Here is a 60,948-nt window from a genome sequence, read left to right as displayed (position 1 = left end):
CGGCGGGCGGGGCGCGTTTCGCACGCAGCGCGCCGGGCGGAGCGCTCGCCGCATTGTTTGCTTCGCTGGGGAGCAAGCGAGCCGGCCCGGGCGTCCGAGCAGCCCCGCGCCAGCGCCCCGTCGCCGTCGCCGTCGCCGCCGCCGCCGCCGCCGCCCGCCGGCCGGGCCCCCGCGCCGGGCCTCCGTCCGGCCCCACCGCCCGCGCGAGCCGCCGCCCGAGAGCCTGCGGCCGCCGAGCCGAGCCGGGCCGGGCCGCCGCCGCCAGGAGCCCGCGCCCAGAGCGGCGGCGGGCCGGGCCTGCGCGGCCGTTGGCGGAGGAGCCGCGGGCGCCATTAGCGCCGCCTCGGCCGCGCCGGCCCCCGCGCCCGCCGCCCGGCTCCCGCGGCCGCGGCCCCGAAGGTGAGTGCGCCGGACGGGCCGGGGCCGGGGCCGCCGCCTTGCCCGGCTCTTCCGCGGGCCGCCGCCGCCGGCCTCTCGGTGCTGGTGCCGCCGCCATGTTTGGCGGCCGCCGTGGCGGCGCATTGTCCGCGGGCGGCGGGCGGCGGGGCCGAGGGAGGCCGCGGTGTCAGGGCGGCGGCGGGGAGGCCGGGGAACCGGAAAGGAGAGAGGCCGGCCGAAGGGGAGGCCGGGCTGTCGAGGCGGGGAGGCCGGACCGTGAGGCTGGAAGGCCGGGCCTGGCGGCCGGGTCGGGTTGGGAGGCTGGGCGGCCGGGAAGGAGGGAGGCCGGCCGGTGGGGAGCCTGGAGGCCGGGCAGGGAGGCTGGAAGGCCGGGGAGGGAGGCCGGACCGGGAGGCTGGGCGGCCGGGGAGGCCGACGGGGAGGGAGGCTAGGCTGGCAGGCGGGAAGCCGGACGGGGAGGGAGTGCGGGCTGTCTGGGCGCTGGGGCCCGTCCCGCCCGCCGCGCCTTCCGCCCGGCCGCCCGGCGAGAAGGGAGCGGGCCTGGGTCTCGAGTCCGCCGGCCGAGCGTTTGCCCGAGGGTCGCGTTATGTAACGGACGCTCTGGGCACGTTGAGCCCGGACGGGAAACTCCCCGTTCCAGGGCCGCGTTTGAAAGACTCGAGGGGCGCGCGGACCCGGGCCGCCGCCCCCTCCTCCCCCCATCCCGCGCTGAGAGCCGGTGGTGGACTCAGCGGCCTCCGGGGCCCTTTGGAAGAAGTAACTTGATTGAGGTGTAATTTACGGAGGACGCGCGCGCTGCGGGTGCGCAGTGGAGTTTTGACGAAAGGCCGCGCCCCCGTGGAGAAGGCGCCCCCGTGGAGAAGGCGCCCACCGCCCGGGAAGGGTCGTGGGTGGAGGGCGCTGCGTGCACTCACCTGCCTGCAGTCCCGTCCCTGCACGAGGGTGTAAGTGGCTTGTCCGAAGCCAGGCGGGAAAGGCACTGATTGAGAAGGTGAGCCGGCCCTGGGTGCCGACTGCCTCTCTTACGGCCACATGGTTTTTCAAGGTGCATCTATCAGTAGGGTCTGGAGAGGCTGCTGATCGCCTTCTCGTGGGTACGCTTGTCCCCGCGCGGAAGGGTCAAGTGTGGGTGGAGCCCGAGGGCCAGAGATCGGGAAGTGATGGCCGGGTGAGGTGGTCTGCAGAGTGACCCGCGCCTCCTTTCCCTGTCACCATCTAGCTTTCAAGTTGCGGAGCTGCACGACCGTTAAGTGCTGTTCTCCGGGTACTAAGTGTCCAGAGCTTCAGTGCCCTCTGGGAGAGCGTGGGTTTTGAAGGGCCGATTTTGCTTAGTACTGTTGGTTCTCTGCTTCCGAGGAGAAAATTACACGTTCGCTTTGCATCTGCTGAGTAACCGACTGTCGCTTCTGCCCCACCCCAGTAAGGACCCCTGAAGCTGTGCGCTGTGCCCTGGCGCACCGGCGTCCCCTCTGTGCAGGCTGCGGTGCTGACAGTGGGGGGGCCGTGCCCCTCTCCCCCAGAAGGGATGGCGGGGCCAGGGCTAGCTGGGCAGCGGCTTGGCTGACCGCACAACAGGAGTCCAGGGCTGCGTGGGCCCCTGGAGACCCCCGAGATGCAGGTGAGCGGCGGGTCGGCTGCTCGTGCTGTTTTCCGTGCCTGTCAAATTGCACGTAAAACGTGGATTTCTGTTTGACAGAAGAGAAAACCACAATCGGAAAGGTCTCTCTTAAAAAGTGCATTTTTAGGGTCCGCTGGGGTTTCCGCTCGGGTTTGAGACAGCGAAGCTGGCCCTGGGAGGGCTTTTCCTGGAGGCCAGGTGGGTCGCTGTGCGGAGGCGCCCCGTGCCGGCTCCTCGGGGCTCCATCCCGTGGTGGGCCTTGGGCTCCACCTTGGAATGTTGTCAGCCAGTCTCTTAAATGTTACTCTGCTTCCTGTTAGTAAAATGTGGTCGTTTGGAGGGAGGAGGGGTCCTTGTCATCAGTTCCTGAGGTGCCACCCTGCTTGGCGGGCAGTGGTCCAGAGTCAGGAGTCATCACACGAGTGAGTCCTGCAGTAGATGCGGTTGGTGGCAGACGGCGGACGTCTGAAAAGAGCAAATGCTCATAAGTCTCTGTGGCCCAGATTTCGGGCACCTGAGCCTGTGCTGGCACCTGAGAATGGGGGGGCTGGGGGCGCCTCTGCGGGCGGCGCAGGGGGTCTTGGGGTGGCCCTTGCTGTGGCAGGAGGTGGGCCCGGCACTGTGGTCAAGCCAGCAGCTGAGAAGTGCTCTGAGGGGCAGGGCAGGTGGCTGGCCCGTGGGGGCTTTTCGTGGTTGCCACTCCCGAGCCCTGTAGAGGCTGGGTGGAGGCCTTCCAGGGGTGAAGCCTGCCCCCAGGCCAGTACGGGGCTTCCCTCTTGAGCCCCGGAGTGGCTGGTGGCCCTGTGCCCTAACACGGTTGTGGAGGACGCGTTCCTCGAGAGGATGGACGGGGCTGTGGTCAGGCTGCTGAGGCTTCCAGGCTCCCTAGGGGTGCTGACGGGACCTCCACTTCGGGGCTCAGGGCTCTCTCCTGGGCAGCAGTAGTAGGGGAGCCAGGGGCCAGAGCCTGCCAGGGTCCAGCCCTGTGTGTGTGCTGTCCTGAGCTCAGGGCTGCGACCCCTGCTTGTGAGGGATGTGGCCGTCGGCTCGGTGACCTGTGGATCCAAGAAGGTGACTGGTGAGCAGTGGGCGTCAGCATCCTGGAAGGACTTGTCATCGCGTGTGCCTCTGGGAGCCCCTCTTCACTGCCTGCCCTCTCCTCTGGTCCCGGGAGTCCCTGGGGAGGGGCAGCCTCGGGGCAACGGGCTGTTGAAGGTTGTTGAGATACCATTGTGAGTCCTGGGATGAGTCATTTTGGAAACCTCAGAGATAGGTTTGCCGGGAGTTTTGTTTCGATTTAGCACGAGTTGCTTAGGTCTGCCCAAGCATACCTGGTGGCTTTCGCCTCTCGTGTCCTCTGTGTGGAGTTAACGTGTCCTCTGCGTCCGTTTCAGGGAGTCAGTACCAAATGAGGAGGAAAGGCCGAGGTCATCGCGCTGCAGCGAGGCACCCTTCCTCCCCCGGCAGCACTAAGCACTCCCCCACGCGAGAGACGCTGACCTACGCGCAAGCGCAGAGGATGGTGGAGATCGAGATCGAGGGCCGCCTGCACAGGATCAGTATTTTCGACCCTCTGGAGATCATATTAGAAGATGACCTCACTGCTCAGGAGATGAGCGAGTGCAACAGCAACAAAGAAAACAGCGAGAGGCCGCCCGTGTGCCTGAGAACTAAGCGGCACAAGAACAACAGGGTCAAGAAGAAAAGCGAAGCCCCGCCCAGCGCGCACGGCGCCCCCACCCCGGCCAGCGCGCTCCCCGAGCCCAAGGTGCGCGTGGTGGAGTACAGCCCCCCGGCGGCGCCCCGGCGGCCCCCCGTGTACTACAAGTTCGTGGAGAAGTCAGCCGAGGAGCTGGACGACGAGGTGGAGTACGACATGGACGAGGAGGACTACGCCTGGCTGGAGATCGTCAACGAGAAGCGCAGGGGCGACTGCGTGGCGGCTGTGTCGCAGGGCGCGTTCGAGTTCCTGATGGACCGCTTCGAGAAGGCGTCGCACTGCGAGAAGCAGAAGCAAGGGGAGCAGCAGTGCCTGATTGATGAGGACGCCGTGTGCTGCGTGTGCATGGACGGCGAGTGCCAGAACAGCAACGCCATCCTCTTCTGCGACATGTGCAACCTGGCGGTGCACCAGGAGTGCTACGGCGTGCCGTACATCCCCGAGGGCCAGTGGCTCTGCCGCCACTGCCTGCAGTCCCGGGCCCGGCCGGCTGACTGCGTGCTGTGCCCCAACAAGGGCGGCGCCTTCAAGAAGACGGACGACGACCGCTGGGGCCACGTGGTGTGTGCCCTGTGGATCCCCGAGGTCGGCTTCGCCAACACGGTGTTCATCGAGCCCATCGACGGCGTGCGGAACATTCCCCCCGCCCGCTGGAAGCTGACGTGCTACCTCTGCAAGCAGAAGGGCGTGGGCGCCTGCATCCAGTGCCACAAGGCCAACTGCTACACTGCCTTCCACGTGACGTGCGCCCAGCGGGCCGGCCTCTACATGAAGATGGAGCCCGTGAAGGAGCTGGCCGGCGGCGCGGCCACCTTCTCCGTCAGGAAGACCGCGTACTGTGACGTCCACACGCCCCCGGGCTGCACCCGGCGGCCCCTGAACATTTATGGGGACGTCGAGGTGAAAAACGGCATCTGCCGGAAGGAGAGCTCAGCCAAAACGGTCAGGTCCACGTCCAAGGTCAGGAAGAAAGCGAAGAAGGCCAAGAAGACGCTCCGCGAGCCCTGTGCGGCCCTGCCGCCTGTGTGCGCGCCCTACATTCCCCCTCAGAGGTAAGCGTGGCGGGCCCGGGCCTGCTGGGAGGGCGCGCAGGGTCTGACCGCGTGCTGTCTGTGCGGCCCTGACGGTCCTCTCCAAGGTGGCCTCCTTCAGTCTCCGCTTCACGGGAGCATGGATGTCGCAAAAGACTTGAGTCTGTGAGACGGGGAAGTCTGTCTGGTTTCCTCGATGCCTGCGCGCGCCCGCGGCCACACCGACTGCAGCCACCCCGGCCTGGGGCCCCGCGGCGCCCCAGGAGTTGTTGTCATTGACGCGACAGAACACCGTTCCTCACCCTGCTCCCTCCCCAAAATTTGGGAATCTTGTGGGATTTTTAAATTTGCTGGAAACTTAAGCAGCGTGGCTGGGTAAGGCTGACCCTGGGGCAAAGATCAGAGTGGGGCGACAGGAGCCGCGAGGCGGGAGGTGCTGGCCTCCTTCCTGTCGTGGGACAGGCTTTCTGGTTTTCCTGGTTGTTCTCTCGTGGTATCGGCATTGCCTGGGCAGTGTTGAGTTCTTTGCCTAGAGCTGTGCGCGGTGGTGGGGTCAGGACCCCGCTGGCCACCCCCATCCCTGGACTTGTTTCCTCCTCTGCTGGTTCTCCTTGGTACTGACTTGTGCTTTTTATCTTGTTGTGCCTGAGAACGCTCTTGTTTGGAGTACGAGGTAAGTGGCTCGATGAACTTCTCTCCGCGTGTGGTTTGGGAGAGACGCAGACACTTGCTTGAGCTTTGAGGAAGTGAAGCCCTGTATGGGAGGGCATGGGTCTCTAGAACAGTCTGGTTAAGAAAACAAAGCATCAGCATGATGAAGGGAAGACGTAAGTGGGTGTCTGCTCGCGAGAGCGGTTCTGGGTTGTTGTCAGGTCGTGAGATGTGGTGGGAACTGCTACTGAAGAAGTGTGACCTTTTTCCCAGAATGACATTTTTTTGTCTTTACGGAACAGTACCTCTGTTACAGAATCAGTAAATTCGAAGCGAATACAAAGTGCTTATAATCCCTTTTATCCAGAGAAGCCTTCTGTTCAAATCAAGGTGTCCCTTTGCAAACAAGCCAGTCTCACTTTTAGAAGACAGTTCCACTTGGATTTCTACCTGTAGGTCAAAAAGTATAGGATTTGTATCAAGAGCTTCCATCTAAGAGCCCGAAATGTTCAGCTTTACTGAAATTGAAGTAATGAAACAAAAAATGTGATCTAGTAAATTGAAAACCCAGAAGTCTGAGGTGCTGCCTTGTCTGTCCAGCCCTGCCTGGTTCCCGGCCCCAGGGTCTGCCAGCCCGTCCGCAGGAGAAAGCATCTGCGGTTGGGAAACATGGGTACCTGGAGTCTGAGATGACCCGGTCTGGTGGAGAGGACGACTTGCTTTGGAGTAAACACTTAAGCTCAGGTGACGGAGCTGATCCACGTGCTGGAGGAGTAGCTGGGCCATGCTCCGTCTTGTCCTTTCCTAATTTAGGAACAAACTGTGACTTCGGTTTGGAGCAGACGTAAACGGCACACCTGGATGAGTGCTCGCGGCCACAGGCTTTGCTGTCAGTGTTGCCCAGAGTTTCCGGGAGACCCTGACATCAGACCACCCTGTGGCGTGTCGGGGCAGGTGCTGGGAGGCCCAGGCTTACAGCCACTGCTCTCGTCCCGAAGCTGTGGCCTGAGCTGCGGCTGGGCTGCTGGTCCCGTTCTTAGGACCCAGGCACAGTGGCGTGTAGATGGGAGTAAAGCTCCATGCTCTCCACGGCCTCTGGCTCAGGACCCGTCTAGAGCTGCCACCAGGGTGGTGGGCGTTCTGAGCGAGCTTGGGAGCTGGCCCGGGGCAGGGGGGCTGGAAGAGGGGCTCTGGAGATCTAAGAAGAGGAGGATCCCCCTTATTCCCTGCAGAGAGGAAGGAGGGTTGGCTGTGAGAAGGCTGGGGGTGTGGCAGGAACTGTAAGTGATTTTGTGACTTGAGGGGTTTAAAAGCTTTCAAGTAAGAAAGATAACTCAGACCAACTAATTTTGAGATCATAGTCTGTTCTCAACAAGAGGGAGATGGTCGGTTTAATTTGTTTTATTGTTTAGTGTTTCTGAGCTACAAAGATTACTTTTCTTGTCTCTCAATAATAGACTCCGGAACAAAGATGCGGGTGTTCTGAGGCTTCGCCCACCTGTTCGAGGACTCCGAGCCTGTGGTCAGGCCGGCTGGCTGGGGCGGTCGAGGCCTTGCAGGCTGCTGCATGGCCAGGAGTGGCGCGGGCGCGTTGATGGGATGCTGTGCTCTGCCCTGGGCGGGTGGGTTGGGTCCGGCGGGGTCCTCATGGCCGCTCGGTCCCTTTGCCTGTGAGGGTCCAGCCTTCAGCGAGGATGAGCTGCTCCTGAGCAGTTGTCCCAGTGGCGTGGAGCTGTGCCCGCCTGTCTGTGTCTCTTCTCCTGCACCTGTTCTCAAACCAGAGTAATGCTTTTCCCAGCCCAGAAGCAGCATATTTAAAGTTGGGGGAGATACGAAAAGCCAGGGCTGAAGAAGGGAGAACAGGCGTGTGTTCTCCGTTTTCTGGCCTGCGCTGGTGCTGTGCTCTTTCTTTGTTAAGTGTTGCCTTTTCCTCGAGTAGCCGCTCTTCTGATTGGATCCTCTCTGCTTCTTCGTCCATTTCGTCTGCTTCGTGAGGGGAAGGGCGGGGCCAGTGGAGGTGGGCACCGGGGAGGGGCCAGGCCAGGTGAAGGGACTCATGGAGTTGGAGCCACCTGGGTCCCTTGGGGTAATTAACCTGGTCACTGTGCTCTCTCTGGTTGCGCTATGGGTGTCCCAGTGTATCTGGGGAGGAGGGGCCTCGAGGGAGGAGCATCCGGCCTGACCTCGTTGATACGCGTGTTCCTACGTAATGAGCTGTAACCGGAAGTGCGTGATGAGCATGGAGGATCCGGGTCACGGCTCTGTCCCCTTGAGGGCGCCGCTGGGACACCAGGTGAGGACGGCTGGAGAGCGGGTGCTTGGGAGCCGTTGGGCAGACAAATTTAATGCCTGTTGAACTTAACAGCAAGAAGTTTGCACTTGAGTTTTGTATGTCTTTTTTCATGTTTCTGGCAGTTAAGTTTATTACGTGTTATGGAAGTTCTCATGGGTTGTGGCCTGGGGAAATGGGAGAAGCCTGTCAGCCCCTGCAGGTGGGAGCTTGGCTCTGGGCGCCCCGTGCATGTGGGTGCCACCTCTGCTCTGTGGGCGCCGCCGGGCAGCCCTCCCGGGCAGCCCTCCCGCCCGCCTGCCCGGGTCCTCGGGGAAGGGCTGTTTAAGGAGCGACTCCTGGAGAGAAGCCCTACAAACCCAGCCAGAAGTCAGAAGTGCGGGTCGTGAAACGCACGCGGTGTGGAGAAGCCGGGCCGCGTGTCCCGCTCCTGCAGGTGTCCCTCCTGGTCACGTCGGGCGAGCCCAGCGGAGGCGGCCTTGGTGGCTCGTGCCGCCTGATGTGGGGCCGAGCAGTGTGTCTCCCCAGAGCTGCTCTGAGTGTTCTAGTTCCGACCCTCCTGTGGCTTCGTTGCTTTCCTTGGTTTTGAACTGGGGGCTGGGGGACTGGCGTCTCCCCGGGCAGGTCCCCCGTCCCGGCTGCCAGCTCCGGCCTCTGCACCTGCGAGGGCCCTCCTGGGGCGGGGCGGGGAGCGTGGGAGCGCAGGGGAGGACTCTGGATGCTTCGCCACGTGTCTCCGCTGCGTCGCGGGCTCTCCTGACGCGTGTCAGCCTCGGGGATTCCTGTGTGTGTAGGACTGAAGCGAGTGCTGAGCGTGGTGCTGTGGGCCGCGCCCCGTGTCCCTCGGGCGTGCGGCCCCCTGGCTGGTGCCCTGCTCGCTTTACCCCCGCCCCCCTCCTCCTGGTGGTCTCTGCTGGGCCCGGCCCTGGCGTCACCCCCGCTCAGCAGGCCTGCTGTGCTCACACGTCCCGCAGCCGCGCATCCGGGCGCACAGAGCAGGCCCGGCCCACGGGGAGGGTCTGCCGAGGTCATGGGATCCGGCAGTTTCTGGTCGCGTTCGCCGTATCTGCTTCCGCAGAGATGGGGCGGACGTGCATTGAAGTTCTCTTTCATCCTAGCATTTGGAGTCGCTGCCTGGAGTGGATGGCGGGATGGACCTTGGTGCTTTGGGCACCCTCCCCCTCCAAGGCACAGAGACCGGCATTGCATCTCATCTTGTCTTCATTTCAGTTTCAGTTTTTTGTTCAGAAATAACTTCAAATTTATAAAATGTTGCAAAAGTCGAAAAAAAACCCCACCCAAACGCTCTTTACCCAGAGTCCCCTCTTGCCAATAACCCGTTTACCCTCTTGGGGGTGGTTTCCACGCGCCCCTGCGTGTCTCCCAGGGTGGGGCCAGCCTCCCCTGGAGGCTTCCTGCCTCCAGTCGGGACCAGTCCCACTCAGCCTCCTTTGATTTGGGCATCCCCAGACCTCTGTGTCCCCTGCGACAGGCCTTCGCGGCTCACAGAGGTGTGCCTGGGACTGCGGGGCCCTGCGTCCCCACCCGAAGGGAGTGGCGTCCCCTGCCCCTTGGTGACCGAGGTGTCACCAGTGCCTCTACCGGATGATTTCTGCTCTTGATTTTTCTGGCGTCGGATCCGGGGTCCGGGGGCCCCTGGAGGCGACGGCTCCTCTCCACGTGGCCTGTTGCTGTTTTCTTCCTGGCCTTCCTCCCCGCGAGGGCTGGAAGGGAGCATCCCGTCAGCAGGGTCCTTCTCTCCCCGCCGGCGTGGACCGGGAGGTGTGGGTGTCAGAGGGGTCTGCCCTGTGGGCCCGGGCACTGAGGTGGGCAGCTCGAGAGGGGTTTCTCAGGAAAGGAGGCTCTGCCCAGCTGACTGTCACTGTCAACCTGCTTAGTGGTCGAGGGGAGGCCCCCGGGGCGGTCGGCCACCTGGCCTTGGCTGTGTGGCTGTGGCCGTGGCCATGGGTGCTGGTGAGGTCTGGCTGGGAGGTGTGGATGCGGTCCTGGGGCTCCTGCCTATGGTCCATGCGGTCGGGCGGGGGGCACCCCGGAGCCAGTGTGGCCCAGAACCGCTTCCCTCCAGAGGCCGACTCCAGGCTCCTCGGGTCTGGCGGGTGGACTTCACTCATGTGCCCCGACCTCCCAGCTGGCTGAGCAGGTGTTGAGAAGGGAGGGTGGACCCCGCTCCCTGCAGACGCCGGCGGGGTGGCCCAGGTGCTCCTCCAGTGTCTGTGTGTGTCAGGTGGGGATGGCTTTTAATGCCATTTGTGCCTGTTTGTCGTGACTTTTATGTAAAGATTTTAAAAACTAGATGGTCACGTTGTTTATCAAATGTAGCCAAAAAAAAGAAACAAACGTTAAATGACCACTCGCTTTTGGGACCCCTCCTGTCGCATCAGCCCACCACTCGTCGGTCACAGCAACCACTCGTTGTAAATGGGGGTGGGTTCCTCTGGTTTTCCTGCCCTGGGGGGCTTGCAGTCTGGGGTGGGCTTGGGCGATGCCCTTGGATGCAGTGCCAGCACACCAGAGTCAGTCCCAGCTCTCCCGGTGGTGGGTCTCTCTCTTCCCGGGCTCAGCTTGTGGGTGGCAGGTTGTTTGGCTGTGCTCATCACGTGTTTTTCCTCAGCTTATCTTCTCATTCTTTGTTTTTGGCTGCATTGGGTCTTCGCTGCTGCGCAGGCTCTCTCTAGTTGCGACAAGCGGGGGCTACTCTTCGTTGCAGTGCGCAGGCTTCTCACTGTGGTGGCTTCACTTGTTGTAGAGCACAGGCCCTAGGTGTGTGGGCTTCAGTAGTTGTGGCACGTGGGCTCAGTAGTTGTGGCTCACGGGCTCTAGAGCGTAGGCTCAGTAGTTGTGGCACACGGGCCTAGTTGCTCCGCGGCATGTGGGATCTTCCCGGACCAGGGCTGGAACCCGTGTCCCCTGCACTGGCAGGCGGATTCCTAGCCACTGCGCCACCGGGGAAGCCCCCACTTGTTTCTTCGCTAGTCTTTTTAGAGAGCACGGCTCCGGCCTTGCTGAGGCTTTCTCGTGTGTTGTTTCCCGTTTCATGATTTTTTGCTCTTTGTCTTTCTTCCCTTCGCTTTACTGAGATTTAATTGACACGTAACATCGTAAGTGCGATGATTCGAATCACTTATATGTTGTGAGTGTTTGCAGGATGAGGTCGGTTCGCTCATCCTTCACCTGCCGTACTGTTGCTGTGGTGGGGAGAAAATGGAAGCTCCCCTCAGCAGCCTTCCAGGGCGCTGCGCGGCCTTGGGGCAGTTGCCGCCACCTGTGTGCGGTCCTGGGACCTTCCTGTCTTGTCTTTTCCTGACTTCTTCAGTGGGGTGCTCAGCACATGACGAGTCAGCCTTGTATCTGTGCTGCCCCATTTGACTGTTGCAATAACTGAGTGCGTGTTAGAACACGCGTCTGCGTGTGTAGAGACCCCCGAGCTCTGTGCGTTAAGATGCATGCACTTTGCTGCCCCTCCGTCACGCCGCTGTCAAAAAGGTGAAAACAGCCCCCAACGGAAGGGCAACTCCGGGGTGCCCAAGGTGAACACAGCCCCGTCCGCAGACGAGGAGCCCTGGGGTCCCCGGTGCCCTCTGCTAGAGCCATCATGGGACAGCGGAGATGCTCTGGCCGCTGCTGGCAGGCATTCCAGCCTTGCCTCTGGTAGCAACGCGTGACCAGGTGTCCCGAGCGGGTGGGCCTGTGGGCACGCTGGGGCTTGGGCTCTGCGTCTGCCTGGCTGCTCTCGCTGACCCCTGGCCTGTGCTTGGTGTGGAGCTGCCCCTTTGGTGGATCTCCCCCGGGCACCCTGGGCAGGGCTGCCCTGTGTGGCGCGTGGCCTTCGGCACCGAGGCTCGAGCCGCATCCACTGCTTGAAGGAGGAGGACCGTCGTGGGTCTGGACGCGGCAGAGCCGAGGGTGTCGGCACAGTTCTGTGCAGCTCAGGATCGTGCTTTTCAAAAAATGTGCTCTTGAAATTCCTTAATTTCTGACCTGAAATGTTGACGTTTGGTGCACAGTGGGGAAGCCTCCTTGTCCTGTCGAGGTTCAGTTCTCGGCTGCCCCGCTCGTCTTCCTGAGGATGTTTCAGCAGCAGGGTGACGGCAGGGACCAGGAAGCTGTCCTGCTGGCTTCCAAGGGTTTTACGCCGTTTTCGCGTCCCCTCGTGCAAGTGTTGTTACAAATCTTTCACGCTTTGCAGTCCTTGAAAGGGTGGAGTGTCGCAGGCGGCTTGGGGACGCTCACGGTCGTTTTGGGGAAGGGTAGCTGCCCCCCTCCGCTGCTTCTGCCTCCATTTATGCCATTGCTTTCCCTCTTGAGGGGACCAGGGCGCCACGGCCCCGAGCCCCGTGAGAGTGGGTGACTCTGCAGGGTCGGCCACAACCTGGTGGAGGTCGGTGCGTGTGGATGTGCGACTCAGAGGAAGCGGAAACACCCAGGGCTCCACCCGTTTTTCTTCTTAGACGTGTGCTCCAAGGGCCGCTGGAGTGACCACGGGTGGACGCAGCCTGCGGGTAGGCGGAGAACCAGGGAGGCGGTGGTGGCCGTGAGGGCACCGCCGCTGAGAGGTGCGGTGGGATGCACGCGGTGTGTTAACAGTAACGCTGTGGTTTCTCGTTTCCATGATGAGAGCGCACCATTGTCTTGCTTTACAGCTAAACTCTGAGTTTTTCCGTGTTCTAGATTAAATAGGATTGCGAATCAGGTGGCCATTCAGCGGAAGAAGCAGTTTGTTGAGCGCGCCCACAGCTACTGGCTCCTCAAAAGGCTGTCGAGGAACGGAGCCCCCCTGCTGCGCAGACTCCAGTCCAGCCTGCAGTCCCACAGAAACACGCAGCAGGTACGTGCCCGCGCCCCCGGTGTCCCTCAGCCTCCAGTGCCTCCGAGGAGCTCGGAGGAGGCAGGCTCAGGTGCGTGGCCGGCCTCTCGGGCCAGGGGACCGCGTGCCGGCGTTAGCCCGGGGGGTGCAGGCAGTGCCTCCGTCTGCCTCTTTCCCGACTCTGCACGCTGGGATGCCTGCCGGGGGTGGAGCAGCAGGGGACAGGGGGCGCCGTGCGGGAGCGATGTAACTTGGGGGCCATGCCGAGGGCGACGAGGGCCAAGACAAGTGAGGGGGGGAGCAAAGAACAAAACCAGACTAGCGCTTACGTCTTAGCGGTTGATCTGCGTTCATAGACCCATCTGGTGTTGTAGAGCGTTTCTCTGAAAGGATGGATTTAGAAAGGAAGGCGTCGACTCTGTGCGATGCCCCAAAACAAGCAAGAGTCGTCTGCCCGTGTGTGCTGAGGGCGCAGCCTTCTAGACTCGGGCGCACAGCGGGGGCCCCCCCAACCGGTTCCCGTTGGATCGCTTTGGCTCCCGCCGCGCCCTGAAGGCTCTGCCGTCTGTCCCTGTGCATCATCAGTCAGAGGGGCCCGGGCGCTGCGTCCGGCATCTGGGTTCCTGGCGTGAAGGGAGCTCCCTCCGCTGAGTTCTGGTCGGGGCAGAACTGCCTGGCAGATGTGAGGGTCCCCATCCCTGGGGTCCCCACGTTGAGGGAATCAGCCGCTGTTTTCATCCCGGTGTTTCGGGAGTTGCTGCTTCCCGACTGCTGTCGCTTCTCCTTGGTCCCGGCGTGAGGCCCGGGCTGAGCGCTGCCCTCTCCACCTCGCCAGCGGCGACGTCCTTGCTAGGGAGCCCCTTCTCTCGATCTTCCCAGTCCTGTCGTGCTCACAGCGTAGGTCATTGAACGTTACTAACACACTTGGACGCTCAGTTTGACGTCTTAAGGCTTTCTGGAATCCAGAGGAACCGTTAAGATCCTGGGCCTCTGTGGGGTGGGCCGTGTCCCCGACCCTCCTCCATCCCTAGGAAAGGAGACACCGCAAGGCTACAGGGTGTGCTTCTCAGACCCGCTGCCCCCGAGGGTGTGCTGTTGGGGCCGTCTCTCCCCTGGGGGTCCTGGTGCCCGCAGTGCCATCTGAGTCCCCTCCCCCGAGACGTGGCACAGGCCTCTGTGCAGACGCAGTGCTGCCGCCCTTGTTTGCTCAGGTGGACCTTGCACACCAAGCGGCTCCCTGAGCCCTGGGCTGTGGCTACGGTGGACGTGCGCACAGAGGGGCCGGGAGGTGCCGCGTCCTGAGCCCTGCTGGCCTGCCGGGTGCTCAGCTGTCCCGCGCCCGCCTGCCCCCTCCATCCAGCGTCAGGACCGCTGACTGCTTGTGTTGGTCGTGCTGCCGACCCTGCGGGCCGGGGGCGCCCGTGCTCACCGGTGGGGGCCTGGCCCCTGGGGCTCACCCTCAGCCTTCCGTCAGACCCGGGCCTTAGTTAGTGGCGCCTTGCGCGCTCCTCCCTCCTCTGCATCGGGCCTGGAGTTCGGGTCTCGGTCAGGGCTGTGTCGGAACACGTGCCCGTGGGCCGGGAGGGCCAGCTGTGGGCTGGGGGCCGTTCAGGAGGCTGCAGGGCTGGAACCATGGGGACTGAGGTCAGCTGGCTTGCTTGGGTGCTGTCTCGGGAGCTCCAGGAAAGGGGGGCGGGGGCGGGGGCGGGGGCCCAGAGTCTGCAGGCCTCTGGGGTGGCGGGTAAGCAGGTGTCGCAAGATCGGGGCAGCGAGGCAGGACGGAGGGCTTCGTCCTCGCCTGGGTGACGGCAGAGAAATGGGAGACGTGGAGAATGCAGCCCCAGGAGTCTCGTCTCGGGGCCCTGGGGGGGCGCAGGGTGAACCGCGCTGGGAGTGGCGGCCCGGGGCCTATGTGGTTGCCGGTGGGACCTGGGCTGGGTTTGGGGGCAGGAAGCTGGGGGGTTGGAGGCGTGTGCACGCGAGGGGCCTGCCTGCACCTCAGGGGAGCGGGGTGGGGGGTCACTCCTGGTGGAGCATGTGCTCTCAGGAGGCCAGCACGAGGGTTCGAGACCAGTCGTGTTGTATTCCCATCCTGCCCCACACGAGGTAGATTTGTAACGATGGGAGGATTCACCCACAGGAAACGGGAAAGGGAAGCGTCAGCTCTCTTGGCAGAAGGAATTGGGAGGAACCACAGAGATCTGGGTCCTTATGACTTACACTGAGCCCTGAGGTGTACCTTGGCTTGGCCAGGAGAGGGCTCTGACTGGGTCTTACAGAGCCCAGCTGTGTGGCCTGTGTGGGCAGGGACACGGACGCGGGGCGGCCTGCCACCTGCCACGCTGGGGGCGTGAGCTCCCGCTTCGTGGGAAGGACAGGAGGCGGACGGGTGGAAGGGCGGCACCCAGCTCCTTCTTCCATCGCGTTCTAGCAAAGGTTGACTTGTGCGGACGTCCGAAACATTAATGTTCCACACGGGACGTTCAGGGCTTGGTGTGATTTTTGATGTTCTTTGAAACCTTAAAATTACTTGGTATTAGAGGTTAAGCTGACTCATTTAGCCCTGAGCCGGGCTCTGGAAGAGGGCACGTGCAGCCCTTCCCTCCCGTGGCCGCCTTCTGGTTGGGGACAGACAGACAGATGGAATGAGCTGGCCTGGGGCAGACGAGGCGCCTAGGGTTGTTGGGTGCTGCCTCCTCGGTGGTCTGTTGAGAGCGGGTCCCCTTGGCGGTGACCCTCCCTGGAGCCTGTCCTCCGCCATCCTGCAGAGCCTGCTGGGGGTGAGGGCCTGCAGCGAGTGCTGGGGTGGGGTGTGGCTCCTGTCCCTCCTGTCCTGCCTTTGAGCGAGCATGCCCGCCCACTCACCCCGATGCGCCCCCTGGCGGGAGAGCGTCCTCTGTCCGCTCTCTGGTGGCTTTGGGACAACACGGTTGTCCTGCTCTGCTGGGGCAGGGCCACTCGCTGTCTGCCTTGCTGCCGCTGGCGTCAGCTTCAGGGGCCGGGGTGGCTGTCCCTCAGGGTCTTTAGGCCCTTGGTGATGTCTGGGGAGTCGGGTGCGTGTGCCAGGGCCTCACCCCGCAGAGCTGGCCTGCCCTGTGCCTCCAGCACAGGGTTTTGATCCGACCTAGGTGGTCCTGACCCTGGGGGGGGTCTTGGCGTCTCCCTTCCAGGCGGTGGGTGTCCTCCCCTCCTGTGTTGGGTGGACCTCGGCTCGACTGCAAGCCGTCCTCTAAGATCCTCTTTCCTGAGAGTTTTTTGGAACCAGAAATGGCTTCATTACCGCCCCAGTTTATGGAACTTTCCAGGGTTGGTTTTAGGTGAAGTAAGACCACTTGAGCAGAGTCAGAAACTCAGGCCCTTTCGTGCAGAAGAGGCGTGGGCCTCAGTCAGGTCCTGCCAGTGGTTCCTGCGTGGTGGGGCCGTGGTACGCGGGGAGAGCCGCCCTTGGCGGCCCTTCAGCCCTGCAGCCGGGCGGTAGCGGGCAGTGCGCACAGCAGATGGGCACCAGGGGCTTGTTGGGGCTTACCTGCCTTCCTCTCCCTCATTATCAGCTAAACATCCTTTTAGCTGATATTTTCAGTGTCTGTTTCAGACTAACGGACAAGGTGATTTTCAGATGCTCTTGGGGAATTTGGTTTTCTAAGCCCACCTTTCAATGTATTTATTTACTGGCTTTGTTCATACAGCCGATGTTACTGTTAACTCCTGGTTGATGCCTGAGAATTTCAGATAACGTAAAAACAAGCCCAGTGATTGGAATCTGGTGGAGCCTGGAGGACGCCTGGCAGAGAGGAGGCCCAGGGCCAGCCCATGTCCCCGCACCCGGCCTCCTGGGCCTCGCTCTGCTGCGTTTCCCCGTAGAGCGAGAAGAGAGGTGCCTTGCAGCTCGTCATTGGTTCTTTGCCTTCAGACTCCAAGGTCCTAGAGGGCAGTGTCAACTCCTGTGTGGTGGCCTCAGGGTTGATCCTCACCGTTTCCGCCCTCGGGGCAGAGCGCCCCCTGCTGCCAGGTTCAGGCTTCGGACTGGGATAGGACTGCGATAAGCGTCGGGGGCCGGACCCCGCCTGCTGGCTGTGCTGTTTCCGCTCTGTCTGGATGGGGGTGGAAACCCGAGGGGCAGAAGGGACCGGGGAGAGAAGAGGGCCTGAGAGTTGTGCCGCGTGTTCCGGCAACAGTGCCGGCGCTGCTGCCTTAGCTGAGGCTGGAGGTGCGTGTGTCCACGACGGCAACAGGGAAGGGGAGCCCCGTGCATAAAGTCGGACTCGGCTTCGGGACTGCTGTAATCGGGAGGGCCCCAGACACCCGCTGGAAGCCTTAGCGGGGCTGGTGTGGGAAGGTGAGGAGCCCGACTGCCCCTTCCTCCCGGAGCTGTGGTCAGGCAAGCCTTCAGCTGAGATGCCGGCACAGGGTGGGCTGAGCCTGGGCACGTGGGCTTCCTGGTGGTGTTGGGCGCAGGCGGTAGAGGGTGGGCGCCTGGGGCTGGGGACGGGCAGCAGTCCTGACCCTCCGGGAGGAGCGCGCTGAGGGCCCGAGCGCCTGCGCAGCGCTGGGGCGGGAAGGAAGTGAGGACGTGTGCGTGGGAGGGCTGGGCGGCCTGGCTGGGTGAGGGTCTTGGGAGCGCCTAGCTGAGGCTGCCCGGAGGGCGCGCCGCCCGGGCGGCCAGGTCTCTCCACCGGCGTGCCCTGGTCCCCAGCCCTCGCTGCTCAGCCCCATCCCTCCCCACCAGCGCTGGCCTGGAGATGGGCTGGCAGGGTGCGCACGCGTGTCCCCAGGAAGGACGTGCGCGGGGCCGAGACGCTGGGGAGGTGGCGCCTGGGCCGTGGAGCCCTTCCTCGGCGGGTCTGTGCGGGGGACGAGGCCGACTCCATTCCTCTCTTCAGAGAGAAAACGACGAGGAGATTCAAGCTGCCAAAGAGAAGCTGAAGTACTGGCAGCGGTTGCGGCACGACCTGGAGCGCGCGCGCCTGCTCATTGAGCTCCTGCGCAAGCGCGAGAAGCTCAAGAGGGAGCAGGTGAGGCCGCGGGGGCGGGGCGTCCGGGGGCGGGGCGGGGCGTGCAGCTGCTTGTCCCCTGGGCCCGCAGTCCTCGCCCCCCTGCCTCCTCCAAGCCGTCCTCCCTGGTGAGGGGTGCAGGCCGGGTGACCGTCGCCCTGGGTGCCAGTGGCTTTGGGGGGGTGGCACTGACCTGTCTTGAAGGAGGCTGGCTGGCCTGGGGTGGTGTGGTGTCCATTGCGGTCCCGGGAAGCACGGGCAGGAAGGGGCGCCGTGTGTGCCCGTAAAGTGGGCCACATCGGCCACAGGGCGGTGTTGAGCGCTTGAGGCAGGAATAAGTGGCTTCTCAGCGGGAGGGTCCCCTTGGGCCCTGAGACCGCGTGCGCTGGCCCCCAGGTGAAGCTGGAGCAGGTGGCCCTGGAGCTGCGGCTGACCCCGCTCACCGTGCTGCTGCGCTCCGTGCTGGACCAGCTGCAGGAGAAGGACCCGGCCCGGATATTTGCCCAGCCAGTGAGCCTGAAGGAGGTGGGTGTCCTCGCCCTCGCGTTCCCCGTCCTTCCTCATGTCTGCGGTGACCAAAGGGATGAAGAAAGAGCCCTTCCCAGTGCGTGTCTGCCCGGCCAGGGGACGGGTTCCTGTGTTTGTGCTTTAGGGGCCTTGGCTGGGAGGGTCCTTGGAAGGACCCAGGCTTCAGTTTGGTGTGTCTCACTGCTGCCGCTCGGTACTGTGTGAGCATTGCGTGTGTGCGTGTTCATGTGTGTATGTGCACGTGGGGCTGCCTTACGTGGCAGCTGTGCTGGTTACGTAGCACGGATGAATCCTGTTTTGTCTGTAAACGGCTGTTTTCTTCCTTGGAATCAGGTCCCGGATTATCTGGATCACATTAAACACCCTATGGACTTTGCCACGATGCGGAAACGGTTAGAAGCGCAAGGGTACCGGACTCTCAGGGAGTTGGAGGAGGACTTTGACCTCATCGTGGACAACTGCATGAAGTACAACGCCAAGGACACGGTGTTCTACCGGGCGGCCGTGCGGCTGCGTGACCAGGGTGGCGTGGTGCTCAGGCAGGCCAGGCGCCAGGCCGACAGCGTCGGCTTCGAGGAGGCCTCAGGGATGCACCTGCCCGAGCGGCCCCCCGCGGCCCCCCGGCGGCCTTTCTCCTGGGACGACGGTAAGCGCGGCTGTCCGGGAACAGGCGGGAGGGTGCTCCCCCCGCAGACGCCGTGCGGGTAGGCCCAGGAGAAAGGGGGTGGGAGCCACACACTGACTTGAGGCTTCCTAGTAGCCTCATGAAAAAGCGGAAAACAGGCGAAACTTATTTTAGTGACGTGTTTTTAACCCACCGTGTCTCGTGGCGATTTTAACGTGTAAATGACATAAAGATTACGGAGGGTCGCCTCCACTGGCTTCCCATTTCCTCTTTGCTGCGTGGTGTGTATTTCACAGTCAGTGCATCTCTGTTCAGGGCAGCCACGTTTCAGGGTCCCACTTGAGAGAGACGCGTGGCCTGTGGCCCCGAGCAGGACGGCCTGGGTCGGCCTGATACAGACCAGGAAGCAGTGTAGCCGGGGCCTTGGGCCCATGTGGGCCCTACGGACTTGGGAGGGCGTCTGTGGCCAGAGCAAGGCTGTCGCTGTGCTTGGAAGTTAGCAGGGCACAGCCACGGGGCCCTCTCCCCGGCGGTGCACTCCTTGCGCCGTGGCCTTGGGGGGCCTGCCGTCCGCTGACTCGTCCGACCCTTGGAAGCTGCTGCCTTGCTGCACGGCTCTGCCCCCACAGGAGCCCTGGGCGGGCAGGGGCGCGGGGCCGCGGAGGTCGGGCCTTGCAGGAAACAGCCGGGCGAGCCACCACAAGTGCTTGCGTATGCTTCCGCACCCAGGTTTCACTGAGGATAGAATTAGGGATGCAAAGTCTAACCCGCCCCTCCTTCAGCATTGGGGTGCACGAGGGCGGGCCAGACGCTGTGGTGAGCTCCTCAAGCGACGTGCCTTCTGTCTCCGTGAACCTTCTTACCTGCGGGCTTTTGTCGGGATGCCTTCTGCTGTGTTTCCCTATGCCGTCGTCTCGTTCCCTTCGTGGACGAGGTGGCGCTTTAGTAACAGGTTTGCCTGTGGGGGAGGTGTGTTCCTTTGTCTGGGCGGCCGCGCGCTGCCGTTTTTGTCCCAGTTTTATCTGCAGGGGCTTCTGTAGACTTGTTTTGTTTCTTGCCCGCTTCTCACTGATTTAAGATAATCTGTGCTTTATGAATTTTGGTGTTTGGCTGAAATGGAAATTGCTAGCGGTTTTTGTAGTAAATGTGCCCCAAACTCCAAATTATCTGTGAATTTTGCAGCCCAGTTTTAGAAAAGCCAGACGGCAGCCTGGGCCTGAGACTTGAGGTCAGACACCAGTCGCGATGCGCAGACGCCCCACGCTGGCGCCCTCGGGGAGTCCACACCTCCCTTGGGCCCTTTCTCGGAGTCCTCGCTTGGCCTGGGCGGCTGGTCTCAGCAGGAGGGCTCGGCGTCCCTGGGCGCCGCCCCTGCTCCAGTGTACGCCCCTGGCGGCGGCCCTCGTGGGCGCCACGCGCAGATGGGGGCCCGGGGCTCCCCGGTGGGGCCGGCCGGGTGGTCTGAGGCTTCTGATGGCCGTGCCTCTGCTTCCAGTGGACAGGTTGCTGAGCCCGGCCAGTAGGGCCCACATGGTCCTGGAGGAGCAGCTACGGGAGCTGCTGGACATGCTGGACCTTACGTGCTCCATGAAGTCCAGCGGGTCGCGGAGCAAGCGGGCCAAGTTGCTGAAGAAGGAGATCGCTGCCCTTCGGAGCCAGCTGAGCCAGCAGCACAGCCAGCCCCCGGCCGCCGAGTCAGGTACTGCAGGCTTTGAAGAGGACGGTGCTCAGCTGGGGCAGGAGACCGGGGAGGAAGGTAAGCACGCTCGGGGGCGCGGGCCAGGAGTGCTCGGAAACCTCCGGGCACACGCCGGGCCGTCCGTGCCGTCCGCGCCGCGTTTGGGCACTAACAGGAGTCTGGGGCATGGAATGAGACTTTTTTCTCAGCTTGGTTCCGTAAAACTATTTCAGGAGCACCGTCTATGTCGTCCGCAGCCTTGCCAGGGTGGTTGGAGAGTGACGGGGGGCACGACTGTGTGTCGGGTCAGGATAGTGGAGCAGAGTCGTTGCACTGGGTGCCTGGTGACCTGCGCGGGGTGCGCTCAGCCCTCACTGACTCGCTTCTGGGAGGGCGGAGGGCCTGGGGGGTGCGAAGGTCCCTCCCGTGCTCCGTCGTGGGCCGAGCGTGTGGGGCACAGGGCTGGGCCGGACGCGCGCCCAGAGGAGCCCCCTCCCCGGCAGGACGGGCCGTGGACGCCAGTTCAGCCTGGGCTCTGGGAGGTGCCCTCCGGGGGCTGGAGCTCTAGGACGGGCCGAGGGCCCCCCCCATGCTCTCCTTGCCTCACCTGAGGGTCAGCACGTTTCAGGCAGCGACACGTGGAGTCAGACTCCCTGCGAGCACAGCAGTTGGCCGCTGTTTTACGGTCTTTCTGATTTTTTTCCCCACCGCGTCCAGATAAGAATAACAAAGACGTTAATCAAACCAGACGCCAGGTTGTTCTACAGCTTATCTTTTTAAAAGAACTGTGGTGTGCTGTGGACGGGTGCCAGCCTTGTAGACCTGCCACGTCCTGGCGGTGACCGCGTGTGCCTCTGCATGGGCGCCCATGAGTGGGCTGGCGCTGGGCGTCCCTCTGGCGGAGCAGTGTCCTGCGTGTCCCCCTCCTTTTTTATCCAGTTGCCTGAGGCAGCAGTGGGGCAGGAAGGACCTGGAACCCTGAGCTCTCTTCCCTTAGAGAGCGACCCTGAGTCACTCCTGCAGACTTTTCCTCGCGATGGCCTCTCTGTGTGCATGGCTGCGCTGTGAGCTGCAGGCTCTGCAGCTTCTCCTGGGTTCTGGGAGTTACGTTAGGTCCGTAGAGTCTGGGGGAGCCTCCCTGCCACCACCTGCGCCGGCCCTGCCTCTTGGGGCTCTGGTTCTGAGGAGCTCTTGCCCAAGGGGACCTTCGACAGCCGGGCCTACCTGGGTTCCCGGGCTGTGCCCCCTTCTGTGCCTTCAGGGGTCCTCGGGGTGCAGGGTGGGCCTGGAGCGTGGGTTCTGGCATGGGCACCTGCTTGCCTGCCAGCTGGCCCCTTCCCGCTGCCCGAGCTGCCCCTCCGGCTGAGGGCATGCGTTTCTCTACTTGTGCAAAAGAGTGGGTTGGGGGGAGAATGTGTCGACAGGTTGGTCCGCCATCAGCTTCTGAGCTCTCCTGCTGGGCAGGCGTCCCTGGCGGCCCCTCTCGCTGTTCCGTGGGGCTGGCCCACATCGGAGGAAGCAGGTGGAGGCGCGGCCGGCAGATGTGAGCAGGGAGGCCTGGAGCCGTGCTGGTTAGGAGCGACACGTGGAAGGAGAGGTGTGGGTGGAGAGGAGAAACAGCCGGGCTTGTCAGGGAGGGTGGGGGGCGCCCCCCCGTGAAGAAGCGGCGTGGCCTCCAGACATTGGGGCTGGAGTCGTGTGGCTGACACAGAGGTTGGTGGAGGCGGCGGAAGCAGCCGTTTGTGAGCGAGTGTAGAAACGTGTACTTGGGATCACCGTCCTGGGGCAAAACTCAAGAATCTTCTGAAAGACTCAGGACCACAATATCGATCCGTCGCGCTTGAAAGAGTGGTGATTTCTCAACATCAAACGCGGTCTTAGTTGTGATTTAATGTTCACGGGTTTCTGTTGGAAACCTGAGCAGGGAGGAGACGCTGGCGTCAGGCGCCAGGCAGGGGCGGCGGGCGTGGGGCTCCGCGCACCTTGGGGCGGGCGCCCGCGGACTCTGCCCGTCTGTGCGGTGCTGGTCTGGGGCCGTCAGCCGGGGAGCCTCGTGCCCGGGTCGTCGGTTTCACACACGGTGAGGTTTCCGTCGAGCAGCCGGGGGGTGCGGGCAGGGCAGTGAGGACGGCATGGCCGAGGCCGTGGGCCTGGGTCGCTGAGGGGCCTCTGCCTCTAGCTGTCGGGGCTTTGGTCCAGTGTCGGGTTCGAGCCCTGTCTCCGCTGTTTTAAGCCTGCGCCCGTCTCTTTCCCTGGAGGCTCCAGAGGGGCTGCCAGGGTCAGCTGGAGGCTCGAGTGAGGACAGGGGCCCCTGACTCGGGAGGGTCGGTGGCACGGCGTCCAGACAGGTGCCTCGCTGGGTCCCCGGGCCGTTTGTGGCTTTGCTTTGGAAGCGTCTCTTGGGCGGGTTGGCGCCACGGGTGTGGACGGTGGAGAAGCTGCCCTGCAGATGCCCCGAAGCAGTGGGGCAGGTGGGGTGCCCCGAGTGGAGCCGCCGGGCTGTTCTGTGTGTGATGAGCTCCTGTGAACAGGATTTCAGGTGCTCTGCATTCGTTTATGCCACGAACGAAGAGCGTTTGTTCTAGAAGTTAATCGAGCGCTTTTCACGAGCGTTTAAGCGGCGTGATTGTTCGCAGCCAGTGACTGTACAGGGACTTGCGCTCTCATGTCGGCTCCGTGTGCACCCCCACGCCCCCCCCCAGGGCTCTGCTTGGCACCTGCTCTGAGCGTGGCGAGCGCGGCGGGGTCATTGGTCACTGTGCTGTCTGTCCTCGTCTGACGGACGAGGGCACGGAGGCTTGGGGCCAGTGGCCTGCGAGGGTCCCGCAGCTGGTGGTGGGGGTGGTTTGCACCGGGTCACCTGAGCAGCTTCTGTCCTTGACGCCCACTCTGCATCTGCGCGGCCCTCAGAGGCCTGGGACATGCCTCTGTGAGCCGCCCCGGCAGACTGCAGGGCCCTGTGCCATAGCGTAGCCTTCAGGGAGGGGAGGGTCGGGTGGCCCCTCTGAAGAGCCCCCCCGTTCCCCGCGGCTGGCACAGGCTGGGTGTGGGCGCAGTCCGCTGTGGACCACGTGGTCCGGGGCCTCGTGTGTGGGCGGCCAGGGCCGTGGGCGCCTGCGGGGGGCTGCGGGGCGGCGGCTGCCCCAGCAGGAGCGGCCAAGCCTGGGGGTGGGGCCTGAGGTCGCCTAGCCCGCTTGCTGATTGGGGGGGCCTGGGGGGGGCGGCACTGCCACCCCTGCGTCCCCCTGCCTGCCGAGGCTGCGGCAGATGCTGACACCTTGTTGTCAGGTCAGCACGAGACCCCTGTGGGTCCGGGGGCGGGTGGGGGAAAGGGAGGGAGGAGGGCCCCACCCCTGGGAAGATGCCCTTGGTGTTCCTAGTGAGTGACAGGAAGCCTCCCAGCGGTCACTCTGCATGTCCCTAGTTCCCACCTGGTCAGTGTTCCCCACGTGGTCACGAGCAGCGGGCGGGGGAGGTTCCTCACCAGCCGCGCGCCAGCAGTGGGCCTCAGGCCCTAGCGTTTCCACACATGCGCAAGATGAGTCAGTGTCTCCTGAAACGGACGCTTCTAACAGCTTGTGGTCCAGGAGAGGCGCTCTGCTCATTTTCTGCGTCGCTGTCACGTGCCTTAACAGGCTTTGAGCGGCGGTTGAAAGCGAAGGCCCCTCTGGGGCAGAGCCTGACCACAGCTGCCTGGGCAGAGCGCTCCTGCAGTTCCGTGCCACCCTCCTGGGCTCCGAGCCTGGCAGGCTTTCCTCACCATAAGTTGGGAGAATTCTCGAAACATTTGCTCAGAGATGTAAACGAACCTTAGAAGTTGTGTAGCTTTTCATTTTCAGAATGACTTTGGATTTAAAATATTAACCTTATGTGTTCTAGACGGTTTTGGGGAGATGTGCAGGTTTCATAAAATAGAAACTGTACTTTGTGATGATACGTACTACTTAGTGTCTTCTGGTTTTATGTCATACGTCCTGAAGCCAGTATCTGCCTTGCCTGGAGAGCAGCCTCGGTGGCTTTATCCCAGAGGGTGTGCCCGCCCCGGCCAGCCCTCCCTGGGGAGGCTTCTCCAGCCTCTCGGGGCCCGGGGCTGACAGGCCGGCTCTCAGGCGTCTTGTTCCCATGTTAGTAACTTTTAAAGCCTTTTTCTTAAGAGGTTAAAACAGTCTTTGTCCAGAGGTTGTGTTTTTATATTTAAAGTCAGACTTAGGAGAAAGAACTTAGGTTGTAATGTCTCTGGAGGTGGCACAGAAGTTAGTGTATCTGAGAACAGAGTGGGAAGTGTTCCTGCTCTCCTGGATCGTTCGCAGCCACTCACCACTCCCTGGTTTTGACACGACTTAGAGTGCCCTGGTCAAAAGTCAGGTCTACGTGCTGTTTCCTCTGTCTGCTAACCTTGTGGACCAGGTCAGGACTGTGGGAATGCCCGCTTAGAGCCCCTTAGTTACGTGAAATATTTTTCTTCCTCAAGGTAAGTGGATGTTGATTGCAGAAACTGTCATGAACTCGAATGATGACTTGACGCTGGCGCACGTGCGGTGGTCCTCAGGGTTGTCTTCAGAGGGTAGCTCTGGACACCTGGGCGCCAGGCGCCGCGGCCTCGGTGTCAGGGAAGCGCACACAGGGTAACCCGCGGCTGCTTGCAGACAGTTGTGTGTGATGCTGTGTTTCCTTGATTGAATTAGTATTTTGGTGGACTTCACATTTATAGTAAGTTTTATAATAGATTTTATAATTATCAGTTTTCAAAAATCACTTTATTTATAATTTTTTCAGGAGATAAATCTCCCCCTAAACTTGAACCATCAGATGCATTACCTCTTCCTTCAAACTCGGAGACTAATTCAGAACCACCAACCCTCAAACCAGTAGAACTCAACCCAGAGCAGAGTAAACTATTCAAAAGAGTCACATTTGGTAATGAATCACATAGCACTTGCACTCAGAGCGCACTGGTAATCGGACACCCTCCAGAGCCCACCCTCGCCAGTAGTGGCGATGCGCCGGCGGCGGCCTCCGCGGTGGCGGAGCCATCAAGCGATGTAAACAGACGCACTTCTGTTCTCTTCTGCAAATCGAAAAGTGTAAGCCCCCCAAAGTCTGCCAAGAACACTGAAACCCAGCCAACTTCTCCTCAGCTAGGGACCAAAACCTTTTTGTCTGTAGTCCTTCCGAGGTTGGAGACTCTTCTGCAGCCAAGAAAAAGGTCGCGAAGCACCTGCGGCGACTCCGAGGTGGAGGAGGGGTCCCCGGGAAAGCGCCTGGACACAGGTAAATGCCGCGCCGGCCGCGTTCTGTCTCGGGGCGGGGCGGGAGTGGGCGGCGGGGGTGGGGGGTGGGGTGTGCCAGCAGCTTCGGTGTTTTGCACTTTGTTGTCCACGTAAGAAGACAGATGGTGTTTTGCTTTGAGAAGCCTTGAATCATAAGTCTGAGGTGGCGCCACCTTGGGGGGCCTGGGGGCTGGGGGCCCTGCTTGTCCCTCCCCTTGGAGAGCCTGGACGCAGGCCGCCTTCTGAGCGTGGCTGGCGCTTGGCTGTGCTGTCCGTGTGGTTGGGTCCAGGTGCAGCAGGTGACGGCGGGCGTCCCGCAGGCCTCCCTTCTGAGGCCCACAGGGTCTGGGCTAAATGCGGCGTGTCACCCACTTGCTTAAAGCGTCCTTTGACATTTTCTCGCTGTCCTGTGTGGCTTGGTTGGTACACCCACGATGGGTTATCTCCTGCTGAGATAACACTTGAAAGTGTTTCTCATTTGCTACTAAGCTTTTACGGCTTAATCGTCTAACTCACCCAGACACCCCTGTGCTGGCCCTGCGCCAGGAATTTCCCTCCGGCTTTGTTTGCCGAGGCACCTTCCCGCTCTCTCAGAGCCAGTTTCCAGCCGTGCCGCCAGGAGGCGAGGGGTGTCTGTGCTGGTCGCCTAGCCGGTTGCCGTCCGCGCCCCTCCACGGCGGCGGGCCCGCGGGGCTGTCTCCTGGGGGCGGTCTGAGCTCCCTTTGGTCCCGGACGTGGACCAGAGCCGGCTCGTGTCCGCTGCTGCTCTGTCTGCCGCATCCAGGCAGAGAAGTGCGTCTCCTCCTCCGGCGGTTGACTCAGTTTGAGCCACGGGTTCGTGGGGCCGGCTGGGTGCCTCGGTCCCGGGCGTCCACCCTGGAGGGGCGGGCGGTTGCAGCCCGGCGTGCGGGGAGGTGTGTCGCCTGGCTGGCTGTCCTTCCACAGTAAACTTTTGCACACGTGATTAGGGTTATTGAAACGTTACATTTTGTGCTTTTAGTTCGATGGATCAATATCAAGTTGGTGTTTTTTGATAATTTGTTAAAACTTTATTTCTGAGTGCTGCCAGCTGCTTGAGTGTGTCCAGGGTACAGATACAGTGGAGCCTGTGTCAGTGCTCGGGGCTCCTTAACTAGCCTGGGGCCTTTCTCGGCCGAATTTAGGGAAAGAGCCTCGGCTTGGTTTTCAAGCGCACTGGAGGGTCCCGGCATCTGCACCGGGAGGCGAGTCAGGGCGTCGTGTTCTGGTGCACCGTTCGCAGGGCACTGCGGTCAGGGGCCCCTGGCGAAGCTGGTGTCCGGGGGGTGGGCTGCCAGGCCCCGACGTGGCCCTCGCCGCCCGGCTGTTCTTCTGGAACCGTTGCCCCCCATGGGCCTTCAACCGCCGGGCTTTCGGGGCCCTGTTGGACTCCCTCACCAAAGGTCCCTTGTAGAAAATCACGTCCGCTCCTTCCGGTTTCCGTGTGTAGAAAGTCACGTCCGCTCCTCCCGGTTTCCGTGTGTAGAAAATCACGTCCGCTCCTTCCGGTTTCCGTGTGTAGAAAGTCACGTCCGCTCCTCCCGGTTTCCGTGTGTAGAAAATCACGTCCGCTCCTTCCGGTTTCCGTGTGTAGAAAATCACGTTCGCTCCTCCCGGTTTCCGTGTGTAGAAAATCACGTCCGCTCCTTCCGGTTTCCGTGTGTAGAAAATTACGTCCGCTCCTTCCGGTTTCCGTGTGTAGAAAATCACGTCCGCTCCTTCCGGTTTTCGCGGCTGAGCCGAGGATCTTGCAGGTGTTCAGTGGTGATGGTTCAGGCCGGGAGTTTCCCGCAGGCTTTGCATGAGGGCCGGGGCGCGTCCGAGGTGTCGATCCCTATGGCCTGGCTCAGACGGAGCCCTTTGCTTCCCATTCCAGAACGGCGGTGCCTGCAGTGGTGTGCGGTGAGTCCTCAGTGTCTGCTCGGCCCTCGGCTGGCCTGTCGCCCGGGCGTCTCGTGGGCTCCGCGGCCGGGTCCCTTGCCCCGAGCGGCAGTCTTTGCAGTCTCGGGATTTGGGGTATTCCGAACCTTCTGTTTTCCAAGGGTCCGTCTGCGTGCTCTGCCTCGTAGGGAGCCCGCGGGTGTCCACAGTGTGCTGCAAGGCCTCCAGGTTAGGGTGAACCCCGCCTTGTTCGTTCCGGGCACTCAGGCCTCTCCTCGGAAGCGCCCGCGGGCGGCGTCGGCACGCTGGCTGCTGCTCCTGGAGCAGTGCCGCCAGGCCCTGCGTGGTCTCCCGGCTTCTTTCTGTGACCGCTGGCTCGTGGGCCCCAGGCCAGGACACCGTGCTGCCCGTCTCCTCGCCTGAGATGCCTGCGCGCGGCTCCCGTCGTGCGCGTGGCGGGCCGTGTGCGCTTGCGTCTGTCGCCGTGTCTGCAGGCTGCTCGGGCAGGAGGCTGCTCTGCGGGGCCTGCGTTCCGACTGAACGGCTTTTTCGCTGGTTTCCAGGTTCTCGTTTTAACTACTAACACGCTGGGTAGTTCACTCTTTGAATCCTAGTTATTTTTTCTTACCTTGGACTGGAGTTGTGCAACGCGGTCATTTTGGAACGCAGAAGGATCCCTGCACCCTTGCGTTTCACCCAGTTCTTGTGGATGACATTGGAAGCATCCGTTCAGCCGCCCTCCAAACAAAAACACAAACAGCAGCCCTCGGAGGAGCCGTGCCCCCCCCCCCCGCCCCTCTGTAAGTCAGCCAGAAGCCCGCAGGTGCCGGGGCGGCGCCCGTCCTCCAGCTGTCTGGGACCTGGCTGGGACGTCGCTCGGCCTCCCCGTGGATAGGGTGACGATGCAGAAGGAAGCCTTGGGCCGAGGTGCCTGGAGAGCGTGCTGCGTCCACAGATGACTCGCGTGGATAGAGCTTCTGACCCGCCCTCGGCCGGCACAGGACCGGTCTGAGATGACCAGGGGCTCTGGGTTGGGCGCTGGGCTCGGGAAGGACTGTGCAGGCCACACACGGTGCCGGACCACGTGGCATCAGCCCCGTGTCCCCTCGCTGTCTGCTGTTAGCGCCTCCTGGCTCCCGCCGGGCCCGCCCGCCCTCGCTTGTCTCTCCTCTGGCTTCTTCTCCTGCTCGTCCCGGGGCTCTCGGGGAGGCACAGTTCTGTCTCTGGTCGCCACGAGCGGACGTCTTGGCTGCGGGCCTGGGGGCGTCCCGTGCTGGGCGTCCTGGCGAGCCTTGCACGCTGCTGCGTCGTCTTGGAGCCGGTCTGGGCAAAAGCAGGGTGTTGGGATCTTACTTGATGTGCTTCTGTGTTTTTATTGAAAGGTGGAAAAACGCATAGAAAATGCAATTCTGTTGCCAACAGTAAAAATAAAATCTTGGAGCCAAAATAACAGGCATGCCCCCTGTTCCGACAGGCCAGCTGCAGTCCCTGTGCCCACTGGCCCTGGCACTGTGTCGTGTGAGGGGACCCCTTGCGTCCACACCGTGTGGTGGCAGGGGGCGCAGCCGCTCCTGTCGCTGTGCCTCTTGCTGGGCTGCCGTCCAGGAGGTCTTCACGGCCCGGCGAGGGCGTGGTGGGGTGGACCTCGGGTGCCCGGCACCCCTGTGGGAGCACCTGGAGGCTTCTTGCCACCCGGCAGGTGCGAGGCGTTCAGGATGGAGGTCGCTGCAGCCACTAATGACTCGCGTCTCGGGAGGCCTGGGGGCGCCTGGACGGCCTTGAGCTGCAGCTGGGCCGGGGCTCCCCGCTCGGCATGCCCTCCTTTGGGGCAGAGAAGGGAGTTTCGACTCCGGGGTGCCTCGTCTATCGCCCGAGGCGTCAGCCCTGATCCCCAGGGGCTCTGGGGGTGCAGCTCATGTCTGGGGGGCGTTGGCCGGTCCCTGAAGGCACTTTTCACCCGGCACTAACCTGGCTCTTGGAGGCACTGCGGGGGCACCTGTGTCTGCCTGTGGCTCTGGGCCCACTTCTGTGCAGACCTGTGACCCTGCCCTACTGAGTGGCATTTCAGGTCCCTGCAGGTCTCTGGGTGGCGTGGGGTGGCTTGCGGAGGCTGGCCCTGCTCTGGCCACGCGGCCTCGTGCCCTTGGGCTTGTCTGCTGCTCAGTGCGTGACACGGGGAAAACCATACGTGACTAGCTGGTCACCCTGGAGGCGTGTGTCCTCTTGTTTCCCAGCTGAGGACTCCCCACTTCTGGGTCTTCTCCCCTGGTGTCACTTGTCACCATGCGTGCCATGTGGGTGATGCCTGTGCCGTCTCCCGGGGACGACATGAGTGCAGGCTTGCTCGGTGCCCTGGAGCCGGGGCCGCTTTCCCCTCTCCTTTCTCCGTAGTCAGGAGGCCTGTCCTTCGTCTGACCTTCACCACGCGTGTCCTGTGACGGGCGCGCTGCCCTTCCTTTTGCCATTCCTGGCTGCCGCCTCCTGCCTTGGGGTGGGGGGGGTCGCGGATGGCAGGCCCCATGCACTGCTCGCCCCAGCTCTTCCCAGGCGCCGGGTACCTGTCACAGGCGGTGAGACTCCCCGTCACCTTCTAGGGCCCCTCTTCCTGCTCTGCCAGGAGAGGCGGATGGGCAGCCCGCTTTGCCGGCGGGAGGTTGGGCGCAGGGGGAGGCCGTCCACGCTGGCTGTGCTTGGAGCAGCTTGGTGGCTGCGTGACCTTGACCCCTGGGCTGTCGCCACACGGTGCGTCTGGACCTGGCCCAGTGTCGGGTGCTGTCCTGGGCCCTCCCCGGGGGGTACAGGTGGGATCTTGTAGCAGCGCTGGTGCTGGGCTTGCGCCTGCGTGAGCGTGGCCCCTCCTGGTGGACCTGGGCCCCACGGGCTGGGACCACCAGAAGCGGCCATGGTTCAGCCCCGCAGCCTTGGCCCAGCCGCTCTGTTTCATGGGCCTGCCTTCCTGAGGTGGTTTGGTCCAAGTTCTGAAAATGAGTGCAGCACCCGCCATTGCCTGCAGGTACAACGTGAATTAGGTTTGAAACGGAAAACGCTAAGCTTTTCCTGTAGCTAGTGGTGTCAGGTCTGACGGAGATGGAGCAGGACGTCTGACTGGCTCGCTTAGGGAGAGTTGGGGGCTCTGTTCTCTTCGGGAGCAGCAGAGCGCGCTCTGTTCCTGCATTTGTACTTGCTCGCGGATGTCTGTCTAGGTTTACTCACCTCCCTTTGTTTGCAGGAAAGTAACGTGAAGCAGATGAGAATCCCCTGTAATCTGGCTTAACTACTTCAAAAATTTTTTGAAAAAATGAATTTAAAAAATTTTGAAGCACGAGGAGTGGGATTCTTTTCTGGGGAAAAAACACGCCTTCCCTGCAGCCGCCGCACCCAGAGGGGCCGGGCTGGGCCTGGCAGCGCTGGACAAAGGCGGCAGCTCGCGGCCCCTTCTGACCTGGGGTGTCCTTCCTGCCTCCTGCTGGCGTCAGACTTTTTGGGGGCAGGATGTGTGGTTTGGCTTTGAGATTTGCCTCGATTGAAACACTTTTCAGGTGCTAAGGTGAAGCCGTTGGCTTGTTGGGCTGCTGGGGGGTTCTGGCCCCCTGGTGGCGCGTCCTCACCCGTGTGCCTTGGTGCTGGTGGTCTCGGTGGCGTCTGGACACAGGGCGCCCACGTGAACGAGACGCTTGTCTTGGATTTCAGGAGGTCGTGAGCGTTTTGGGGGGCTCCTGCTAGTGCTTTGTTTTGAAAGAAGGTTTTCCTTAGACATGGACGTGCTGATCCCCCAGAAGCCCGTGGCTCCCCTCCCCCCACCCCCCGGGGGCCCCCGCCCAGACTTGGGGCCTCTGTCGGCGGGCGTTGACCGTCCAGGAAGGAGTCGCAGGAGGCCCTCCTTGCCTTTGTGGGGCCTGTTTTTAAGAGCACCTTCTGGAGACCAGTGTGCCCTGACTTCGCCGTGCCTTGTCATCTCTGTTCGGTGCCCCCTGTGCCCCTGTCCCCGTGTTCTGAGCGTGCTGGGTGCTGGGGTGGGCAGGGCGCGATTGTCTGGCGTTGTCCCCGGTTTAGAGATGGTGGTGGTGCGGGCACCTGCCGCGGGGAGCTGAGCTCAGGGCCGCGTGCGCCTGTGTTGCAGGGCTCACCAATGGCTTTGGGGCCGCGAGGGGCGAGCAGGAGCTGGGCGGTGCCCCGGGGAGAACGGCCGCGCCCCGCCGCCGCTGCGCCTCCGAGTCCAGCGTCTCCTCCAGCAGCAGCCCGCTCTGCGACTCCAGGTGGGCCCCGCCCCGAGCCGCCCTCCCGCCCGCCCTCCCTCCGTCCCTCCCTCGGGGGCATTGTCTCTTCCGCAGTGATCTGCTTTGTAGAATTTCACCAGAAGTGGGAAGGCAAACCCCATAGAAGTCTAACTTGAGTGACGTCTATACTTGGTGTTTTCCTGCCGAGTCTTGCCTTTACCAAGTTGGTGGCTGGGAATTCCCTGGTGTCCAGTGGTTAGGACTCTCACTGCCGGGCCCGGGAGTGATCCCTGGTCGGGGAATTAAGATCCCACACGGTGGGGCCCAAAAAAAAAAAGGTGGCCAGCACGGCCCTGCCGTCTCCCTTCCCTCCTGACCCCTCCCCGCCTCCCCTCGTGCAGGGCCCGCGGCCGGGCTCTGATGGGCCCCTCTTTCCCTCTTGAAGCTTTAGCGCGCCCCCGTGCGGCCGGGGCAAGCCCGCCCTGGTCCGCAGGCACACGCTGGAGGACCGCAGCGCGCTGATTTCCTGCATCGAGAACGGGAACTACGCCAAGGCAGCCCGGATCGCGGCCGGTGCGTCCACGCCCGCCACCGTCTTGTGCGCGGAGTGGGAGATGCTGGGGACCTGGGGGCCGGAGGCCTTAGAGCTGGGGGAGGGGTGGGGTGCAGGGCGACTCGGAGTCGCGGCTTGAGGGCGGGTGCGGAGGCCCTAAGCACCACTGTGGGCGCTGGGCCGGCCTTCTGCCTCCCCCGGGCTCTCGCGCCCTCAGGCCGGGCCGGTCGCACCCCCAAGGCCCGTCTTGTCACCCTGGGGCGGCCTCAGCTGTGCAGCGTGTTGGGTCCTGGGGGCCCTGCCCTTCTCACTCCTTTCTCTCCCTCTTCTCCTCAGAAGTTGGTCAGAACAGCATGTGGATTTCAACTGACGCCGCGGCCTCCGTCCTCGAGCCCCTGAAGGTCGTGTGGGCCAAGTGCAGCGGCTACCCCTCGTACCCGGCCCTGGTGAGCCACGTGGCCGTGTCCCCGGGCCCTGGGGACAGGCGTCCTGTGACCACCTGCCGGGAGACGCACACGGGGGTGTCGGGGTGTGGGCAGAGTTCCTTGAGAACCCCCTCTCGTCGGGCCCTGGCCTGCTCCAGGGCACGGGGTGCGAGGGCTGCGCCGCGACCTCGTGTCCTCCCTCGGCAGATCATCGACCCCAAGATGCCGCGTGTGCCTGGCCACCACAACGGGGTCACCATCCCGGCGCCGCCGCTGGACGTGCTGAAGGTCGGCGAGCACATGCAGACCAAGGCGGACGAAAAGCTCTTCCTCGTCCTGTTCTTCGACAACAAGAGAAGCTGGTGAGTGCCCGCCGGGCCCTGGGTGGGTCCGTGTGGTCCCGACGGGCCTCCCACGGGCTCCCAGACACCTGTGCTCTGCCAGCGGATGCCCCTGCCTTGGCCCCCGACGGGCCGCGGTCCAGACCCTGACCTGAGTGCCCACGGGAACTGCCCCCCCGCCCTTCTGGCGCCGGGCTCGTCTGTCCTCCGCACTGTGGCCCTTTCTGTGCCCGAGGCTGCTCGGTGGGGAGCCGGCCGCAGTGTCCCGTGCGGCTGCATTGGGCTTGTGTGTCCTGCTGCCCCCTGACCCGGGCAACCCCCTTGCTGCATTCCCTGTGGCTCAGTGGGTCTTCCGGACCCGTGGCCCTGCCCTCCACTCCTTGCCGTGTGAGTGCACGTGTCGTGCGTGTGTCTGTGTGTGTGCGTGTGCCCCGTGGTGGCCACTCAGGTGTGGCGTGGACGGCCGAGGGCTGCAGCGGCCCCCCGGGAAGTGACGCTGATAGAGGAGGTGACCACTGATCCCGTGCTCGGGCGCTTTCCGCGATGCCGCTTGGCCTGAAGTGCCCGATGGCGTGGAGGCCGGGTGTGTGTGCGGTGGCCGAGGGGCAGGTTGACGCTTGCGCATCCTCACAGTGCATTCTCTTCCTTCAAAGGCAGTGGCTCCCGAAGTCCAAGATGGTTCCCCTTGGCATTGACGAGACGATAGACAAGTTGAAGATGATGGAGGGGAGGAACTCCAGCATCCGGAAGGCGGTGAGGATCGCCTTCGACCGCGCCATGAACCACCTGAGCCGCGTGCACGGGGAGCCGGCCAGTGACCTCAGCGACATAGACTGACGCGGCTGTGGCCTTGTCCATAGTGTCGATACGCTGTACATACTGTATATTGTTCACCACTTAACTTATTCTGATTTTTAGGTGTAGTTTAATTCTTTCTCCCAGGGAGGGGGAGGTTTTATTTCCCAGTTTTCTATGAAATCATCCCCGTCTGGGCGCTCTGTGAATGGCGTGGGCGCGTCCCCCGAGTGCAGCTCTGTGCCCCTCACGGGTCGCTCCAGAGGGCGCTGCCGGCCTCACTTTCTTTGATCTGTAGCTGTTTTTTGTTGTTTTTTTTTTAAAGACTTTTGAATGTTTAATAATTTTGTAAATCATGCTCTTTACACAGAGTACCACTTATTTAATAGACGGGATGTAAATTTACAATGACAAATGTGTATTTTAAGAAAGAAAATGACATTATTTTGAATGGTACTTTGTGGAAAGAGGTGGAGAATAAACTTATGCCGCGCGCATCACTTGCAAATCACCAAAAACACTCCGCCGCCCCCGTGAGGGCTGGGGCAGCGCCTCCTCTGGGCCTCGCCAGCCTCGCCCACGCGCCAGCCTCCGCCTGTCCGCGCCAGCCTCCCACGGGCGTGCCTCCCAGCGGATTATTTATTGTAGAAAGTGTATCATTTGCTTTATAACGAGAGATAAATTGGCAGAAGTATATTGATATGCGTTTTATACAGGACATAAAATCCGACTTGCTTCGGGAGCAGGATGTGTTGGTTGTTGTACAAATGACTCTGGCTGTGTTCTTTGATTTTGTAACTTGTAATCTTTTGTTTACGATGAGGGGCTTTCTGTAACTTGTTTTACTTTAGAACACTTTGGTAGCAATAGAAACTTTGGATACATTTTTGTATGGTACACGTGATGTATATAGAATTAGTACTTTATTTTTTATTTTTAAGAGGTAAAGCATTATGTTAGGGGAAAAGGTAGGGTGGGTTTCCAAAATGGCATTTTTTATATTAAAAAATAAAGTCAAGATTTGGACGGTGTGTCCCTTTCATTCCTACACCATTAGAATGCCGGGTGGGCGTGCAGCCTGGCGGCCGGGCCGGGGCTGGGCGAGGGTCCCTGCAGCCGAGGCACGCGACACATCTTCATCTCAAAGTGTCGCGGGATGTCATTATTTATTATTTTACCTAATCATATTTTTATTTTAAAATGGTAGTTTAAAATTTTTAAATGTTTTTTTTTCTTTTAAGTCTGCATCGTTTGTAACATCTCCATAGAAACTTGAAAATAAAACATCTTCCTTTGATAGTTTTGTCCCGTGTCTGACGGACGCTTTCTCTCTGCTGTGGTTCTGGGGTCCTCGAGGAAGGCCTGTTGGGGCCACGTCACTGCGGGCGAGGCCCCCGGCTGTGGTCGGAGAAGGGATGGGAGGGATGGAGGGACGGGGTCTTCACGCCGGAGCCTGGAGCTGCACTTGGGGCCTCCTCTGCCCCCACTGTCCCAAGTCACGGTCACGCTGAAGGTCGCGAGGGGCTGCCGCGGCCTGAGCTCTGCTGGCGGCGTCCTCTGGCGCCGAGTCCTGCTGCTGTGGTTTCCACGGAGCCCCGCCATCCTGGCCGCCAGGACGTGTCCGGGCTCGTTGGTGGGGCCTCCTGCGCGCTCAGCTCAGCCCGCCCTGCTGGAGCTGGCCCTTGCTGCCGCTCGGGCCCACTGGGCGGGCGTCCAGCCTGTCCCCGTTCGCCTGGGGCTTTGTGGTGTCAGCACCGAAGTCAGTGTCCCGGGAGCTCCTCACCCGTACCTGGGGCCCCTGCCAGTCCGGGGCAGCCCCAAGGAGCCCCCGTCTCAGAAGCTCACTCGACCCAGCACTGGCCGCCCAACCCCACCCAGGGCGTGGCTGTGCCGCGGCCCCAACCCCGAGCAGGGGCCTGGCAGGTGGGGCTGAGGGCGCCCCGCGTCCTTAGCAGGACCTCCTGGGTCCCACTGCCCTCTTGGATCCAGCCCCGGGGGCCCTGGGGCTCCTGGCTGTGGCTTCCTTCTTTCTTGGAGGGCCTCTGGGCAGGTGGGCAGAAGGGGCAGCTTCAGAGCGCAGGGGGGTCTGTAAGGGCAGCTGGGGGCGAGGACCCAGCAGGGACACTGGGGCGCCTCAGGCTGGAGCCCAGCCCCCCGGGAGGCCGGTGGTCTCTCCTCGAGACCTGCAGTTAGTCCCGTGTGACCCGCTGCCTGGGGCCCTGGCCCTGCAGACTTGAGGCCGCAGGGCTGGGGACTCTGGGGGACACTGGGGTCTTGTGGTCTGAGCAGTGGGGCCCAAGCCTCCGGAGTGCCCACGTGGCAGGCCTGCGTGGCCCCGGCATCCAGCTCCCAGCGCAGGGGCAGAACTACAGCCCGGCGCTGGGGCGTTTCGTGTCCAAGGCAGTGTAGACGGTGCTCATCGTGTGACTGGGGCTCCCGGCCCTGTCCCCCCAGGCAGGGTCCAACCACGCGGTGTGGCCTCCTCCCCAGTTCTGTGGGCGGCACTCAGGGTTTCCCCGAAGCAGACAGGGATCCTCACGTACCCCCAACAAGCCCTCTCTGGGGTCCCCCACCCCAGACGTGTCCTCTCGGTGTCCCCCTTCCAGGCGTGCTCTGCGGGTAGGGCAGACTCTCCACTCCTGGACCAGGTGGGTTTGGCTTCTTGGGGGATGGGGGGCAGAGGTCTCCCCCAAACCCTTTCCCCCAAACCAGGGGCTGGCCCCAGGCTGGGGAGGGACTGTCCACACACCCCTGCACCCCACAGACTTGTGGGGTCAGATCTTGCCACCCTTGCTCGGACCCCGGCCCCTCCTGGGACCCCCAGGGGAGCTCCCTTGCAGTGAGGTGAGGCCAGGAGACAAGATGAATGGGAAGTACCTGGGAGCATCACTTCCAGGAAATGTCCTCCATGTGGGAGGAGTTTCCTCCTGCTGGCTGGAATGTGGATGTGGCGGCTGGAACTGGAGCAGCCATTTTGGACCATGTGGAAGGCGGCAGAGCCACAGGCTTGATGGGGCTTGGGCCTTTGACGTAAGCACAGAGCTTTCCTGTTGTGAAATGCAATTCATATTTTATGGCAAGACAAAAAAAATTTGAACAATGTTTTTCTGCCCTTTGGCCCCCTGTCTCCCCCTTGCTGCGAGTTGTGTATCCGCATGTTGCATCGACCACACCTTCCCCACTGGCAGAAATGCCTGCTCAACCATAAAGAGCAGTATTCTCCCAGCGTCAACAAGACAACTCCTTAAAGATAAATTTCCTTCTCCATCTCCTAAGGGCCCGATGACGCGTAGATCGGGATTGTGTAAATTGTCAATAATACGTCATTTGATGTACAGCCCTCTGTCTCAAAAACCTTATATAACTGTGCCTTGACTTCTAGTGGGTGGAGCAGTTCTCAGAGCTTTCTGAGATGCTCCTCCCCAGGTTATAATCCTCAAATTTGGCTCGAATAAAATGTTCCATTTCTTTTGTAGATCGACCGATTAATTTTTCTTTATTTATTTACTTTTAATTTAATAATTTTGGCTGCATTGTGTCTTAGTTGCGGCGCGCAGGATCTTCACTGAGGCAGGCGGGATCTTTTCATTGTGGCACGCGGGGCTCTTCGCGGTGATGCGCGGGCTTCTCTCTAGTTGCAGCGCGTGGGCTCCAGGTTGCGTGGGCTCTGCAGTTGTGGCACGTGGGCTCTCTTGTTGTGGCGCGCGAGCTCAGTAGTTGTGGCGTGCGGGCTCAGTTGCCCCGCGGCATGTGGGATCTTAGTTCCCCGACCAGGGACCGAGCCTGCGTCCCCTGCATTGGCAGGCGGATTCTTATCCACTGCGCCACCAAGGAAGCCCTCGACTGATTAATTTTTTTTGTCGACACTACCAGGCCTGAAGATTTTTTTATGTGATGGGAACATTACCTTTTAAAGCCACAGCTGTTTTCTTTAGAGCAGGTAAATCTCATATCGGTCAAAATGAAATCATTAAAATTACAGAAAAAATCGTGGAGTGATTATTTACTACCGTGGAGTGAAGATGATCTTTTAAAATACGACACAGCCTCCAGAAACCACAAAAGAAAGTATCAACGTATTTAACAATGTAAACTTAAAAAGTTCATGTGGGCGTGGTCAAAAACATCCCATCACTCACAAGGTCAAAAGACCGATTCGGAAGAATATTTGCAACTCAAACCACAGAAAGAGGGCTCATTTCCTTAAGAAATAAAAGTCCTACAAATCAGTTTTAAAAAGACCACCAATAGGATAGAAAAAAATGGGCCAACAATGGACTCATTTCCCAGAAAAGTGAATACAAATGATTCTAAACATATTAAAAAATGCTTCATTTCACTCATAGTAATAGAAATGCAAAGTAAAACTGCTCCCTAGAGGCCATTTTTAAATTGTCAGGTTGGCAAAGAAAACAAAACCACAAGAAACGTCCAAGGGAGGGGGACGAGCCTTCTCAGACGCTGCTGGTGGGAGCGGCTGAGCTGATCCCCCTGGGGAGGAATCCACACCAGTCCTCAGACTAACGCCCTTTGACCCAGTGCTTCTACCTCTGGGCATTGATCCTTCAGTTATATTCTCACCAGCGTGACGTGACTCTGTCAGGTGGCAGCATTTTGGTAAAAGTGAAAGGTTAGAAACAACCTACATGTCTGTCCACAGGGGACTGCCAAGATCAACGGAGACACAGCACGCGGTGGAGTCCCCGGCAGCTGTCGCAGAGTGAGGAAGGGCTGTATAAACTGATGCGGAAAATCTTCGAAATAAAGTGTAAGAAGCAGAGCGGGGAAGAATGGGCAGGCTATGCCGCTGTTTGTGTCGAAGAGGGGACTTGCTTGCATTTGTGGGAACTGAGTGTGCCCAGAGCCAGGTGGCTGAGAGGGTCCCTCCAAGTGAGGCTGGCGGGGCCCAGCCTGGGGTCCCATGAAGGCTGTCGCGCAGCCGCGCCTGGTCTCCGTGTAAAAGGATGGGGATGCCGAGTGGACAGATGTGCTCCCCTGGGTGGCTGGGCAGCAGGGGCTGCAGGGAATCGGCCTCGGGTCGGGGGACACTGGGATGGCCCGGAGGGGCCTGGGCTGACTGGGGGCGGGGGGGAACTCCTCGGGGCACATCATGTTGCCTCCTCTACTCTCCCATACCAGCTGTTTATAACCCAGACGCTCACTTTACAAATGCATCATTTCAATAAAAACAAACTCGGCTGTGGTGTGGTCAAAACACTGACTGCTGCTGACTTACAGGGCTCAGCGTGGGCGCAATTTCATGGTTATCTCCGCCAGTTCACACACGAGACTTGTATTTAAAAATAAATGCTTTGATATCCTGGTGGAGTTATTTTCTTTGGTCTTAAAAAGCAATATACACAAAGATATTGAAAATTAAAAATTCATCAGTGCTCTGAGACTCCATCTGTGGCTCACCGAGACACAAGTGGTGATTTGTCAAGCTTGGGTGGGGGACTTGGCCCTTTGCTGCAGATTTGGGGAGAAACTACAGAGAGAGAGGCTCCCTGGGAAATCCATCTGACTGCGACCAGGCACCTGGGAGGGCTGGGCTCCCGTTCCCAGGACACAGAGTGGTGCTTCAGGCCCCAAGCAGGAAGCGGGTGCCCCGGCCCCTGGCTGCCTGCTGGCTGGTGTGGACAGACTCGGGGCCGTTATGCGCTTAAAATGTTCTTCTTGTCACTTTTAACGGGGTTCTGTTACCTTATTTCATTACAGTACTTCTGTTGCACATGAAGAGCATCTCTTGTGGTACCAGCTCCCAACCTGAAGCCCCAGACGCTCCAGGCCCACATACCTCCCTCCACCTGCTTGACCAGAAGAGGCCCCCCAGGGTGGAGGGAGACAGAGGTCCGAGGTCTGTGGCTACGTCCAGGGTGGTGGGGGGACCCTGTGCAAAGGGCCCTGGGCCGGGGGAGGGGCTGGCGGGGGCGGGAGGCCCAGGCCCTCCTGCTGGTATTAACAAAACAGCCCAAGTGGGAAAGTGGCGCTGCACCCCTCCCCCTGCCCCTCCGCCTCCACGCTGGCTCTGTGACCCCCCAGCCTCCGTGACCTGTCCCTGCGGTGGGTGTGGGGTCTCCGTCGGGTGACGGGCAAGGTCTGTGGACAGGCCGGTCCGTGCTGACCGCTCAGCCCGCAGAGTCAAGCCAGGAGTCGAGGCACCTCCGCGCCGCGCCCGGCTCAGCAGGAGAAGCTGCCCGAACCTTCGTCTCCCTCGAGGACTGCATTTCTGGCCTTTAAGTGATGGTTTGATGAATAAATAGTAGTCACATCTAAACTAAATATACACGCACACCAGTGTTGACTGTGTGTGTGTGTGTGTGTGTGTGTGTGTGTGTGTGTGTGTCGGTAAACTCGAGCCTGGCGTCTGGGCTTCTGCTCAGCTCTGTCGGCAGGGCTGAGGCTGCGGCCCTGGGGTGGGGACTGCAGGACGGACCTCTGCGCCCGGTTAGCACCGCTGGGGAGGGGCAGCCCGGCCCGTGGCTCCCGGGCAGTGGCATCTTCCTGGCGTTTGCTGACGACTCTGCGCTCGGCGGGAAGCTTTCTGCACATAAATCACCCTGTGTGATGTGCTGGCCGTGCCTGTTACAGCCGAGCGTCCTTAGAGAAGCAGCAGATTTGTTTCAATTGATACGTACAGATGCTCCGACTTCACTGGCTCACCCGGTGAATCGCGGCCTCTGTGCATATTAAACAGGCCGGAGCCAGGAAGGCGCTCCGAGCTGTGGGTGCGCCCGCCGGAGCTGGGCTCCCCGGGGCTGGGGGCTGCTGTGGACCCGGGGGCTTGGCACCGTGGGCTGGGGAGCGGCTGCTGGTTCCCTGCTTGGCTTCCCACCCCCGTTGGGAGCCTGACGTGCGCCTGTGGCCCAGGCCCCGGGTGCCCCCTGAGCAAGTCCTCCCCCACCGGGGCCTCCCCAGAGGCCTGCGAGCCCCACACCTGCCGCCCGCAGGGACGCCTGGCCAGGAGGGCTCCGCAGGGGAAGATGGACGGGCTCTGTGGACAGTGCTGGGAGGAGGGGGCCCTGGGGAGCTGGTGGCCTTCTGGGAGGGAGATGCGTCTGGCTTGCAAGCGGTAGGGGCCCCACCATGGTCCCCTCAGACCCGCCACCAGACCTCCTCTGTCCTTCCCCCAGAGACAGACCTCACTGCACGTCCCCTGGTCGGGCGCCGCTGGGCGTCAGCAGCCCTGCTGGGCACCACCCAGCTGCCCCTCCACTCCTGCCTGCCAGCCATGCCCCAGGGCCCCCTGGGGAAGCCCCCCGGCCCGGCCTCACTGGCCTCCTTGCTTTGCCTCCCTTCTCCCTTCAGCCTCCACCTCTGGCTCTTTCTCGAGCTTCCTGGCTGCCTCCCCTCCCCTCCCCTCCTCAGTGCCGTCCATTCCCTAGGGCCTTCCTTCATGCGTCCGCCTGGGTCCACAGATGTTTCCTGGGACCTGCTGTGTTCCAGGCTCTGTGTCGGACAAGAGATGGGTGAGAGCCTGCTGACTCCTGCCTGCCCCCCCACCCCCAAGGCAGGAGTTGGGCAGCGCCCAGAACAAGGGTGAGGAGTCACAGGTATGCTGGGCAGGCTGCCTGGAGGAGGTGTCTCATAGCACCACCTAGGATGGGGCGCTCCTGGGTGCACAGCAGGGAGGGGTCAGGAAATGGACCAGGTCAAGGGGGGTGGAGGGGCTGGGGTGGGTGGGGGAACCCCTCAGAGAGGCCCAGCAGGGCGGGAAGGCCACCTGGACAGGCAGGCGGGCCACCGTGCCAGCCGGGCAGTTGTGCATGTCAGGTGAAGCGGAGGCCGTGACGTGGCTGAACTGAGCTGTAGAGGAGGCCAGTCTGAGGCACCAGGCTGCGGACACAGTCCTGCCCCATGGGCTTCCCGGGCACAGGGGCTCAGAGGACACGCGGGTCGGCGCGGGGCAGGCGTCCCGAAGCCTTTGTTGTTTCTGAACAAGGGGCCTTTCCGTCTTGCAGGCTCTGCATGTTACGTGGCCAGTCCTCGGTGGAGGTCAGGCAAGTGCAGAGACCTGGGCACCTGGCAAGGGGCCGTGGGGCTGGGGCAGATGAAGAGGGGGAGGTGCTGGGCGTCCGTGCTCCAAGAACTGGGATGCACCCAGTGGGGTGACATCATCCGAGTTATGTGAAGCCCCAGGGGCTACGGCTCTAAAGGGCAGGGGCTTGGGGTGCCCAGGGCGGCTGCACCCGAGGGGTGCACAGGGCGGCCTCTGAGAGCTGGTCAGTCTTCTGTGGCCGCGCTGAGCGCAGGCGCGAGATCAGAGGGGACCTGGGGCACAGGGAAGGTCTTGTCCAGAGGGACCCGGGGACAGGCCACGGGAAGCAACAGCCCACCGCAGGCCCCCATCGGATGCCCCTGGGACGTGGGGTCAGGAGCCACGGGACCGCTGGCCCCTCAGACTGCTTTGCTTCCGGTCTTGCTGGGGGGCCGGGAGGCCAGAGACCTGCCTGAGAGCACCGCCTGCGTTCTGAGAGCTGGCCCTCCTGTGTGGGCGGCCAGGGCCCGTGTCCTGCCAGGGAGGTCCACGAGCGCCTTGTGGACCTTGGTTAGACGTGGTGATGGGGACCCTCCTTCACTCTCCTGTGCCCACAGCAGCCCCGACCCAGACAGTGGGGTTGGTGCGGCCCCCTCGGCTGACCTGGGCAGGCGGGCAGGAGGCCAGGCCCACCTTTGATGACCCCTGGCAGCTCCTGGCGTTTTGAGAAATTGGATTGTGAAAGGTGAGGTTCTGCTGGCTGGCTCCCGATAGATTCCTGAAAGTTAATTGAAAATAAAATGCACGATCTTTTCTTTTGATGAGAAAAGGCAGATTTAGCTGGAACTAATCAGCAATGGGGCTGGAGAAACTTGGAGACTGGAGAGGGAAAATAAAGTTTGAAGGCACGTGAAAAACATGGCAATTCTCACCAAACCACGTGCATTGTGAGTATTCATACCCGGGCTGCGAGGCACTGCCCCTCTCCAACACTGCCAGTTCCGGGGTCCGTTGTCATCACAACTCGTTACCGTGCCGTTTGCTTTTCCACTTATACTGACCGTCCCCAGGAAATTGGACTGGGAGCCTGGAGCTGGAGTCATTGGCCGGCTGGGGCGGGGGCCATGCACCCCAGCCTCGCAGGACCCCCACTGGCCCTGCTGCCCACCCACGCCTGTTGCTCTGCTCACAAGGATGGTCCTGAACCACTTCCTTCCCAAGAGGTCTCAGAACCGAGCTCGGCCCCCGGTGCTGTGGGCACGGTGCCACTGGTGATGTTGTCCCCTGGGCATTAGAGCCCCGGCCTGGGGGCCAGCTGTGCCAGCTGTCGTGCTATTGTGTCCTGCTGTGGAGCAAACCACCACAGCTCAGACCCCACACGTTTATTGTCATCCACAGTTTGTGCGGGAAGAGGTTGGCACGGCTGGGCACTCGGCTCAGGGCCCGCGCGGCCGCAGTGCTTCACGCCAGTCAAGCAGTTGGCACTGTCCAGCTTCTTCTCTGGCTGTGGGACTGTGGCTTCCTTTCCTGCTGGCTGTTGGCCAGAGGCCACTCTCGGGTCCTGGTGTGCAGTGGTCGTAATGCAGCTGCTTTGCCCCCTGATCCATCAGGATGGGGTTACCGTCCCACGTAAGGAAGTCATGCGCCCGTGGTCACGGGCACCCTCACTCGTATCATGTGCTCCTGCTCGGAAGCAAGTCATGGGTCCCGCCCACACTCACGGGGAGGGGACCACGCAAAGGGTGGACACCTGGACGTGGGAGGCCCAGGACCAGCCAGCGGCTGTCTGCCGGGACTCCGCAGGGGTCTGAGCCCCACAGCACATGCTGTGATGCTGTGCGTGCTTCCTGGGGAAGGGAAGTCTAGGCACCCCTCGCGGGGTTTGCCAAACTGGCCGGGACCTCGCCTCCCTCCCCTCTGTCCGGCCCCTTTTCCCTGACCTCCCAGACTCCCTGGGCCTTTGCTCTCCCCTCCTTGTCCCTGACCGTCTGGGCAAATGCAGATGTGTCTGCACCCAACAACAGAGCATCAAAACGGTGTGGCAAAAATCAATAGAAATGCAAGGAGAAATGGCCACATCCACAGATGTGATGGTAGGACATTGGGCTCCTGTCAGCAGTGGGCAGCTCCGGCCGGCAGACAGTTATAAAGATAGAGCTGAGCTCAACAGCGCCATCCATCGACTGCATCGAATTGACACCTACAGACCGCTCCGTCCAACAAAGCAGGATACACATTCTTCTCAAGCTCACACGGAACGTTCACCAAGACAGACCACATTCTGGGCCATAAAACACACCTTAACAAATTCAAAAGCCTGGTAATCAGATAAGGTATGCTCTCAGACCACAGTGGAATTAAACTAGAAATCAATAAGAGAAAGATAGCTGGATGGTTGCAAAATATCTGGAGAAGAGACAAGGCACAGGTCAAAGAAAAATCTCAAAAGAAATAGAAAAATATTATGAATTAAATGAAAATATAAGTGATCAAAATTGGTAGGATGCAGTGAAAGTCGTGCTTACAGGGAAATTTACAGAAGAATGCATACATTAGAAAAGAAGAAAAATCTGGAACCAATAATTAAGCTCTCACTTTAGGAAACTAGAAGAAGAAGAGCAAATTAAATACCTATTAAAGAAATCGAATTAACAATTAATAACCTTCCCGAACAGAGAGCACCAGGCCCAGATGGCTTCACTGGTGAATTCTACCAAGCACTGAAGGGAGAAATTATACCAATTCTCTACAAGCTGTTTCAGAAAATAGAAACAGAGGGAACATCTCGTAACTCATTCTATGAAGCTGCATCACGCTAATACCAAGACAAAGACATTAATTACAAGAAAAGGAAACTACAGACCAATATTTCCCATGAACATAAGATGCAAAAATTCTCAACAAAACATTAGCAAGTTGAATCCAACAGTGTATAAAAAGAATACACTGGGACGACAAACAAGTGGGAGTTGTTTCAGGTGTGCAATGTTGGCTCAACATTAAAAAATCAATTAACGTAACCCATCACACCAACAGGCTAAAGAACAGAAATCACACAATTGTATCAACAGATGCAAAAAAAGCATTCGATAAAATACAATACCCGTTCCTGATAACAATTCTCAGCAAAACAGGAATAGAGGGGACCTTCTTCAACTTGAACATCTACAAAAACCCTCACAGGGAACATCATACTCAATGGTGAAACACTAGATGCTTTCCCACTCATTTCTCATGGCTCAGTGAAGAGGCACCTCCTCCAGGCAGCCTTCTGGACTCCTCCCTCCCTCTCCTGAGTGAGGGGCCTCTTCTCTGGGGTCCACAGCTCCTGGTGCAATCTCGACTTGCCCCTCCACGTGTCTGCTGCTCCTCTACCTGTGAGCTCCTTGAGGGAAGGCACTGTTCCCAAGTCTGGCCGAGGGGCTGCATGGGTGAGCTGAAGCCAGGATGAAACAACACAAGGGGGGTGAGTAAATTCTGCAGTGACAGCCATCACTCCAGGAGCTTTTGGAGGGAGGAGCTGAATCTGGGTTAGGGGCACAGTTCAGAAGTTGGTCGACGGGTGTGGGGTGGGTGACTGAGAGCGTGACTGATAGCTGAGGTATGTGCAGAACCCAGGCCAGTGACTGACAGCCGGTCCCCAGTGGCTGTCACCTCCACTGTGTGGGCAACTGTGTGTGATGGACAGGTGGGTGGGACCACACCTCAGGGAGCTGGTGATCGACTCTTAGAGTGAGTTCTCAGAGGTGAGTGAGCAGTTACTTGGGAGTGTTTATGGCCCACCTGCCAGGCTAGAGCAGGCTTAGAACTCAGCAGTGTCATAATGAGCTCTGGGCAATCTCTGGTGATGTTGACTGTCAACTATCTATCCCTCTGTTTGTCCATCCATTTAGCCATCCATCTACCGACCCAACCACTCACCCAGCCATCCATCCATCCATCCATCCATCCATCCGTCCGTCCATCCACATGTCTAAGAAGCTCAATAAACTCCAAGCACATGAAGAAAATGACACCAGGTACGTTGCTTAAAACAAGTGCTAAGAGAAACTCCTAAATGCAGGTTGAGGAACAAAGATAAAAACGACAGCCGGTTTAGCCTCAGAAACTATGCAAGCCAGGAGGCGGTAGGTCAACATTGTTAAAGTATTGGAATAAAATACTGGAACTGAGGACTCTACAGTGAAAATATCTTACAAAATTGAAGGCAAAATAAAGACCTGACACTGGCAGACCGTGAGGTGTCAGTGTGAGCTGTCTGGATCGACCCTCCTCCCACCAGGGCCACCAGGCTTGCTGGCTGGCTGCTGCCTCCTGGTCCTGTCCCTCCCGTCTTCCTGAGTACCCAGCCGCCCACCACCCAGGACCCAGGCAGCCAGCTGGTCCTAACATTCCCAGCATCTCGGCTGCCTTCACGTGTGCCAGGCATGCTCCGTGCCTGTGCTTTCCGGGTTCTGGGGACGATCTGGGGTGCAAGCCAGTTAGCCACCTCTGGGCCAGGGGCACCGTGTGGAGCCCCTCCGCACCCCAGGGGCAGCCCTTTCGGGTTCAGAGGTTGCAGCTTCATCTGAGGACTTAGTCTCGATTCTTCTGCTTCTCGGTGTGAAACCCACCAGGTGAGCTTTGGGGCAAAAACTGAGGAGTGCTTGAGTGCCCGAGTCCCATCTGCTCCTCCAAGGACCTCCTGCCCGCTCAGCTACGGGGTCCGTGTTTGTGCCCGGCCCGCGTGGGGTACGCACGGTCCGGGGTGGTGAGACAGGAGGACGTCGGCAAGGCTCCTTGGGCACCAGCTTTATGGACGGTTTCCTTCTGGAGCCCTGATCACCACCCATCGTCTCCGTTGCTACCTGTCAGGCTAAAAGCCCAAATGTGCAACCCTCACATTTAAAATAGTCTAATAAGACTCTGGCTCTCAGGCCTTCCAAGACACACACTTAATCTGTGGTCCTTAGTCTCCGAGGACGTGGTGACATTTGCATCTCTTCGAGTTCACACCTGTCAGCCCTGCTCCATCACCAGGTGCGGCCTCAGCAGGGGCCCCGGGAGGCGCACTTGCCCAGTAGCTCACTTGTCCCCAGGAAAACGCTTTGAAGGGATTCTAAAACAATGTGTCTGACTCCATTTTAAATTAAAGCCCAATCAGCGGTCCCCATCCAACTTTGTAGACAAGCCTTTGTTTCTGTTTCTCGACACCTGTACAGCGATCACTGGTACAGAACGGTGCTCAGCCGTCCTTGTCTGAAAACTTAAATTGCCCCCTTCAAACACACTGTCATCCTAAGTGATCCAGCCGTGCTGGGGGGCGGCCCGAGGGAAGCTGGGGGGCTCAGCAGCTGTGCTCACTGCTCAGCAGGCTTGTGTGTGTGGGGGAGGCTCCCCGCAGCCCACTCAGGGCCACGTGGCATCATGGGGTCCTTCTGAGTCCCGCGGCTGGGCCCATTGGTGGGGGTCCTCTAGGACCAGGAGGAGGCTCAGCCCTGTGGGGCATCTGCAGCCCAGCCCCCTCCCCACTCTGTCCCCCGTCCCCTGGGGGCTCCAAGGCCCCCGCCCTCTGGGGCCTCCTCGTGGTCTGTGCAGCCGTCAGAAGCCACCCCCTGAGCACTCGCTGTGCAGCCTCTCCCGGGGCCCAGGACAGCCCAGGAGTCCTCGAGGACCGGCCCTTCGAGGGCACTCCTGCCCCACTGCCATCTGGATTCTGCAGACACACATTAATCACCTACTGTGCGAACAGGGTGGAGCGTCTCTGAGCTCTGTTTAGGCCCCCTGGGATCTGAGAATGTTATTCTGTCGCAAGGGCTGTCTACCATCCCATGTGGGTTTCCTGGAACAAACTAAAATTGCTCAGGGTCTATATATTTAAGGAGGATTTTCTTAATTGCAATGCATATGCAGTGACTTTTATTAATAAAAATAAATTTTGCTTAAAAGCAAGAAAATACATTAAACAATATTTAGAGTCTTGAATTTATGTGAAGTAGTTGATCTAAAAATAAATGAGAGAAGAAAGTCGGGGTGAATCCTTCAGGGAGGACAGCGTTTTCCCAAGTGGAAAGTTGGGGGGGCCCTCTGCGCCTGGACCCCTTACGTGGGCTGCACACCAGGTGGGCCCTTCTCCTCCCCCGGGTCCCTACAGCTTGATTTGATCCAGTGGCCACCTGACCAGGGATCATATCACCTGCTTTCTAGCGCGGCTCCCTCGGGGTCCGCTCAGGCCTCTCAGGCCTGGGGAGGGAAGGGGCCCAGAGGCTGTCCAGAGTGGCACTGCCCTCGTCCTTGCTAGGGGCCTCGCTAGGACCTGGGGGCCTTCAGAGGAGGCTTGGGTGGGGGGCCTCGTGTTCAGCAGGTCGTGGTGGTGGCTGGTGGCCGTGGCCCTGCCCAAGGAGGATCCAAGACCTCTCCCTTGCAGCCCCTTGCCTGGGGGTCTCCCAGGCATCCCAGGCTCCTCCCTGCACGCCCAGTGCCTGAGCCTGGGGTCCCGTTCTCCTGGATCTGCCCTGTGCCCGCCAGGTTCGGGGGTGGAGCAGAGAGGCCGCTGTGGGCCGGCTGCAGACTGGGCCCCCAGGCCCCTGGGACAGCGTGGCGGGCAGCGGACATATTCCGCAGCGTCTAAGGCGTCGGTGTTGATTCTCTCGGCCGCTGCCCTGGCGGAGGGGCCCCCGTCTGCGGGGTCCCCGGGTCCCCCGTTGTTGCTGGGAGTCCCCAGCCCTTTCCCTCCGTTGGCGTCATTCCCCATGTGGCCACCGGGTGGCAGGAGCGCTCTTTGCTGGCCGGGCGCCCGGTGCTGGGACCAACCCCAGCCCAAGACTGATTCCTGTGAACCCAAAGTTTGGGAGAAAAGCGTAAAGCGCACACCAGGAAAAGTTTCAGTAATAATTTGGGGCAGAATCTGGACGTTCCCCTGGATTCTGAAGTGGCGCCCCTTGTTAACTAGCGGCGTGTTCAGGAGCAGAAGGGCGGGACCTGGGGCGTCAGCGGCTCCGGGCGGGGGGCCGGGGGCAGGGGGCGCCTCACGGGCTCCGTGGGGCTTCATACCCGGGGTGGGGGGCGCGTTCCGTGTGTGATTCCTGATCACCCGGGGGGGGGGGCGGGACGCTGTGGACCCGGGAGAGTCCCCGCGCTGGGCCGGGTCGGGCGGGGCCCAGACCCCAGGATTGGGGGCCGGCAGGCAGGGCTGCAGAGACCCTGCGGGGCGGTTGGGGGACGCTGGGGCGGGTGGGTCCTCTGGCCCCCAGGCTCCATCTCTGGAGCACACCGAGTCGGGCTGAGAAGGCACGGATGCAGGGCTCCCCGCCCTGGACCTGGGCCGCAGGAGGCTGACCGCCGGCCCCTCACCACAGCCCCTGGGAAGCCCCGCCCACCCAGAGCAACTTCGGGGCCCAGGGGAGAGGGTCACTACCTGGGTGACGGCCTCTCGTCTCTCCTCCCCTCAGCCTGGGCCCCCAAGGGTGGCACCCGGTGCTGCACTCCCTCCTTCCCCCAGCACATGGCTCAGGGCACAGCTCCGAGCAGGGGCGTCCCCTGTGCTCCACGGTGACCGCGGGAGGCTGGCGTGGCGTGGCGTGGGGACGGGGGCTGGCGTGGAGGGGCTCACACCGGCGTAGGTGTCTGGGTGCCCGCCGCCGTCGCCCCGAAGGCGGGCGGTGCAGTGCGCTAGTGAAGACGGGGGGCTCAGACCCCCTCGTTCACCATGGTAACGAAACAGGGGCGCAAGACGCTTGTTCATCTTCCCCCTTGAAAGCACATCTGCAGCCTGGCCACTCTTTAGTGGTGGATGAAACCGTGGTGACCTGTGTTTCCCAGACGAGGAGGGCAAAGCTCCGGAGCTAGAAGTGAGCTTCACTTGGGTGAGCGGGGAGAGGACGAGGGGGCGGTGGCGCCTGCGCAGGACGCTGGAGGGCCGGCCAGGGGCAGAGGCCCCGCTCTCTGTCTGCGTCCCTGTGAGGGTACCAGGGCCTCTGAGGGCAGACGGGACCAGCGCGGGGCAGGCCACGGTGGGGAGCGGCAGCCCTGGGTCAGCAGAGGCAGGAAGAGGCAGGAGGGACCCTCCCTGGAGCCCAGCCTGCACCCTGATCTCGGGCTCCAGCTCCGAGACTGTGACACGGCCGTCCGCGCCGTCTCGAGCCCCTTCCCCGTTTGAGTGTCGTCACAGCAATCCCAGGAAGCCCCTCATACCCTGAGCCCCTCGTGAGCGAACCACGGGCCCTGCACCTCTCACGGCCACGCGGGGCGGGAAGCGGGGGCCCAGACTCGGCTCGCACGCAGCCTGTTCCCCTCAGGGCTTCCGCCTCCACCGTCCTGCTCCCACCGGCCTGGGCCCCGGGCAGGGTCCGTCCGGCTCCGGGTACAGGGGGTTCCTGGCCATGTGCCTGTGATTCCTCCCCCATGGTGGGGGGGCGATGCCAGGTGACACGTGACTGTGGTCACAGGCTCTGTCCTGGAAGATAACGAGGCCTGGGGCTGCCCGCCATGACCCCGCCCCCCGCGGAGCCCAAATGTGGCCCCGGAACACCTGTGTGTGCAACCTCAGGCCCACCCTGTTTCCCTCCAACCTGACGCCGGGCCCCCTTCGTCCCCTCCTCCATCCCCACCCCTGCGCTTTCTCAGCACACGTCAGAGGATGCCTCGGTGCTGAAACTCTTCCCTTCTGCGGGTTCCTGGCTCTGACCACCCCCCCCCCCCCACCACCAGGAGCTGCTTCTATCCCAGACCCTCCGTCCCGTTAGCTGTTTTTCCTCCCCTGCTGCTGCTTGGCCGGAAATGACCTTGTTGAGATGGAGGGCGAGCTGTGCTGGCCTGAGCTGGTCCCAGGGGGCCGGGCCTCCCTGTCCGGGAGGGAAGGGCTCTGAGAGCTTCGGGCGCCCTGGCCTTCCCTTGGGCTCCTCCCCTGGGTGCTGGGGGCAGGCCTTGCCCTCCTAGCCCACCTCCCATGGTGGGAGAACCATACCCCCAGGGCTGTGCTGGGCCAGTCCTGGTGCCCCAGTGCCGTGGGGGCTGCAGGACGGGGGGGCACTGGCAGGGCTGCAGGGACGTCATGTGTCTGGGGTCCAGGGCTGCTTATTCCCGGCAAACCGACGAAGAAACCGACAGGTGGGAAGGAGGGACGGAGGAGGCGTCCCGGCCTCACGCGCTCAGCCTCCGTGCTCCTGCGGAGCCCTTTGGGTGGCCCTGCATTCGGAAGGTGTTGCATTGCCCTCCGCACCTCTGGCACCGGCTCTGGGTGGGTCCTGGGCCTGTGTTGGGGGGTGCAGCGGGGCCCCGGGCTACCTGGGAGCGCAGGTGAGTTTCTGCCCCAGTGTCCCTGAGCCCTGGGCAGCCTGTCCTGGAGAAGCGGCAGCGAAGGGCAGAGCCCAGGGGGCCTCGGTGCTGTGTCTGGTCCAAGTTCAGACGCAGCGCAGGGCCCCTGGGGCCTCCGAGGCTCAGCCGGGCTTGGGGGCTCTGGCCCCCTGGGGCAGCGCTGCCTGGCGGGGCCTGAGCTGCAGCTGAAGACCTACCTCCCGGGCTTAGCTTGGCCCCAGAGGGAGTGCCCTGCTCGCTCGGCCTTTGCCCTCCCCGCCACGGGCTGGGTTTATGATGCCTAGGAAATCTAAGTGCCTCTATGCGCACACAGGCCTGCTTCCTATCCCCACCGCAAACTCGATAACCTGGCCACAGCCCTTTCTTCTCACCCCGGCGCTGTGCCTCCGCTGACTTTGGGCCACAGCTGGGGCCCCTCTTCCTCCTACAGTCACACCCGCATCTGCCCCGCTGCTCAGGCCAGAGGCCCCGGGGTCTTCACAGCTCCCCGACGAGCACTGCTCACTAGGGCTGGCTCCGAACCATCCAGAAACAGCTCCTTCCCCGGCTGCTAGCTACCTGCCAGCTCAAGGGACACTCTGGCGCCCTCCCCGCATCCATCCTGTCCGTGCAGGACACTCGAGGGGCCTCCCCTCTGCCTCAGTCCTCTGAGACCGCATGCTGCCTGGGACCCTGGCGCTCGGGCCCCGTGGCTGGCCCTTGACCCCCACCCAACCCACCTCTGCCTCTCCCCCCCCCGTCAGGCCCCGCTGGCCTGCACTGGGCCCAGCGGCCCCACTGGTGTCTTCCGTGCCCCCTGTCCTTGGGCGGCGCTCCCGGGCTCTCTCCTTGGCTAGCTCCTCTCCCCCCCCCGTCAGGCCCCGCTGGCCTGCACCGGGCCCAGCGGCCCCACTGGTGTCTTCCGTGCCCCCTGTCCTTGGGCGGCGCTCCCGGGCTCTCTCCTTGGCTAGCTCCTCTCCCTCCCCGTCAGGCCCCGCTGGCCTGCACTGGGCCCAGCGGCTCCGCTGGTGTCTTCCGTGCCCCCTGTCCTTGGGCGGCGCTCCCGGGCTCTCTCCTTGGCTAGCTCCTCTCCCCCCCCGTCAGGCCCCGCTGGCCTGCACCGGGCCCAGCGGCCCCACTGGTGTCTTCCGTGCCCCCTGTCCTTGGGCGGCGCTCCCGGGCTCTCTCCTTGGCTAGCTCCTCTCCCCCCCCCCCGTCAGGCCCCGCTGGCCTGCACCGGGCCCAGCGGCCCCACTGGTGTCTTCCGTGCCCCCTGTCCTTGGGCGGCGCTCCCGGGCTCTCTCCTTGGCTAGCTCCTCTCCCCCCCCCGTCAGGCCCCGCTGGCCTGCACCGGGCCCAGCGGCCCCACTGGTGTCTTCCGTGCCCCCTGTCCTTGGGCGGCGCTCCCGGGCTCTCTCCTTGGCTAGCTCCTCTCCCTCCCCGTCAGGCCCCGCTGGCCTGCACTGGGCCCAGCGGCTCCGCTGGTGTCTTCCGTGCCCCCTGTCCTTGGGCGGCGCTCCCGGGCTCTCTCCTTGGCTAGCTCCTCTCCCCCCCCGTCAGGCCCCGCTGGCCTGCACCGGGCCCAGCGGCCCCACTGGTGTCTTCCGTGCCCCCTGTCCTTGGGCGGCGCTCCCGGGCTCTCTCCTTGGCTAGCTCCTCTCCCCCCCCCGTCAGGCCCCGCTGGCCTGCACCGGGCCCAGCGGCCCCACTGGTGTCTTCCGTGCCCCCTGTCCTTGGGCGGCGCTCCCGGGCTCTCTCCTTGGCTAGCTCCTCTCCCCCCCCGTCAGGCCCCGCTGGCCTGCACCGGGCCCAGCGGCCCCACTGGTGTCTTCCGTGCCCCCTGTCCTTGGGCGGCGCTCCCGGGCTCTCTCCTTGGCTAGCTCCTCTCCCTCCCCGTCAGGCCCCGCTGGCCTGCACTGGGCCCAGCGGCTCCGCTGGTGTCTTCCGTGCCCCCTGTCCTTGGGCGGCGCTCCCGGGCTCTCTCCTTGGCTAGCTCCTCTCCCCCCCCGTCAGGCCCCGCTGGCCTGCACCGGGCCCAGCGGCCCCACTGGTGTCTTCCGTGCCCCCTGTCCTTGGGCGGCGCTCCCGGGCTCTCTCCTTGGCTAGCTCCTCTCCCCCCCCCCGTCAGGCCCCGCTGGCCTGCACCGGGCCCAGCGGCCCCACTGGTGTCTTCCGTGCCCCCTGTCCTTGGGCGGCGCTCCCGGGCTCTCTCCTTGGCTAGCTCCTCTCCCCCCCCCGTCAGGCCCCGCTGGCCTGCACCGGGCCCAGCGGCTCCGCTGGTGTCTTCCGTGCCCCCTGTCCTTGGGCGGCGCTCCCGGGCTCTCTCCTTGGCTAGCTCCTCTCCCCCCCCCGTCAGGCCCCGCTGGCCTGCACTGGGCCCAGCGGCCCCGCTGGTGTCTTCCGTGCCCCCTGTCCTTGGGCGGCGCTCCCGGGCTCTCTCCTTGGCTAGCTCCTCTCCCCCCCCGTCAGGCCCCGCTGGCCTGCACCGGGCCCAGCGGCTCCGCTGGTGTCTTCCGTGCCCCCTGTCCTTGGGCGGCGCTCCCGGGCTCTCTCCTTGGCTAGCTCCTCTCCCCCCCCCGTCAGGCCCCGCTGGCCTGCACCGGGCCCAGCGGCCCCACTGGTGTCTTCCGTGCCCCCTGTCCTTGGGCGGCACTCCCGGGCTCTCTCCTTGGCTAGCTCCTCTCCCCCCCCGTCAGGCCCCGCTGGCCTGCACCGGGCCCAGCGGCTCCGCTGGTGTCTTCCGTGCCCCCTGTCCTTGGGCGGCGCTCCCGGGCTCTCTCCTTGGCTAGCTCCTCTCCCCCCCCGTCAGGCCCCGCTGGCCTGCACCGGGCCCAGCGGCCCCGCTGGTGTCTTCCGTGCCCCCTGTCCTTGGGCGGCGCTCCCGGGCTCTCTCCTTGGCTAGCTCCTCTCCCCCCCCCGTCAGGCCCCGCTGGCCTGCACTGGGCCCAGCGGCCCCGCTGGTGTCTTCCGTGCCCCCTGTCCTTGGGCGGCGCTCCCGGGCTCTCTCCTTGGCTAGCTCCTCTCCCCCCCGTCAGGCCCCGCTGGCCTGCACCGGGCCCAGCGGCCCCGCTGGTGTCTTCCGTGCCCCCTGTCCTTGGGCGGCGCTCCCGGGCTCTCTCCTTGGCTAGCTCCTCTCCCCCCCCGTCAGGCCCCGCTGGCCTGCACCGGGCCCAGCGGCTCCGCTGGTGTCTTCCGTGCCCCCTGTCCTTGGGCGGCGCTCCCGGGCTCTCTCCTTGGCTAGCTCCTCTCCCCCCCCCCGTCAGGCCCCGCTGGCCTGCACCGGGCCCAGCGGCCCCGCTGGTGTCTTCCGTGCCCCCTGTCCTTGGGCGGCGCTCCCGGGCTCTCTCCTTGGCTAGCTCCTCTCCCCCCCCCCGTCAGGCCCCGCTGGCCTGCACTGGGCCCAGCGGCTCCGCTGGTGTCTTCCGTGCCCCCTGTCCTTGGGCGGCGCTCCCGGGCTCTCTCCTTGGCTAGCTCTCACTGTTCAGGCCTCTGCTTGGATTTCGCCCAGAGCACTTTGTTACGCGGCTTTCTTTCCTTTTTGTTTTTTTAACATATATATACGTTCTTTTTTAAAATATTCTTTTCCACAATGGGTTATCCCAGGAGACTGGCTCTAGTTCCCTGTGCTGTACAGTAGGACCTTGCCGTTTATCCGTGCTGCATGTAATAGTTTGCAGCTGCTGACCCCAAACTCCCAGTGCATCCCGCCCCCCCCCCCCCCCCCCCCCCCCCCCGGCAACCACAAGTCTGACCTCTATGTCTCGTTACACGACTTTCTTCTTTTCCTGCACAGAGGTTGTCCTGTTTCCTTGTACGGGGACTTTGAGCTCCAGGAGGTCTGGACGCCGTCCCTCTGGTTTCCTGCTGCATCCGCAGGACTGAGAATGGCCTGGGCACCAGGTGGTCTTCGATACATGGCAACTCTTAGTGAAGATGTTCTTCCTGCAGACCCCAGAAGATACCCGCCACCCAGACACCAAACCCAGGCCGCCCCCCAGGGCCCTCCTGGCAGCAGCTGGGTGCGGTCAGAGGTGGGTAGAGGGCAGTGTGAGGGCTGCAGACAGCCTGGCAGTCAGAGCTCAGGACGTGTGGGAGGTGCTGTGGTGAGTTCTGGGTGGGCAGATGTGGCCCTGGTGCCCTGTTCTCTCCGCACAGCCACCTGCCTCTTTTAGAAAGGAACAGATGTCAGTCATTTACACAATAGTATGAATTTACCACCAGTGATAATCTTACATTTCCTTAAAAAAGTTAATGAAATATTTCAGTTATATAGAAAAACAGAGGAAATAATCTGATAGACTCACACGTCCACCACCCAGATCGGCAGGTGTTAGTGCCTCGTCACGCTGCATCGCTGGCCCCACGCTTCACTTTGACGGAGGTGAGCATTAGAGGCAAGGCCATGGCCCGGCCCTTCCTCAGCTGGTTTCTCCTGCGGTGGCTGCTGTCCCGAATGTTTGCCCTGCTGACGTGGGGCTCAATCCGTCAACAATACCTGATGTCGTCTTGGGTGCTATAAACATTTGCATAAAGGGGATCATATTCTGTGATTCCTTTCTCACCTTTTCCCCTACTCAGCATGATGTTTTGGGATTCATTCACGTTAATAAATGCATCTCTAGTTGATTCATTTAACTGCTGCACAGAAGAGCAGCTGGTTTGCATGCTCACTCCTGTGCTGAGGTGATTCACGGCTCCCGGCTGCCTGCACCCTTGGGGGCTTCTCCTCAGAGGTGGCTGGCACTTGTCCCAGCATTTCTAGGAACTGGAATTCGAAGCTGGGTGTGGCGTCCTGTCTACCATCTCGCCGGAGTGGGAACTCTCCATCTGACCCTCCAATGTGAAGTTTGTTCCAGAATGTTCTAACTTGAAGGACTTTGCATTGGACTCACCAGATTACGGGAGCTCTGATAAGCCCTGGGAAGATGCAGGCAAGTGTCTGGAGGAGGGCTTGCAACCGGTCCACTCCCAGGAGTCGAGGCCAGCCTGGCTTCCTGCAGGAGCTGAGGCAGCAGCTGGCCTCAGTAAGTAAATACAGGTTAAGTTACTGGACGGAGATAACCCGCCGTCCAGGAGTGAGAGGGAGAGGGTCTGCCAGGAGGAGGTGGGGAGGGCTGATGGGGGGGGCTGTGGATGGAGCTTGGAAGGACCCAGCGGGGCGTGAGGACAAAGGGGTGCTGAGGACCCCACATTCCTGACGTGGTCCGCTTGGTGGGTGGCGGAGGCTTTACAGACAGCGAGCCTGGGCAGAGAGTTATTTGGGGGTTTACGTGGATTTTAAAGAACCAAAGCGGGGGGTGTCCAAGAGGCAGCTACGTGTACAGGCGGGTGGTCTGGGCTAGAGATCGGCGTTCAAAACGCGACAATAATAGGAGTTCCACTTCCAAGGTGGGAGTTCAAGGAGCTCCACAGGCTCATAGACTGCCCCCCAGCAGAGCAAGAAAAGCTCGTAAAAACTACTTAAAAAGACATTTAAAGTCTCTTGAAATTGTCCTCAGGGCCTACAGCAAATGAAGAAATATTTATTCAAGAAAATTTACTAAGGCTTGGTAAGAATTCCAAGAGCTGTGGCGTCTGAGCCGTGGCTGCCTCGCTTTCTCCCTCCGCCAGCTCAGTCTGATGGAAGCCCCATCCAGGCAGGTAAAGCCATTCTACCCTAACCCTCCCCCCGGCCCCCAAAGGTTACAGCATCTCACCCGCCCCCCAGCATTCCTCACCCACTCCAGGTCCAAGAGGTCCTGCACTGCATTCCTGGTGAGTGTGGCCAGGAGGTTGGAGGTCCCCTTCCCCCCTCAGGTGGAGGCTCTACCCAGGTGTGGTGGGCTGACCCCCGGAGACCTGAGCACCCTGGCCCCAGCTCTTTATCAAGCAGAGATTCCCGACCAGGAGAAGTAAGCCTGACGACCACAGGCCACACCTTGCCCAGAGTGGTGGCTCAGAGACTCTGTCCGGGGCAGAGGTGGTCCCTAGAGAAGAGGGCCCCAAAGGCGCCCCTGGGGAACCTACTTCATTTGAAACAGAGTGTGTGGAAGTTCAAGCCTCTGGAAACAAGCAGTAGCTCTTCTTATTTAACAGCACGCGCTACCCATGGAACACCAGAAAGAACCAGGGAAATACACAGCTGAGAAGAGCCCCCCGGGCCACAGCAACCCTCAAAGACCGGCCTGGATTTAGCTGGATTACCTGCTGAGTAACTTAGGTTCCAGCAGTGAAAACAGCAGAACAGCAGCTGGTGATCAGTGGAGCTGAACAGGCTGGGTGTGATGCCAAATGAGGCAGAAGCCTGACGGAGAGGCAGGGAGAGACGCAGCAGGTGGGAGCCTGTCATCCAGGTGACTGCAGGTCCCCAAGGCTGAGCCACCTGACAGTGACACCAAAGGCTTCACCCGGGGGGAAGCAGACTTCACTAAAGTGACCCAGCCTGCCCATCTGAAAATCAATAGAATAAAAGACAGGAAACACATGATCATCTCAACAGGTGCAGAAGAACATGTGGCAAAATTCAAACCCCTTCATGATAAAAAGAGTTAAACTAGGAATAAAGGGGAAGTCCTCCAACCTGATAAAGGCGTTTAGGGAAAAGGCAGCGTTTGTGTGACACCTGATGGTGAGAGACTGAATGCTTTCCCCTAAGACCAGGAACAAGACAGGGATGTCCACTCATAGCCTTTCCAACATCACACCGGAGGTTCTAGCCAGGGCATCAGGAAAAGAAAAAAGAAAAGAAAAGAAAAGAAAAGAAAAGAAAAGGAAAGAAAGGCATCAGTATTGGAAAGGAAGAAGTAAAAGTATTACCACTTGCTGATGACATGATTTTGTATATGAAAGTTCAAGGACTCTACTGAAAACTATTGGGCCCATAAACAAGTTCAGGAAGTTTGCAGGTTACAAGGTTCACATACAAAAATACAATGTATTTCTACACAGTAGCACCGAGCAAACTGAAAATGAAATTAGGAAAACGATGACACTTAGCAATCGTGTCAGGCTTCCCTGGTGGCGCAGTGGTTGAGAGTCCGCCTGCCGATGCAGGGGACACGGGTTCGTGCCCCGGTCCGGGAAGATCCCACATGCCGCGGAGTGGCTGGGCCCGTGAGCCATGGCCGCTGAGCCTGCGCGTCCGGAGCCTGTGCTCTGCAACGGGAGAGGCCACAACAGTGTGAGGCCCACGTACCGCAAAAAAAAAAAAACACAAAAAAACAAAAAAACCCAATAGCATCAAAATAATAAAATACTTAGGAATAAGTTTAACAAAAGAAGAGCAAACTTGCCCGCTGAAAACTACAAAACATTGTTGAAAGAAATTAAATTAGATCTAAATAAATGGAAAGAAAGCCATGTTCATGGATCAGAAGATTTAATATTGTTAAGATGGCAATACTCCCCAATTGATCTCCAGATTAATTGTTATCCCGATCAAAATCTAAGCTGACTTCTTTGTAGAAATAGGAAAGTCTTTCTAAAGTTCATATGGAACTCAAGGGACTCTGAACAGGGTAAACCAATCTTGAAAAAAGATGAATGAAGTTGGAGGACGCGTACGTCCTGATTTCAAAACTTACTACAAAGCTGCAGTAATGAAGACAGTGTGGCACTGCCGTAAGGATAGACACATAGATCAGTGGAGTAGAATAGAAAGCCCCCAAATAAAATCTTACACTGGAAGTCAACTGATTTTTTTTTTTTTTTTTCTTTTTGCGGTACGCGGGCCTCTCACTGTTGTGGCCACTCCCGTTGCGGAGCACAGGCTCCGGACGCACAGGCTCAGCGGCCATGGCTCACGGGCCCAGCCGCTCCGCGGCATGTGGGATCCTCCCGGACCGGGGCACGAACCCATGTCCCCTGCATCGGCAGGTGGACTCTCAACCACTGCGCCACCAGGGAAGCCCTCAACTGATTTTTGATGAGGGCGCTAAGACCATTCGTTTTGGGGGAAAAGAATAGTTTTTTCAACTAATAGGGTTGGAACAATTGGATACGCACATGCAAAAGAATAAGTTTAGATCCCTACCTCAGACTACATGCAAAAATTAAATCAAAACGGATCAAGGATCCAGTTGTAAGAGCTAGAACTATACAACTCTTAGAAGGAAACATAGGTATAAATCATCATGACCTTGGATTAGGTAATGGTTTCTTAACTATGACACCAAAAGCACAAGCAACAAAGGAAAAAATAAATAAGTTGGACTTCATCAAAACTGAAAGAGGTGGGCATCGAAGGACACTCTCAATAAAACGAAAAGACAACCCAGAGAATTAGAAAAAATATTTGCAAATCATATATCTGCTAATGATTTGTATCCAGAATATGTAAGAATTATAAAAGGTACCATTACAACTCAATAATAAATGATAAATTTAATTGACAGATGAGCAAAGGATCTGAAAGACATTTCTCCAAAGAAGAGACACAAACGGCCAATGAGCACATGAAAAGGTGCCCCACGTCGTTAGCCATCAGGAAAATGCAAATCCAAACCACAACGAGATACACGTCACACCCAACAGGACGGATAGCGTCTAAAGGACAGAGGATTACAGTTGTTGGTGAGGATGTGGTGAAGCTGGAACCCTCATGCATTGCGGGTCAGAATGACAAATGGTGCAGCCACTTCGGAAAACAGTTTAGCAGTTCCTCAGAGGGTTAGATGTAGAGCTACCAGATGACTCAGGAGTTCTACTCCTAAGCATATACCCGAGAGAAGTGGAAACACATGTCCAGACAAAAACTTGTACATAAATGCTTATAGCAGCATTGTTTGTAATAGCCCCAGACTGGAAACAACCCAAATGTCTGTCAAAGGTTAAATAAACAAACTGTGGTGTATCCGTATAATGGAATATTATTCAACCGTAAAAAGTAATGAAACACGGACACATGCTGCAATGTGGCTGAACCTTGAAAATAATACGCTAAGTGAAAGAAGCCGGTCTCAAAGGACCACGTGTTGTATGATTCCATTTCTATGAACTGTCCAGAGAAGACACATCGATAGAGATCGAAAGTAGATCACTGGCTGCCAGGGGCTGGGGGAGTGGGGCTTTGGGAGGGATAAAAATACTCTAAAATCGATGGTGGTGGTAGATGCAGAATTCCATAAATATACTACAGGCATTGAATTGTACACTTTACATGGGTGAGTTGAATAATATGTGAATTTTATTTCAACAAAGCCATTACATATAAAAAATGGTAACTATCAGAAAGCTCCTTTGTGCAACCACCCCGCTGGGAGGCAGGGCAGGAAGGCACAGATCCGAAGGGGACTCAGACTCTGGGCCCCGGAGATTAAAGGCGGTGCTGATGTCCACGGGCGCCACGCACGTACCATCTTTCCTGCGCGCGAGCCAAGTTATCATTTTTATGGAGCTGCTTTTCCAATTAGGGCCATATTTATAATTAGTTTGGAAGCCATTAACTGTCTTATTACTCTTCTTCTTTTAGGTCAAAATCCTCTGCTAATTACTAACCATAATTTTAAAGACAGAAGGGCTGAAGTTGTGCTGTGCGTAGCTGTGCGTCTCTCTCTGCCTCCTGCACACACATATTGTTGATTTTCATGAGCCTGGCGATGAGGCCGTGCATATGCATGATCTGTGCGTTCTCTTCTCTCCTGGCAGGGATGCTGGCCTCTCACCCCAGGGCCAAAGATAGGAGCGGACAGCCCGGTCCCCATGGGGCTGCTGTGCAGAAGGACCACGGTCTCAGGATTCCCAGGACCATGCGGACTCCAGGGGCTCACGGGTGAGCCTATGACCTCTTGCCTCTGAGCAAAGGGTACGACTCCTTCTGGCCTCAGCCAGGAGAGGTGGGACTCAGGGGCCTACACCTGAGTCA

At 60.7% G+C, this 60,948-nt stretch overlaps 1 protein-coding gene across 8 annotated transcripts; it reads left to right on the top strand.

Annotated features, from left to right (window-relative positions):
- The first annotated feature begins 291 nt into the window (after window positions 1-291).
- Window positions 292-35,153, top strand: BRD1 (bromodomain containing 1). Of its 8 annotated transcripts, none has more exons than XM_067698430.1 (13): window positions 292-399; window positions 3,412-4,789; window positions 12,399-12,555; window positions 17,415-17,546; window positions 17,922-18,050; window positions 18,387-18,699; window positions 20,174-20,434; window positions 25,133-25,627; window positions 31,646-31,781; window positions 32,188-32,315; window positions 32,632-32,741; window positions 32,928-33,082; window positions 33,715-35,153. In XM_067698430.1, exons 2-13 carry the CDS (start codon window positions 3,426-3,428, stop codon window positions 33,896-33,898), a joined length of 3,564 nt encoding a protein of 1,187 aa, XP_067554531.1. In that variant the 5' UTR covers window positions 292-399; window positions 3,412-3,425; the 3' UTR covers window positions 33,899-35,153. The 8 variants fall into 8 exon arrangements, 7 of the variants coding, with proteins under 7 accessions (XP_067554531.1, XP_067554532.1, XP_067554530.1 ...); XM_067698429.1 differs by lacking the exon at window positions 292-399 and adding an exon at window positions 816-3,095; XM_067698431.1 differs by lacking the exon at window positions 292-399 and having other exon boundaries at window positions 815-4,789; window positions 20,174-20,377.
- The last annotated feature ends 25,795 nt before the right edge of the window (window positions 35,154-60,948 follow it).

The sequence above is a fragment of the Pseudorca crassidens genome, chromosome 11 (assembly GCF_039906515.1).
Source record: "Pseudorca crassidens isolate mPseCra1 chromosome 11, mPseCra1.hap1, whole genome shotgun sequence".
Lineage (NCBI taxonomy): Eukaryota > Metazoa > Chordata > Mammalia > Artiodactyla > Delphinidae > Pseudorca > Pseudorca crassidens.
This window is presented reverse-complemented; position numbering and strand designations above follow the sequence as displayed.

Excerpts from the sequence above, each read along its gene's own strand:
- BRD1 (XM_067698430.1), top strand. The coding sequence starts at position 3,426 with ATGAGGAGGAAAGGCCGAGGTCATCGCGCTGCAGCGAGGCACCCTTCC. Across the intron at positions 12,556-17,414 it reads CCCACAGAAACACGCAGCAG|AGAGAAAACGACGAGGAGAT; the intron begins GTACGTGCCCGC and ends TCCTCTCTTCAG. Across the intron at positions 31,782-32,187 it reads AGCCCGCTCTGCGACTCCAG|CTTTAGCGCGCCCCCGTGCG; the intron begins GTGGGCCCCGCC and ends TCCCTCTTGAAG.